This window comes from Diadema antillarum, unplaced genomic scaffold (assembly GCF_040938485.1).
Source record: "Diadema antillarum isolate AM-2024a unplaced genomic scaffold, OU_Dant_1.0 seq00001242_RagTag, whole genome shotgun sequence".
NCBI lineage: Eukaryota > Metazoa > Echinodermata > Echinoidea > Diadematoida > Diadematidae > Diadema > Diadema antillarum.
The window spans coordinates 80,577-152,665 of record NW_027272029.1 but is presented as its reverse complement, the minus strand read 5'-3'; the positions used below and the strand labels follow the sequence as shown (position 1 = coordinate 152,665).

Below are 72,089 nucleotides of genomic sequence, written 5' to 3'. Positions count from 1 at the left end.
TAAGAATAATTTCAAATATTATCATTCCCAGTCAATGAAATGCATATTAAGAAACAAGAATTAAATCACTGCATCAGCAATAAAGGTAGGGTAATATTCAGATTTTGCAATATTCAGATGGGTGGATAGACAAGCATGTTTGTCGTGTGGGATAATTTTTTTTTTCTCTCCTTGAGGTAGACTGAAAGCAATATTTGGATAGTGGGTCAGGGCTCATCTGCCTTGTGGTGGTGAAGTCCAAATGGTTCCTGACCTCATTTTGTTGCACCCCCATTGTGTTGAGAGTTTGACAAAGACTACAAACCATGCACACATCATTTGGTGGTGGGTGTGTGTGCATCCAATTTAATCCTCACCTTATCATGTGGTATGGAGTATCTTGTATGGCTTGACATGGAGTCTTTGATATAGTCACACAACCCCCCCCCCCCCTCCCCCCACCATGTCAAGTGTTTGTTTTGTGAGAAAGATGCTAGTCATGGTTTAAGGTCTGGGGTTCTTATTTGTTTGTTGTTTGTTTGTTGTTTTTGTACAGTCAAACCTGTCTATAGTGGCCACTCAGGGGAAACAAAAAAAAAAGTGGCCATTATAGATAGGTGGCCACTATAGTGGGGTCTGGACTATAGCTTGGCTTTTCTTGCAAGGGGAAGGGGGAAGGAATTTTTTTTTTCTTTTGGTGGACATATAGGACAAATGACCACTATAATAAAAAGGGTAACTATGACTGTATTTGTAATGCAAAGATGTAGAGAGCAGAGTGGCATAAACGACATAGGCCTATGAAGTACCGTAAAATCAAAAATTTTCGTGGGCATGAAACTTTTGTGAATTTTTTCAAGGAGCCAAGATCTGTGAAAGTAAACTGCATGGGGAAGATTGTGTCTACACAATGCCTGCTTGTGTAGTAGGCCTACACTCTGGATCTTTTCATGGTCGGCAATTTTGAAAATTTAATGCCGCCAGAAAGGTCACGACCGTCTCCAATTTGCTGAAGTTTTATGCTGTGTATTGAAATACATGGCAGCAGTTTCCTTTATGTGCTAGTGAATGGAGTTCCTGGTGCATCAGAATTATCTGCCTATATGTGTGTACATGGCAGTTGGCACCATCCATGTTGGCTGTAGTGTTAAATGGCCTTGATCTAATTAACCACTGTAGTCGATGAACTCATTCTAGCAAAAGTTAAAATTGATTTTGTCATTTTACTAGTTGTGTGTGTGTGTGTGTGTGTGTGTGTGTGTGTGTGTGTGTGTGTGTGTTATCTAGAATGATAGCACCGAGGATTGTAGCTTCTCAAGAGTGCTGTTCTTTGTTTTGCACTGTTCATGTTGGTTGTATGCAGATAGTTTCATGGTGTCACTTGTCACCTGTCGTGCCTTGGAAGACGCTAAACCAAGTACAGCAAAGAGAAATGAAGGGTTGTCTATAGAGTGATGCAATCTGTGCTAAATGGGGAAATACTTTTCTAGATATATACTATGTCTGTAAACTGGTTGTAGTGTCAAAATACTAGCTGCCAGGGTAGTCAAGATATTGTATTCTGCTCTTGTTATTCCCACCTGGTGATGGATGTAGGCTAGCTATTATCAGATAGGTTGAGAACAAACCTTGTATGTCTCAACACAACCCATGTATTTTTCGCCATCTGCGAGAATGTAAACAATATACATCAATGCTGTAAGTGTATATCTGTGCAGCAGGGCCTGTGTGGTGATGTATCCTATTCCTGCATGTTGTGTTGGCAGATCATTTACAGCTGAGTGGAACCTGTGCTAAAATGCTGACTCACTGGTATATATGCTCTTCCTCCTTCTACTTCTGTTATTATCTCTCTCTCCCTCTCTCTCTCTCTCTCTCTCCCACTGTCTGTGCCCTATTGTATGCTGGCTGGGTTCACCTTATCATAAGCTTACCACTTCCCCAGCAAGTTACGGTATAATGCACGCACACACACACACATACACACACACACTTGAATACACTTGTGTGGGGATACTGTACACCAAGATATAATGCATAGTCATGCTGCCTGGTCCCAGGAATAGAGACATGCAAAAAAAAAGAAAAAAAGCGAGGGCTTGAATGCACCACATATCGAGTGTACGCTCACTCATATGTACACACACATACACACACATACACATCGCACTGTCCTCCACGCACTGTTGGTCGGCCCAGTCATACTCGGCTTCGGTTTGGACGTAGGTAGGTGCACAGAATGTCGTCAGCAGTTTTGTGTACCGCCAAATGTGTTATCGCTTACTCCGTGTCTATACCCCCTAGTCTCTCTCCCTCTCTCTCTCTCCCCGTCCTCTGTACTTATACTGTTGGCGATTGAGGCGGTTGGCATTGCTTGTAAAAGTCATTGCAGAAGTGAGGACCCGCAGCCACGAATCCACACCGACTTTACCCCATGAACCAGAGCCGACTTGCAGGGGCCACTTACCAGCACCAACACACTGGATTATTATAAAGCGACCCGCCTGCCCCCTGCAATTGTCATATTTGGAATCGTTGGCCAATGTGGCAAGTCATCGCCGTGGATTTTGTTTACTTGTCCCTCACAGAGTTCCTGCATTGTACCAACAAGGGCTATTCATTCATGTGGTTCTTTTTTCATTGTGGATAAGTGCTCCGTGTGGTATAAGAGTGTCTCCCATATTGCGCACATCGACCACAGCCGAATTTTGGAAATAATCCGTGGATGGTTCCTTCTTCATTGCTGCTATCTTTGGATTAACCTGGCTGTTTGGAATCTGATTTTTGCCCCGGTACGTCTGTAATTCTTATGATTGCGAGAATGGAGCATCTTCATGTCTGTTTATGCTATGCCCCTGTGTCATAGTGTGTAGTTCATTGCATGGTACATGTATGCAATAGGCTGTACATATGGAACAGCTACTATCTCTCACATTAGCATAACATGTGTTTGATATATCATATGTTTACCATGTGTGTGCTGATATCAGGATATATTCTTTCCTTCGAGTTTCAGGTATGCAATATATCAACTGAATTTTGAAACTATAAATGTTGACCAACTTGGAATTCATACTAGTGCCTTTTAACAAATGATGAATTTTTTTTTAATGAATAATGATCATATAATGATATATTTGTGTATATAGTGTATGATACTTTCTTGTACAGCTAATTGATAAAGTGGTGTCCTCTTTGGATGAAACTTTGACTTTTCATTTGATAATCCTCCACTGATTTGTAACTCAATATTAACATAGAGAGACATTTCACAGTAAATATTTCCCTTCTACCATCAAAGTGTGATATCTACTGTAAAAGTGGAAATTTTTGGCACATTTCGTGTAACCAGAATCTAGCGCAAAAATAAAAGCATGCGAATATTGTGGCTTGTAATACTAGTATGTACCACTATATCTCGATTCTGTGGAGTTAAAACCACATGAAATTCATCTTACGCGGTCAAGCGCAAAAAAAAAAAAATACTTGTGAGAAAATATCAACTTTTTACTGTATTTGGATTGAGATGGAAGACAACAATATTCGTCATTAATGAAATCTTGAGCAGCTTCTTCTCCATGTTAGCTTCTCTGTCACAAATCACATGTAAACAACATCGCTGTTTAACACATCTTGCGTCATCACAGTTATCACTGATTGAATCTTTCGTTGGCTCTGCTTGGTGTCCCCCGCCACAAGTTTAATATGGATGTTTGAAAAAACAACAACATTAACAAAGCACTCCGTCGCCCTCTATGCTGGCCATGGTGAATTTAATGTAAATACATGTTTGTTTGTGTCAGGAATCAGTTTGTCTGTAAATCTGTAGGTGGCATTGGTTTACCATCAGCCTGCGGGTGGAGGAACAATTTTAGAAGCTGCCTGCAGCTTTTAAACCAGATTTTGAATAGCTCATGACATACAATCAGTGTGTGACAACTTCTGCTGGCAGACTTTTTCATCATTATCCTGTTTGTTTCATCTGCCTGCTGGTTGAAAGGTGTGTGGAACATGAGTAGCCATCTGCTGTCCTATTTAATCAGAGTTTTTTTTTTTTTTTGATGTTATAGAAGAAGATGATAGTGTAGGTTTAATGGCAGCTGGTGATATCAAGTCTGTTTCGAACAATGATCTAGTGTGCTGTAATGTAGTTATGTGCATATATTTGATGATACTTTCCGACACAAAAGTAAGTAGCTTTCACAATTTTCCACTAATCATGATTAATATAAATTAATGAACTTTCAAATACTTGAAAAGCCCATATTTTTCCAAACATCTTATAGTGAATCTCCACCAAGTAGGCCAACAGTCCAGTGTAAGGTGTGGTTTCAGAGAAGTCAGTACAGTAATTATGTCAAGTTTGCTAGACTTCAGGTGGGTAAATTCAAGTATTCTCCAAATTAATTCTTCACTCACCCTGACAGAGTCCAGTTTCCACCAAAATGTTTGGTCAGTACCGATTGTCTGAATTTTGGACATTGCTCTATGTTATTGAATATTTTGAGATAGGCCCTGCTGCAAACTGACCTGTGTAAGCACCCCTCCAGTGCCCCTTTAATACCTCTCCTGTTCCACCACCACCACGTCTGGTATACCATCGGGTTTAATATGCTGTGATGGAATGCTCATGAGCTTGGTGGCCTTAAAGGGAAACTTCATCCCATATTTGACTTCAAAAAATAGTTTCTAAAATAAAACCAATCAAACAAAACCTATATAGTGAAATTTTCATTAGACTTGAGACAGACAATGACAAAATTTTACAGTGTATTTAATGCAGGTTTTCATGAGACAGTAGGCGTTTTCACATCAGCCCGATAAAAATCCTAGCTCGAGATATTTTTCGCGATCGCAAATTAGCGCGCTATTTCATTTCCTATTCACATCAGCCCGAACATTATCAAATAGCACGCTAGTTAGCATTAATTATCCTGCTATTTCGGAAATTTCCCGAGTTGGACTCAAGAAATTTTCTCGATCAATTAGCGCGCTAATTTGTATTCACATTATCAAATAGCACGCTATTTCGTAATTGGGTTAATTTCCCAAGTCAGAAAATAGCGCGCTATTTCGAAACATCGGGCCGATGTGAAAACGCCTACTGAGAAGAGTTGAACAAATTATGCTTAGTAGATATGACAATGATTTCAACCTAACATTCCTGACATTCCAAAAATGCCATAAAAATCACTTAAAGGCCTACAAGTGCACTAAATTTTTGAAACATTACCTGCTGAAAATGTTTTTCCAGTGCTGTGGTATCAGTAACCTTTGCTGTGTAGGTGAAACACAGGATGTTAGAACAGCAACTTCAGTTAATCTTACAAAGAAAATTTGTGTTCCACAAACAAGCTCAGTCACAAATCAGGTTAAACTCTAAAAAAATGTCCCCACTTGCTTTGAGTTCCGAACAAACCAAGCATTTATTATGATGTGTAGATGTGCCAGTGTGATTTCATGAATGGTATGATGTTGGCCCCCTACATACATTGTATATAGGGCCTGCACTGTACTGTATGGGATATTGTGCCGCTATTGCAAACACAGTAGATATTTATTAATGTGACGAGCATGTCATCTTTCATCAATTTCCACTGGATTGAGATCAGTCAGTGGGGAATTCACACATGACAGTGCTGCACTGTTTCTCTGTAAGTCTGCTATGTTTCGAGGCTCCCTTAAAAACTTAATTTTATTTCTTTATTTTAACAGAATGTAGAAGCCTCCTTGTAACTGGAATGAAAGTTTGCCTGTAGAGATAGCATGAGTATCTCCCTTACTCCCTGGTATGATACTCCCTCCTATCTCTCCCCCCCCCCCCCCTTGTACCTTAATAACCATCCAATGAAAATGATGTCTTGGGAGTTTGCGAAACCCAGATTAATCTTTTCCATTTCACAGCAAGAACAACATCAACAACAATGAAAACAGTGATGACACTACATTGTCAAGCCATAATTTCTTCCGTCGCAGACAGAAATACTGTAGCCCATGGGAACGTTAAAAAAAAAAATTGTTTCATGCTAGATGAAACACTAGATTAAAAAGCGGATGATTTCATCATCACTTCTGGAGAATGTACACGAAATTCCCTTAATACAAAGTCAGCAGCAGCAGCAGTAGCCCTTTTTATTTGAAGATTTTGACTGAGATTATGGATGCCTCGTCAAAGTTATTGGTGCTCGTATACCGTAAACGATAATAATACCACTGGAAGTAATACTAATACCGTAGCAAATTGATTGTCGTAGGAGTCTCCAGAGAAGAAGGAAATTGCGATACTCTGGGACAGATGATCGAGACTAGAGGGTGGGGGGGGGGGGGGTGAGGGTGAGAGTGACAGACCTTGATAAATCTTGGCCCAAAACTGCACTGTCAGCAGGTCTTGGCGGGGAGTGAGTCAGGGGTACTGAGTCGTGGTGGCAGTGTGCCGGTCGGTCCGTCCGTCAAGTCCCCTGTCCCCGTGTGATTGGGGTACTGGGTGTCATGTGCGTCATGTTTGGGGGGGGGGGGGATAGGGATGGACGACAGGTATGCCAACAGAAGGTGCAAAATTTCAAGGACCAGTGTGACCACAACTCCAATTCTATTAAAGAGGCGAGATTACCTTATTCTTCCCTCGTCTCCCACCCCCCCCCAAAAAAAAAATTAATATTGTAGCAGAGACTCCAACTCTCCCGTTTTCGACGGGAGATCTCCCGCCGAAAACCCATTTTTGCAAAATCTCCCGTTCTCCCGTTTGAGATTTAATTTCTCCCGCCCTGGCTCTTTGTCTCCCGTTGGAAAGGATTTCTTACATATTTCTATCGTATGTTGAAAAAATAAGCCTTAGTAGATAGTACAGAGAGCATCTAGAACCCTGGGAATTTCGCGCTTCGCACACATCAACTTTGAGTCTCCCGTTTGCTCGGGGTTTCAGGCGGGAGAATCTCCAGATCAGAAGGTACTTTGGGTTGGAGTCTCTGTTGTAGATGAAATACAGTTATGAACAATTATTTTCATTGTATGGTTCTAGTATTTGCTTTGCTCTGTCCCTACAAAGAAGAGAAGTGTGCTCGAGGAATCATATTCAAAGTAAAAGTGTATGCTCCCAAAGAAGCGTTTGATTGTGTAGTGACACAGGTTGTATCCGTCCATCATGCGCATGATCCTAGCGTGGCAACTCCAATTGTGTAACTGTGTTTCCATTGCAACCACCTCAGCAACAGCCATTGTGATCAGTTGACCAAGTTTCTAGTTTTGACCACAATAGCCAAGCATTTGCTCAAAGTAGATGTGTACATGTATTAGTGATTATGTAACTGTACCTCATTGTGCCGTTTTTTCATGTTCATGCAAGTACAGACATGGATTGTGAATTTTGGGTACTACTGCGTTGTCTAATATTGTGTGATTTTGATTGATTTTTGCACATCATATGGCGGCAAATATTCGCACGTAATTTCACATCACAAGGATTCAGAAAAACTAGAGTGAGGCCTTGAATTAGCGAAAAAAGAGAATGGAATAATTTGAGGGTCAACTTTTAAAGCAATACATATTCAAAGCTGGTTTGTTCGGGCAAACCTATCAGGGGGGCTACGAGTTTAACAGAAGAAAGGGCAAGGTCAAATTTGTCGTGAAATGGCGTTCTGGTGAGAGTGCAACCCTGAATTCAGTCCCATCGTTTGTCACGTTCTTTGAAGCACAAAGCGTGAAAAGTTCATTGAAATTGGAGCAAGGACAAGTTTGGAGCTTCAGTCGTGTTTTGGTTTGAACCCATCCGAGAGAGAGAGGGCTGTGCGTATGTGACTAAAGGGCAACATTCTTTGCAAAAACGAACAAAAAAAAAAAAAAGAGAGAAGAGGGGGGTAGGGATGAAAGCGCTCAAACCAGCTGTCAAGTTTGGCATCAGAAACTTTGGGGTCAATCCTAGTTCACCCCTCTACTAGATTGCCCTCCAAAGAGCTGTAGGTGATTACTCAGGTCTTATGGTTTGCGCGAAGAGTTGTATCAGGCCGTCGTTGGGCACAGCTGTCGGATGACAGCACTGCCATTGTGCGCCTCTGTCATCTCGTTTGCTGGAAATTGTCAGTGTCAAGAGTTCAATAGGTTTCCCGGTATGAGTGGATTCCGATCAAACATCAACCAATTCCCCTCGAACAAGTTACATGAAGTTCAACTTTATGAATTCTTGCGTTGTTTTAATATTGCAACTGATTACCAAATTGCCCTTCCTCGATGTACAATTTGTGAATTATTCAGTATTTTAATTGTAGCCATGAATAAAAAAAAGTATGGGCATGCATGTTTACATTAACAAAGGGCACTTGTGACTCAGTGGCAAGTCAAGGTTTGTTTTTTGTTTGTTTGTTTGTTTTTGGGGTGGCATTCAAACTGTGAGTGAGTACAACCAATGAGTATGAGTAGAGACTAAAATTTATGGATGTTGATCTTATATGCTTGTCTTAGTGTAATCTTTCAGGTCTGTTTGGTTCAGCAGCAGTTGATATTTAGGCCTAGTGCCTGAAAATTGATTTTGATATTACTTTTGGAATTGTATTAAAAAAAAAACTATGGACATTTCAGTGAATGAATGCAATTTGAATGGTTTTATCATTCTTCGAAGTGTTGATTCCTGATGAATACATGTTAGTGAATCATTGCTCAATTTGAGAAAAAAAAAATTACACAAAATATTGGTATTCATAAGAATACTTTTGTTGCTCTTCTTAGTACAAATTTAATGAACAGAGATTTAGAAAATCCTCTTTTCAAATTTTGTCTGACATATAAGTATGGTTCATACAGTTCTTTTTCTGTGCTGTACCCCTCTTTGACCCTATATGACAGCTCAGTATAATGTGCACTGCATCCCGGGGAGACATTTTTTTTAGGTGTTTTGTCAGTGATTTTCACAGACAAATTTGCTCTCAGCCAATCAGATGTAAAGATTTCAGTAGCTTAAAACGGTTGTCAGTGACTGACAATATTCATGAAAGGCTGCCCAATTTTTGTTGTTGTTGGTTTTTTTTTTAAAGTAAGAATTACAAGGACGCAAATACAGTTGGTATCAACATTGGTTGCTGAATCAACACATTTTATCCTTCTCTGGTTTCCACAATTTGAATGCCATTGTCCTTATTTAGCAGAAAGTTGTGAACCGAATGTCATTCTGCTGGAACATCTTTCATTTTCGTTTACGTCGTAGGCTCGGTGGGGATTTCCCCTCGCCTGTTTGTGGAGGGAAGGAAAATAATGACATCCCATTCATGATTGGAATGTCATACAGTACACTTTGTGGTCATGGTACTACAAAGCATCAATGTTGTGTTAAAATAAAAATGGAAACTTGATTCACAGGGATGTTTTCCAGGGAGTGTGTATGTGTTTTACTTTTTCGTTACCTTGCATTTTGCAATATGAGTAATTTTTCATGCTCCGCCGGGTAGAAGAATGTCATGAGCTTTTAATTCTACAGAATCAGGACATTAATCATTGGAACATAAGGCATGCAAAGGCAGCTTCTGGTTCCTCGAAATGCGCAAAAATTTCCACACCACAAGAATTTCCACGTTTACAGTAATTAAATCATTGAAAAAAAAGAATGTACATTTTCCAATAACTGGATTTTTTGCAAATCATTTGTAAGTTTTAAAAAATAAATTGATTGTAACCAACATACAAGTATAATTACTTACCTTAAAAGCTGTTAAAGGAGTTGGTGGATGCTATTCATCATCGTTTTCCAAGTTCTTGGTCTTTATGATCAATTCAAAATTCAAATACTTGTGTGTGGTGGATTTTTTTTTTTTTGTGATGTCTTTAAGTCATTGTGGTTTTTCATTGGATTTCCCCTTCAAAGTTTATATGACCTTTTGATTGATGTTGGGAATTTTGAAACAAGTTCTTTGCAGCAACAATAATGTTCGATGGGTTGAGCACGTTACATTTTTATGCAAAAAAAAAAAAGAAGTTGTTTGCATGTATACATAACCATATAAATGTAGTCATTTTAATATTTCAAATAACAAGAATTGTTGTGTCAATTCTTACAGACAGAAATGTCCCACTAACTGCTGTTGTGATTATTTGTTGACCAAGCTGTACATATGCCCAAGCCCTTGTGTGTTGGTGCACTGTTAAAATGCATGTAGTATTGTTTTGAATGACCGTCAGACGGGATAGAAAAGTCTTGAGATTTTGTTGTTGTTGTTGTTCTGGGACAGCGTTCACACACTCGCTGTGGTGCAAATTGCCATGATTTTCCTCGAATTATTGTGCTAATTCCAAAATAATTGCAAAATTATTTCTTGGGATTTGGATCATGATACTGATCGCGCTATGTCGTGAGATTTTTGTGTCCGCACAGGCAAAAATCTCAAGATTGGAACGCGATGAAAGAGGTGAATTCAGAGTCTGTCCATTTTTGATTAATTTTGTCCCATTGTGCTCAGTGGGCAGATTAACTGTTCTGTCAAGTTTTGACAATTGAAAAAGATTATTAACAATGCATGTCTCTCTTACACTGTAGGTGGAAACTGACAGATTATATCACCACATTAGTTTAGGGCAACTTCTCAAAGTGTTATTGATTTGGATGTTTGTTTGTTTTCTGTTTGTTTGTTTGTTTGTTTGTTTGTTTGTTTTGTTTTGTTTTGTTTTTTGGGGGGGGTCTTTTTGTTTTGTTTCTTGACCAATGACTCTTTTCTTCATCGAGCCATTCATTCATATATTTGAAGTAATTGTCATCGCAGTAATCACAGTTTTGCAGTCGATACACTTCCGGGATCACAAAATCTGATTGAGATTATAATGCAATTATGGTTTGAAACTGTCAAGGACAATAACTTTTGTGCCATTTTGAGTTTTTGTTCGGCTGGCTCATCCTTTGATTCGAGAGGGCCATTGTAATCTAAGCATTCGGCATGAAAATCAGAGAATCGTGAATCCACGATTGTTTGCATTGAATGCAAAGAGGGATGTGAGGTTTGAAATGGCAGGCGGCGTCTTCCGTCCTTCTTCTGGGAGAGGCGGGCTTAATGTGGAGTAAAGGCCAAATAGCTGTGCATGACACATGTGGGGAAGTAGTGCTGTAACTTAAGGATGGGTTTATCGGAGTTGAACTACTTTTTTTTGGGGGGGGGGGAGGGGAATGAGTTGGAAGAGGATGGCTGGGTAAACACAGACTTTGGTCGAGCGTTGTATTGTCCGATGCCGTGCACCTTGCCTTCTTGGGTATTGTTCAAACTCTGGTAAAGTGCGAAGTCACTCTCACGCCATGCAGATTCTGTCAAAAAAGTGTCAGCTGCGGCGGCCTTGCAGAAAGGGGAGATGGTGCCCAGTTATTTGCTCTGCGTGGACAGAACAACGCTGTCATGTTTGGCTTGCGCGGGGGTTTGGTTAAAAGAGGGAAAAGAATGAACTAAGTCTGGCAACCTAAGCTGATCTAAAGTTTATCCTTGGTGTAGATGAAGTGTGTCAAAATATGTTTGTGTTAATATGAATAAGGCTGGAATTCCACTTTTATGCCTTCAAAAGTAAGTTTATGATCAACTTTGACCTTTTTGTTGACACGTTGAAGAGTTCAGGTTCTTGCCACAGTATTATTTGCCTCAAGCTCTGAAAACAGTAAAACCATTTATTGTCAAGTATTATCTTTTATGTATCTCATTTTATGGGATGACATGAAAATCTCCCAGCAAGTATTGTGTGTCTTCTTGGCTTGTTATTACATCCATGCTAGCTGTAGCCCCGAGACAGATCAAAGTGAAATTACACCTATAGTTGTTTTGGATCATGGAAGACTCATGAATGCAACTTCACGACTCAGCTGTAACTTGGAACTATTACTCGGCATTCTCTGTTCTTCTTTGTATTCGATGTAATGTGCGTGTCATATTGTGAAGAAACTTGTGAATAGCCTTCTAAGTTCTATCTCCTTGTGTATTCTTAGAAGATAGAATGATTAACAAAGTGGTGGAACATTGATTATGATGTTGAACAGGTAAGGGGGGATCCAGATTAATTTCTTTGGAGTAGAAAAAAAGATGGCTGTGCTAATCTCTTTAGACCTTGCACCATGCACTTTGTACACATCACCCTACAATTGTATCTTTGAATTCACAGCTGTCATCTTAATAATATGCTGCGTGGGCTGAATTTTAACCCATGTACTCACTGTACACTATATTCATGGAGGTTATACAATGCTTGTATAAAGCGTAGCAGTACACTGCACGACTTTACTCAGATATTGTGTGTGCAGTGTAGTCACTCGGGAGACGTGCTTTACGTGGGTATATACCGCCAGACGTCTTACGGTCTTGGGAGCACATCGTGAAAGTGAAAGGGAGCACACGGCACGCAGCACGCAGGCCACATTTGTGGTATTGGCTGATTCGTCGCCGTGGAATGTTGATCCGTGCAAATAGACACGGTGTGTGTGTTGCTCAATGTTTGTAGTGCATTCGTGGCAGTTTGTACATCAGCTTTTGGGGGGTCAACATTAACATGCATGAGCAGCCAAAAATAACCCTAATTACCCACATGTGTGTACTCTGTGCAGATATATTGTAGGTTGTTTCATTCTTTTGTTTCATGTTCCACCACATGTGTTATGAGAATCTTTCAAAAAATGAATACAGCGTACATGGATACAAAATATGTGGAAAGCAAGGTTGTAGAGATTATGTGTGCATTAATGACAGTAATATCAGAGGGAAGTGAATTTTCTTTAATAAGGATAAAATACTTCAATTTTAAGTTTCCAGAAATGATTAGATGTGCTCTGTTACAGTACCATGGTACAATCATGCATGATACAAATTCGGTGTTGCTCGATCTTGAAGCCACACAAAAAGCATTATTTGCTGGCCAGACCAGAAGAATTCAGTCCGATGCATACTCCAGCACATAAGATGCACTCAAGACTGTTTGAAGCGTGTGACTAGAGCGGAATAGGGAGATACTGTGTATTGTATGCATGCTCAGTGAGAATCAAATATTCAGCCTGCGGAAGCAAGTGACATTCTGTGAACCCGGCTGAATTTCACCCTGCCGCATGCCCAGTTCAGAGTGTGCAGTGTGGATATCGACTTGCCCAGCAGTATAGTATAGTCTTGCAATTTCCAGACACCTCCGATGTCGCCTTTAAATCATCTTTTGGTTGATTTCTGGGTGACAAGTCTACAGCATTTGATTTTTTGTCTGGCATACAATACCACAGGCAGGAATCAAATAAGTGATAAGTGGCATGTACATGAATGTAATAGCTTTTGTAGAGGATGCAAAGAGCAGTGAAAAAGTCTACATCTTTGTCATAAAAGTTGACTCCACTTAAAAATGGTAGGGAAGGGGTCAGAAATTTAGGCTATAGTTCAGAGACACTAACCAAGCATAGGGCTGACCACCAGAAGGAGGAGGAGGAGGAGGAGGAGGAGGAGGCAGAGGAGGAGGAGGAGGAGGAGGAGGAGGAAGAGGATAGCATGGTTACTATGGAGATGTTTTTTTTTCTTATATTGCTGATGGGGAGCGTGAGATGGTTTCGAGATAGTTAATCAGAGGTGTATCTTTTTTGTGACATGGAAACTTAAGTGGGTACATTACGGCCACCAACTGAAGTGTAGAACTGAGCAGCGATAACATGTTGTTATTTCAACGGGGCATGAGTGTATGCAAATTTTCATCAGCTCTTGTACATCGTTCAGCCAGTATTTGGTCTGCCTTTTCAACTAATTTGTGCTTGTATAACACTATATAGTTTAAAATGTACTTCAGAGTAGCTGATGATTAAATGCTATATGATGTCAGAACAAGTCTTCTGTCTATGGAAAGCCGCTCTTGAAAATTATATTATTTTGTTTGCTTTCTTGCAGTGACATTCAAGTGGAGCCGCGCTGAGCTTGAACCACCCAGAGAGGGTGTCAGAAGCTCTGTCATCGTGTCGTTCTGCAGATCATGATCCAAGCTGGACGTCAACATTGCTCAACAACTGAATTCTCCGCATAATGGCAAAGAGGGAGCCCTTCCCAATAGCGACAACATGGACTCACCGAAAGTACCCCCGAAACCATCGGTCGAACCACCCTCTAATATGCCCGCCGAATGGACACAGAAGGGAATCCGTCACAAGATCAGCTGCGATGGCAGCATCACGTTCACCAGTACCAAGCACCCATCGAACGCTTTCAAGGTTCTCGACGAGCTACGCGAGAACCGCGACCTGTGCGATGTGACGCTCATTGTCGAAACGGTAAAGTTCCACGCGCACAAAGTCGTGTTGGCATCATGCAGTCAGTACTTCAAAGCGATGTTCACCCGTGGCTTCCACGAGTGCTCCAAGCAAGCCATCGAGATCAAGGACGTACACCCGTGCGTCTTCTCGCGTATCATGGACTTCATGTACACATCGGAGATTACTATCACGGAGTGTAGTGTGTTGGAGCTCTTGCCCAAGGCGATTATGTTCCAGATCACAGACATCGTGGATGCCTGTTGTAAGTTCCTTGAACACCAGTTGGACCCGTCAAACTGTATAGGTATCTCTATGTACGCGCAGGAACACAGCTTGCGCAGCCTCAAGGAGCAGGCCAGTAAATTTGTGTTTCGGCACTTCTGTGAAGTGTCGCATTCGGAGGAGTTCATGAACCTCAGTCTCATCCAGCTCCTGGCCGTTATAAAGCATGACAAGCTCAATGTTTGGTGTGAATCAGAGGTCTATGATGCCTGCATGCGCTGGGTGCGGCACAACGAAGACGAGCGCCGGCCGTGCCTGGAGAAACTCTTCAACTGCGGCGCCATCAGGGTGGAGCACCTCTCGCCCGCATTCCTCAAGCAGCAGTTGGATCGTTGCGACATCCTCAGGGACGAACCCAAATGCAAAGACTACCTGTCCAAAATCTTCCAAGAATTGCAGCTGCACAAATCCTTCAAGATGCCCAGGCGCAACCCCATCTCGGCCTGCGTGATCTACACGGCGGGCGGCTACCTCCGGCAGTCTCTGACCACCGTAGAGTGCTACAACCCTGAGGAGGACCGGTGGTTGAGGCTGGCGGAGCTCCCGGAACCCAGGAGTGGTCTCAGCGCCGCGACGATCCACGGCATCTTTTACGTTGTTGGGGGCAGGAACAATACAGCTGAGGCAAATACGGACTCCAATCGCTTGGACGCGTACAACCCCCTGAACAACCAGTGGAAAACACTGTCCCCCATGAACTATCCACGCAACAGAGTTGCGGTAGCTGTACTAGATGGACACTTGTATGCTGTCGGAGGCTCGCATCAATGTAATCAGCATAACAGTGCAGAAAGGTAATTATCCAATGGAGGGAAGTAGTCGACATTGTAAAACCCACATATCTAGGCCTTCCGGAATGTTTCGACATTACGAGGAAGGAATGCTGTCATAATCACTGAAATTTCCTCCTTCACTCTCAAGAATGTTCTCAGTGTTTTAATGATTACATGTAAAATGTTGACAAATAATCTCTTTGTGCATCAGACATGATACATTGTGATTCGGCCGGCTATCGGGACGGGGTAATTGAATGCAGAAGGTGAATGTAGACGTCTGTCAACATTCTAGCATGATGAATGGCACATATCTCTGAGATATGAGGTGTGGTTGACTTCCCTTACTCTCTCAAGTATCTCCGCTTCCTGTAAAAAAATGTCCTCCCTCTCCAGAGCGAGACTCAATCCTCACTTCCCCCCCCCCCCCCCCGATCTTCGTCTTCGTTTCTTTTGTTCCTCCTTTCTCTCTTTCCACCTCACTCTCGCTCTCGTTCTGTCTCTCAGAGTCTTGCTCTTGGAATTCATCGACTCCGCACACCTCTGCGAGACCTGTCTGTCAGTGGCCGACACGGCTCAAAGAATTCGCCAAAGTCATAGGAGATTAGGCCGCGCCGCGGACGTGCCGCCCCATATCGCGCCGCAGCCGGCTGGAGAGGGGGAAGAAAATGCGAAATCACGAGCGTTGAGGTAGTGGTCACTTCATTGCCAACAGAGCGGCTAGAGAGTCTCTTTACTCTCCCCCCCCCCCCCCCCCAGGTTCTCATTTTCTCACTTAGATTTTTTTTTTTCCAGTTCTCAGCATGATCAGCAATTTTTGTCCCCTCTTTTCGTAGCGTCGGGGCAAGCACTGAATGACAGGCACCGGCCAGTCATTCAAAAATTGTCTCTCTAGGTTTGGATTTCTGACTCGTCATTCCTCCGTCCCCTCCCCGTTGGCCCACTCGGAAAGAAAGAAAGAGAACAACAACAACAAAAAAGGATTGATAAAGTCACTAGTTTGGTCCATTTACAAAGCAAAATCAGAAACATGTGTGGGTAGAGGCTGTAGTTTGTAGTGCGTTGAGTGCTCGAGTTGAAGAAATCGTGTCACTGGCTGACAAACCCACATACAAGTATTAGACTGTGAGCAGGGTGGGTGTGTTAACATGTTGACGTTTCAACAGAAAGAAGTGGCTTGTGAATGTTAACAGAATACAATGTTGCCATATATTTCATGAGTGTGATTGGAATCTTCTCAAATCCTGGAAATCTAGTTAACTCAAAATAGAACAGTTAAGGATCTCCCCTCTGTTTTTTTTTCTCTCTCTTCCATGGAACCCGTAAAGAAATGGAAGATCGATAGACAATCAAACGTAGCTGAGCTAAACAAGTTTCCATGAAATAAGAGGGTATTTCAAATGAGACTAGTGCTAGTAAACTACACAGCCTATACTGTGATATTTGTGAGTTACAACACAGGTATAAAGAAAGGGGGGATTCTTCAATATTTTATCTTTAGCTAGTAGTGTTAACTACATCTAAAAGATTTAACGAGGTTAAAAACATTTTATGAAACATATGGCTATATCACATGTTGGAATTCACAACCCAGTTTTTGATGTTATGTAGGCATGTTACCACACCCTCGTTCACCCTGCCCATAGTCCCGTGTGTGAGTCTGTTTGCTGGTGGCAAGGTTTCTTCATGCGAAACCTGAGATGCAGTATGTCCGACTTGATAGTCTGCAACCTTGCAATGCTATACCTGCGGCTGTCTCTTGTCAGAGCAAACAGGTAGGAATTGTAAGGACTCGTGAGAGACGAGATCAAGGGTATTTTCATAGTTGCGGCTGGTGCAACCCCCATCCTGTATTTAATCCCAGAACACGACTAGAGTCATTGAAAACATCTCCATGAACAGTGGGTGTGCTGATATCTTTCTATCCCACATTGTATCCAGTGCATTTTTGTGTTCTGCTATTGTCATTTTTTAGAGATGTAGGCTCCCAGATGGCATGTTTAGTTGTTCTAGGTAACCAAACCTTCATGCTGTCAGCATGTGAGCCGTAGAGAGATGAGTCTGCGTCGATTTCCAGTGAATTAGATGACATTATTTCCTGCTCGGAATCATCTCATGTTTCATAAAGTCCTGGTTTCTTTTTTTGCTGATGCATCGTGCTTGGCTGAAGCAGTAATTGAGATTGGCATGTGTTATGGTCAGTAAGATTTTAAAAAAATACAAGGGTTAAGTGGCAAGTGTCCTGATTATACACATGGGTTTCTCATTCCGCCCTATGTTGTACATTTACAGAATGTCACCGATCTCTGCCAAAAATAACTGTTTGTGTTAGTGATGGCGGACCCAATGCGTTGTTGTTGCCCCCCGTGCATGAATAAGGACATCATTTGTTTTGGAAGTGCTCCGAACGAGGCTTTGGCGCGCGCGGCAAGCTGCCAACCTTTCGGGTGTGAGTCGGCACGAAAGAGCGGCTCACCTGTCTGGGTGACTGGCATTTCAAATCCACCGGTGGTTGGGTGATAGTCTCGCCGGCTCAGACCCTGGGTGTGATACAACTTTTCCACGCCATCAGAAAGGAATGCGGGGCATCCGCGGAGAGCACGTACAAGTTGCATTTGCAGATTTATGAATTGTACTTGCTCTGTGGGGAGTGAGTAACGTGGGAGAGGGAGGATGACATTGTTCCTACTTGAATTAAGTACTCCCCTGCTACCCTCCAAGTCATCTTGCCTTCACACTAGGAACGGTAATTGGGAACTTATGGAAATAAAGCTGAATAATCATCATAAATGCTGCCACAAAAATAAATGAACTAGCAGTCCTTGGGATCGGGTGTCATCCTTTTCAGATTGATAGTCAGTGTTCGGTTTGAAGTTTGCATCTATTTTTTTCTTTCCTTTTTTGTGAGAAATAACAAATATCATATATCTACATGAACTATATTCCGCCTAGATTGAATCTGAGCTGCGCTGCAGTGTCTGTGTTGTGCAATATATCTCGCAAGATTGCCACTTGAGATGTGGAAATCACAAACAAGATACTTGTGAAAGTGTTGTGATTGAATATACAGTGAACAAACATTAAGAGGACTTAAAAACTCTTTCCCTTCAAGTATGAAGGGAGTTTCATGTAATGCTGAAAGATAAATTGTGGAGTAAGCTGCTTGATAGGAGTGGCGAAGTGCTACATCAGCTATGCTTCATTAGACTAATGAGATGGTTGGTCATACGCGCACGCCCACCCACATACTGATGCACTGCACCACCCCACCCCCTACCAGCACATGCATCAAAATCAAAATGTGTGCATACGTTTGGTTTTTGTGTACCATACATTCAACAAAGGGGATTAGAGCATTTCTCAGTTCGTGGGATGCGAGTGAAAGGAATCGCTCTTGCGTAAAGCATCACTCATCGCGAGCGCACGCAGTATAATAGCTGGCTTGGAGGCCGAGGTGAACCATTTGGTTATCATAATATGTTTGTCGTAGGCAGCATGATCACTTGTATCAACACGATAAAGAACCCAAGGTCATGCGATGCGCTGGGCCATGCGTCCTTGACGCACAATGATGCCTGATTTAACAAGCTAGTATGCGAATTGAGCCCAATCCACTTCTCTCAGAGTGATACATTGTACGATCCTCCTCGTCTTCTGATGCCAGCACCGTGCTTTTGTCCACCGCCCACAGTGATACAAACCTCACATTGATTAAACTTATGCAATGCAGTGTAGTGATGCTCTCTACGTTTGATTTATACCTTTAAAGTGGAATGAGTTTGTGTCATTTTTTGGATTATGTCTTCGTTGTAGTGAGGCTTAAAAAGAAGCGAAATCAAAAGGAACCCAAGGCCAACTGTTGTATGGAGTGTATTGGGATAATTTGGGTAAATTGTGGAACATTCAGGCAATCCATAGGTAGTTGATACACTTTCCCCCGTATGTGGGCGAACTCTCTTATATAGATATGTGTTGAAAAATCTGAGACAATTATAAGTCAGTGCTTTGTGTGCAGTTACGTTTTCCACGTGGAGACAGTGCAAAAAAAAAGAGACACGAAGCAAAACAAAACAATATATACCATCCCGTTTTAGACCAGAATTGTTTTTGGTTTCTTTTCCAAATCAAGAAATCAACCAAATGATGCTTGGTGGATTCATATACTAACATCTGAACTGGCAGTTTGTAAGCATACCCCCCATGTTGAAAGCTCTTGCTGTTTGATGCAATTTCCACCAATTCTCATAATCCAGAGGGCATGAGTTGAGGGGAATTTGTGCAATTGACTGCTGAGAACAACAGTTTTCCTGGAAAGAAAAGAGTGCCCCCCCCCCACACACACACACACAATAAAGAAAAAAACCTGATTCCATGTCAATGCATTATAATGGACTGTAAAGCAGTCAAATAGCATATAGTGCAATAATGAAAAAAAAAGGTTATTGTAAAGCTCTGAAATTCAACAAGTAATGACTTTTAGCATGGCTTAACCAACTGACTGCAGCCACTACTAACAAACAAACAGTATTTAGAAAGGACCACTGTTCTGTCACAGTAGGGTAATTAACTCAGTTTATGAATATGTCAAGATATTACAGTTTGGCTGTCAGAGTGGTGCTCAGGGTTTTCTTTACCAGCCAAATTCTCCCCTAGTGACACCCCCGGAGTTCATTCAAGAATCGTTCCACTTGCCAACAGTACCAGCATGTCTTCATTTCCGCAAAATGCGGTAATGCAATCAGGGTGGGCATGAGATCAGATATCGTGTAAGAATGATGTGGCAGATATTACAAATTGGGCAAGCTATTGTGAATACATTAATTCTCTCTCCTTATTTTTGTAGTGGGTTGTCAGATAGTCGGTGATTCACAAAATAATTGTTTACACACCGCGTGAAGTTAGTCCTGTCTCTTCCTATCTTTCCAATAGCAATTCCAACTTTTACCCCGTCAAAGTTTTGAAAAGCACCAGAAGTGTAGTCATTTTCTTGTTGACAAATGTACAGCTACTGGTTGTATGGTAGTATGTTGCCCAATATTTCCCCTTTATAGTGACACAAGTGTGATAGCCAATAAATAATGTGTCTCTATTCTGGTAGGTTGAAGTTCATGGTACTATTACTGAGCAACAACAACAACAACAACAAAAGTTGAATACATTTTGATCAAACCAAAACATGCAGATAACTTTTATTTTCAATGATCCGGCCTGTGTTTTGGCGTTTCAAATCATTATTTTGCAACTGGGTTATAGGTCCTAACTGCTGACTTCCGTTTCAAATCGCACTTGCTGTTGTAAACTTGTCGCAGGCAGAGTAGTCTGGTGACGGAAGAGGGGTCTGCTAGGGTAGACTAATGCGACAGTCGCTCATTACTCGACACAATTGCATTGTCATTGTGTACAGGTAATTGAATCATTGGGGCTGCCTACAATCAGCAAATTGCGCTTTACGCGTTGACAAATTGCATGTCCTGCTCCGTGGCGGGTGAGCTTATTCTGGGCTTTTCCACACAGTCTCTCTCACTCCCTGGGGCTCTCTTACTCTAAGACGTGATCGAGGGAAGAAGGTGAAGATCGGATAAAGGGGGAAAGAAGAGGAGAAGGGGGAGGAGGAGGAGGAAAAAAGGAGGTGGTCTCGATGTTAAGAAAGTTTGATGTTTTCTGCGAGTAAGAGTTTGAAACAAAAAGAAGTAATTTTTCGCAGATGTTGGTGCGAAGTGGGACGAGTTCACGAGATAGTTGGTCATATTGTCGTTTCAAGAAGCGGTAATATCACCCTCGGTTCCTTGTCGGAGGAAGTCGATATGAGAATTGAGCCAGTGCAGTCGTGTGGTATTATTGCATCGTGAGTGTTAGTTAGCTCTTTCCCTTGGAATGGTGTGCAGGAGGAAGAACTAGGGTTGGGGGTGAAGGGATTGGGGTGAAGGGATGGGGGTGAAGGAATGGGGGTGAAGGGATGGGGGTGAAGGGATGGGGGTGAAGGGATGGGGGTGAAGGGATGGGGAAAAAACGAGACAACATCAATTGTACAGCATATCACGAATGAATGCCGTTTTCATATACCAGGCTGCAGATTTACGGAGTGTAAGTAAAGAGTTCTTTAATAGTATGCCCCAATGTGACTTGTACATACAAGTATACATCTTTATGGAAGCGTGATTATGTGCAATACATAGAGTTCTGGTTGATTTTTTTTTTTTTTTTTTGTAGAGGTTGGGGGGAGGGGAGGGAGCTTTCCTGTTATGCTTGCTGTACTGTGCTGTTTAAAGGACAAGTTCACCTTCATAAACATAAGGATTGAGAGAATGTAGCAATATTAGTAGAACACATCATTGAAAGTTTGAGGAAAATTGGACAATCCGTTCAAAAGTTATGAATTTTTGAAGTTTTTGTGCAGTAACCGCTGGATGAGAAGACTACTGCAGTGTGTGAATAACTTAGATGTCACATGCGTACAACAATATAAGGAAAATATAAAGAGAATTTCACAAAATTTCATCTTTTGCAAAAAGTACACATTCCCCCGACTCGTTACCGACAAATGTTATGGGTAATATTATTCCCCCTGCCTTTAGAAAGAGTTAAGTCAAGTGCTCTTTTATTATGCGAAAAAAGTGAAAATATGTTGAATTTTCTTTACATTTTCTTTATACTGTTGTACGCATATGACTCACAAGCTGTAGTAGTCTCCTCATCCAGCGGTTCCAACACAAAAATTTTAAAAATTCATAACTTTTGCATCGATTGTCCAATTTTCCTCAAACTTTCATTGATGTGTTCTACTAATATTGTTGCATTCTCTCAATCCTTATGTTTATGAAGGTGAACTTGTCCTTTAACTACAAAAATGCGACATGTATGTATAATCATGCAGTCATGCTTGTAGACCAGACGTGTGGGAGTGAATTTGGCGCCTTGTAATATCATTGTACAGCAGACAATATAATTAAAAGAGTATGTCTTTATGGGGGAGGCACAATAGATAGGCCTTGGTCTATCAAACAATTTTCTGTTTGAAATTGGTATACATATATTTGGTTGATACCACTGTACTGATTTTCCTTTTTGTTCTGTTTCAAGTGTTTTTCCATATTTGGTCCCAATGAAAGTGCAACTCAACTCCACTCCACTCAACAGGTGTCCTGTTGTTAATCCATATCAAGCAGAAAACAATGACTTCTCTGAAATACCAGGAATATTCTGCCTTTTATGGGGCAGCCAGAGGCCAGACTTTGGCGCAGATGTGCCACTGTTCTGATCTGTTCACGCTAGGACGAAAAAAACATAACAAAACAAAACAAAGCAAGTTTTCACCAGTAGTAGTCAGGTGTAGGCTGCCTCCACTGTGAACACTTGGTAGGCAACAAGTGTGAGTATGTTATAGAGTGTGCGTGTGTGTGTATGTGGGGGGGGGGGTAGAGTTTGGCGCTGTGGTTGTTTCTCTTTGTTCTCTTTCGCTTTGTTGTGATATGCGTTAGGCAGACATGTCACAGATACTGTCTTTAAGCAGCGCTTACAAGTTTGCACACAGTGCAAACGCCGGCTGCAAGAAACGAGACACGATTGACGAGAATTTTAGCAGCAGCAACTGGCCCTAATTGATTGCCACTGATCACGTCCGTACGAACATGGCTGATTTCCCGGTGTCGGAAGAAAATGAGCGACTTCTCAACCCGGTCATGTGATCCGGGCATCCCATTCTCTCGGCAGGCTCATTGTCATCTGTCTGTGATTCGTCATAGGCTCATTTCTGTAAACCGTCACTGTTTTGCCTTGGACTTGTTCCAAAGTGTCATCCTGACAAATCTCAACCCCCCCCCCCCCCCCCTTCCTTTCCAACTCTGGGAGAATGAGATATAGATTCCAACAGAGAGACAAATGCTACAGGGGTGGAGGTTAGTGCACAGTTGACTGACACGAGCAATAATGTGTACATGCTCAACTTTCGGTGCTCTTGGCAAATTTTGAGCACTAGGGCCCGATCAGCGACTTCTCCGGTGGAATTGTCTGCTTCGCTAATTTGTGATTTGGCCAACATATTTATGTGAAGAGCGCATGAATTGATTATTTATCACATTCCATTGAATGAAGGAAGAGACTTCTAGGCATCTTTGTGCATTCATTTGAAGTGAACAATTCCATTGCATTTGACAAAGGAACAGAGCATTCGGCATAAGACAAGCATTTGAGGAATGTAATCGTATCATGTGGAACATTGATTCACACAAATTGTCTCTGCAGGTATTTTTTATTGTTTGATCATGAAAGAATTCATGAAAAAAAAGCATTCCCTGCATGGGTGAGAAGGCACAGCTTAGGAAGCTTTGTCATACCATTCATAGTTGTATTAAAGAAATTGTTGCCAATTTGCTTGTAAACGAGATTGCTTTATGTGGCAAAGGAACAGTGTAGCAATGCTCCTTAATGTATTTCAGGCAATGAAATGTCCACCCTGTCACATATATTCTCCCCTATTGAATTTCCTGCTATGCCAGGTTGCCAATTTAGTGATCACTCAGCCCGAAGACATTAAAATAGTGCCATACCCTTTCTTCTTTTTTCTTCCTTTTCCCTATTCCCTCCCCCCCCCCCAAAAAAAACAGATACAGTCCCGATGACGACAAGTGGACGGTCATTGCCCCAATGAGCACAAAACGTATCGGAGTCGGGTGCGCGGTGGTCAACCGGCTACTCTACGCTGTGGGTGGCTTCGATGGGGTCAACCGACTCAACACAGTAGAGTGCTACCACCCGGAGAACGATGAGTGGACAATGGTGACCCCCATGCAGACCAGACGCAGCGGGGCAGGTGAGCCTCCTTCTTCTAATTTTTGTTCGTTTAGAAGAATTTTCTATTTTTTTGTACCTATATTAGGTTTCAGGGAAATTGAAATTGAAACTGTCAATCTTTATGATAATCAAAATTAGACATCAAAGGCATTTCTAATGATAAGATTCATAGCATGATGTGTCAATCAGTCATAGTCATATATTGCATGCCTGTATTCTTCCATAGCAATCTGTGGCCAGAACTGTGCTACAGAAATCTCTTAATATGTGAAAGAGGGATAATGCTAACCATTTGTGGCCAAGGTTGCTTTAAAGCTCTAGATTGTTGGGTGGAGAGTTGTATCAGAGTTCTTTCAAACAGTGAAAGGATTTTTTTTTCAGGGATGTCTTATAAAAGCACAGAGTGATCCCTGGCCTATGAAATCAAGTATCTTGATTTTTCCCCCGTGTGTGTTCACAGGAGTAACCAGTCTGGATGGCTACATCTACGCCGTGGGCGGCTACGACGGTATGAGTCAGCTGAGCAGCATGGAACGCTACGACGTCGAGAACGATCGCTGGGAGTTCATGTCGTCCATGAACTCGCGGCGGAGTGCCCTCAGTGTTGATGTGGTCGGCGGCAAAGTTTATGCCCTTGGTAAGTGGTTTCTTTCTTGCAAGAGGGCGATGGAGGGAAGGGGGGATGGTCAGTTGTTGAAGGACAAACCCAGCTCTTCTTTTAAAAATCTCTTCCCTGATTGGGCTTGTCTACGACACTGAGCAAATTGTAGCATAAGTGAGATTTAGCAATGTATTGAGAGTAGATGCAATCTGTAGCTCTGCCTTGAAGAAAAGTGGAACACCTTTTCCAGAGATGCATGTTTTTCTTCTATCCAGGTGTATCATATTCATGCTGTACCTTGACGAGAGTTCTTCAGCTAAAGAAAAAAGTGATAATAGAGTAATATTGTAGATATATTTGTCACTGACTGTATGCACAATTCTTTGTTGATCCTGTCTTCCTCAGGTGGCTATGACGGACAAGACTTTCTGTCGTCGGTGGAGTGCTACGACCCGGGAACCAACACGTGGACGGTGGTGACCAACATGTGCACGGGCCGGAGCGGGGCGGGAGTGGCCGTCGGCATGGAGCCCTGCAAGACGGGGATGTGTGGCGGGGCGGGGAACTCGAACCGGTGACACTAGCCGTGTGTGGCGGTGCAGCAGGACGCTCACATATAATGTATCTCCTTTTCTCCTGCTTTCTATTTCTGTCATTTACTGTCTCAACCTCTTTCCTTGTCTCTTTACTTTACATTGTTACAGAGCTCTGAGGCTTTATGTCATGTTGATGGGTCACCCTCTCCACTTCCCCTTAAATATGGATATATATCTCATTTATGTTCGCAATAGGGATCACGTCTGGCATGTAACATGTAACAGTTCCCTCCCGTGCTGTGTATAGAATACATTCTCTGGGATTATTATGGTGTTGGGGAATATTTTGAAGAGTGTGTTTGTGTGTGCATGCTATTGTCAGTTATACTTTAATAGTTCAGTTTTATGGGCATTTAAGGCTTCTCCATAAATGATAGCGTTGTGTTAGCCATGTGCCCCCATTCAATATCTCGTGTTGTGTCCCCCCGCTGAAGGGGAATTCATGTTACTCAGACTTCGATGTGTGATTTTCCAGATTCTTTGAACTATCGTGCTACTTCTTGTGTATTCATTTGTCAGTGAGTGATGCTGTAAAACTGTGTGAATTTTTTCTGACATGGTTTCAGAACTGGCGTCCATATATCCTTTTTGCCCCGCCCCGTTTCACCTTTCCCAGGTATATCTCCCTGCTTGTGATAAATCACACAAGTTCTTGTCAACTCCCCCCCCCCCCCCCCCCCCCCCATTATGGTTACCTGGAGCTCATAGTAGAAAGAGAAAAGCTTCTAAACATAAAGGTGATATATATCCTACATACTCTTGCTAGCAGCATTCAGCCATATTTGATTTGTCATAGTTGTTTTTTTCTCTCGACCAAAACTTTTATCCCACTAGAGAGTTTACTGATTTATCAGACGATGTCTACTTGTCTTTGTCACACCAAAGTTATCAGTTTACATGTTCAGTTTCACTTAATACATTATTAATATCCATGATGAACACTTCTTCAAAAAGCCTTACATCTAACGAAACAGGGAAAGGAAAAAAGGACATTGCGAAAAAAATGTACTTTGGTGTGAAATGTGAACTTTGCAACTGAAAATATCAGTTTGGAACCTTCCAGAAGAGATGAATTATATTGTATTTAAGTTGTTTACCCGTATCTTTCTTTCTCTAGGATGGGGGGGAGGGGGTGATATGTTATAGTCAGTAAATGTTTGGTTTAAACTGGAACGCACCAGTTTAGATTTGAGTCTGGTGTGTAGACTTTATCTGGCCTTTCTTTCCTGGTGTCACACCACTGGAATCAAAGCAAATATTTGAGAACTTCCCCAAGATAGAACGGATGATCCTCTACTTAACCCATTGAGCACCGGTCTGGAGTATGCTCTGGCTTTGGACTACAGGAGGAATGAAACCCAAGGAAATAGGATAAAGAGTGACCTCTGGCAGACTTAAAGAGCCATAAAACAGTGGTGATATGAGAGAAAGAGGTTGGGGAGGGGGGGGGGGGAGAGAAACAGGTCAATGTTTTGGTATTGCAAATCCTTACCCTTTGAACAAAGTCTTGTGTTTGGTTTTGCTCTCTTTTTTTTTATATATATCTATTGCATACCAAAAGACATTGCAACGTGTAGGCGAACAACTGAAGTGTGAATTGTATCCCACATTGCTGTAGGGGGAGATTTTAGGTCCTATCGAAGTGATAACATTGTGTCTTAAAAATGCACTAAGCCCCCCGATGACAGACAAGGTCTCTCCATTTTGGTTTTTTGTTTCTTCAGCCTACTCTCAAGGGGGATTTTATTTGTTGTATTTGTATTCACTGAAGCTGATGAAACAGACCAGGGCCCCGTTGCTAGAAACTTTGCGTTTAAACGCAACTTGCAACTGATTGTCACTGGCCAATCAAAATCATTGTTGCATGCATGTCTTCTTAATAGGGCAGACCCTGAGCCAATCAGAATGGTTGTTTCAAAATTAGCAATTATTTGCAATTGATTGCAACTTTCTTGCAATGGGGCTCTGGTGCCGTGATGGAAGGAAACTAAAAAAAAGGCAGTATTTATCCCCATGTCACCTCACTGCTGCGCTGTCAGGGCTCAAAAAGAAAAATGTGTTAAAAAGAAATGTCAATATCTTTTGTAAGGCAAGTTGAGTGTAATTCTACCACCATAGCTTCAAGTGAGAACATGTATGAGAGGAACATTGTAATCATTATTCTCTTCAATCCCCTGTACGTATTTGTTTCATTTGTTGGCTCGATCCCTGTATTTGTGATGAGTTCATGTGATGCTCGCTAATGTTTGTTATCGTATCAATGCACCAAAGAACTTGCCAATACAATGTACATGTTTGCATCGTGGGTATGTGAAGAAAATGTAGTCAGTATTTTAATGGAGCGTGATTATACCTGTTGTAGCTAGGATGAAGAAGTCAAAGAGTGAGATTTGTGTATCTCTACTCCCCAAACTTAGGAGTAGGTACTGCTTTTATCATTTCTGCTTTCAGTAATAGATTTATGATAAAAGATTTTGGTCAGAGATGATTTGGAATACATGCAACAACAAAAAAAGAAAAAAAGAAGTCAGATTATGCTGAAAACTAAAGACTTGTTGACTTCATATTTGAAAGAAATAGATTTAAGCTATATTATCTGTCAAACAGTTTGGATTAAGACTAGGCTGAGTACTGAATTGATTTGATTGTTGACAGAGTGCACTTGTTTTTGTTCTTTGGGTTTTGTTTTGGTTTCTTTCCCTCAAGGCAACCTGCTTTGTATGTGTTCCAAATGTTGCATTAGTCCATGACAACCCAAGTTTTGTCAAAACTTAACAGTTTGATAGAAGAATGTTACGTTTTACCTTAAAACTGTGAGACCAATAACACTTTGTTTATCACTAGATTCACACAGGGAAGTCAGTGAAAATGTCATGTTCTGGTCAGTGATATACCAGCCCTTAAAATGTCCCACCGCCGACTGACATTCTTACTCAAATTGACTTTTCATCTTTAACTCCGAGAAATTTAGAATTTGGGTTACATTTCATAGATGAATAAATGTCAGCGGTTACAGATTGAGCCATCTTTCAAACTTGTTTAACAAACATTGCGTGTGTAAATAGGAGAGCAGAGAATTTATTGTATGAAATTTAAAATTGTACGGACCCGTTCCCCACGTGGGGGTCATTTGTGTGTGTCCGTATGTGTCATTTTCACAATATCCTAGCAGAGATGTCCCCAGTTTGTCTGTATGTCCTCTTAGATTTTATTTGTATGTTCTGCGTGTCACAGAGACAGGTTTCTAAGGTTTTGAAAGGTGCGGCCGAACATTGTCCCATCTCAATACGTTTATGTGGGTGGCAGTGTTTGCATTTTCTTCACTCACAAAGGGAACTTGCACATTGCCAGAGTAGATGTATTGCTGAGACTAACTTGGGAGTCAGAATAAATATAGGTAGAAAGCTATGTATTTTTTGTTGTTGTTGTTGCTGTTGTTTGTATATGAATTTCTTTTAAAAAGGAATTTCCCGCTTCACTATGATTCTTGTGGGTACAGCTCTATCTAGAGTGACAACAGTATTGTTGTCAAAAGATTTCAGGAACAATTTAAGCCAAGGTTTGGTCGCGAACTTTGCGTGAACAAAATGTGTGTAAAGTTGTGAATACTATCAGACATCTGGGCGATAAATTATTATTATTATGCTTCTGTTTTTGAGTGGTGATTCAGATTTGTCAAGAAGGTGATCTCTCTTGAGTGAGAGGAAAATGTTTGTGTTTATATTTTGTCTTCGCTGTCAAAATTTGCAGATTATGCAACCACAAGATCTTTGGGAGAAGGTGGTATTTATGTGTAGCTTATTTCACAGCTATAGACTCCATTCGTATTTCTTTTTGCAGCTGCAAACACGATTTTTGTTGAAAGATTTTATAATATGTTCTAGTGTATGCTTGCCCTGATTTGGGTGGGGGGGGGGGTTAGGTTAGAAATTAAAATAGAACATTTTGTTAATCATAAGCTCAAACAAAAGTGAGCAATATATTTGTCATGACTGAATACCTCATTACCATGTTGGGTTTGAATTTATAGGTGCAGTCTGAATTTTAAAAGTGTTTTCCCTCTCCCGGTAACATTTCTGCAAGCAAAATCTTGCGACTGTGTACTGCACAAGGTAAAGCATTCAGTCAGGACTGCTAGTGACAAGAAGTCACATGGGATATTTAAAGTCATTAAACCCTTTGTGCGCTGTGACTGCTGATTGGCATAGAAAACTCCATAGCATTGTACACACTGTCCAAAGCCTCCGGCAGAGAACTGCTTAACCTTGACATTACTGTGAAAGTGGAAATTTTTATGGTGTGGAGTAAATTTTCATACTTTTCCCGTGACATTGAAACGAGCACTAAATTAGAAACACACACATTTTTTTGCTCGTGTGTAATACTAGATGTAATGTTCGAGTCTGTGGAATTAAAACATGCAAATTTCATCTCACCCAACCGAGCGTGAAAAATTACTCACACAAAAATTTTCACTTTAACAGAAAGTTGACGCGATCAAGCTATCACCTGTATGTGTAGTCCTGAGGTATGCCATATATGTCTCATTTCTCAAGTAGATTTTGACTTTAAAGGATGATTAAGAAGTGTCACAGACACTTCCAGGAATATTTTGAGGCAGTGGGTAAATAGCTTGGAATCGTGTATGGGAATTACTAGAGAAATCCCTTTACATAACTAGCACTACTGCAATGGCACTGTAACTTGAGTTGAGGGAAATGCTTACGTCTGATTGAATGTGTGGGACCAATTACAACCGCCAGTAATATTCATGCAATGACATTTTTAATCATATCCTTGCTATACTCTATTTGTATATCGTTTTATTTTCTTTTGCATAGAGAGAGGGAGAGAGAAAGAGGGAAAGAGAGAGAGAGAGAGAGAGAGAGGAAGAGGAGAATAGAACAGAACATTGTATGCCAAACAAATGAATGGTGCAATGAAAAATAAGTAGAGTGTTTGGCGCAGCACTAAGACAAGACTACAAACAAAATGTGCAAATGTCTCAGTTTTAATAGAAAAATTCAAGCACATACAAAAAAAAAAAAGAGAAGAAAACAGCTTCTTGAGCTGAACAACTCGTGCAGACCTTTTTACATCGAAAAAAAGCAGGGTTTAACAATTTGCTCGTATGATATTGATTGATGTGTTACTGAGTGTCACCTATTTATTGCAAACATGAAACTTTTGTGTATTCCTAGTGTGACATAGAATAGGGTTGTAAAAAAAAAAGTAAAATATTACAAATCTGTGGAGCGTTATTTGTCTTTTTTCGCATATGAGAGAAGACGGTAAAAAAAAAAAAGGCATTTCTTGCTGATTGTATTGTTCAAAAGGCTTAATGTCAAGAAGTATTACAGTGTCTTCCATTTTATTTTATTGGTCCGATTTAGATTTTTTTCTTTTCTTGAAATAAATCACCAGTGTGGGCGTTGATCGAGAAGAATATGTTTCAAAGATTTATTCTAAATGTGAGAATAAATGATAAATGTGGCAATGCATATGTTCCTTTGGCTTTCATCTTTCTGTCTTTTTTTTTTTTCCATATCAAAGATGAGAGTGATGAGAGAGTGAGCGATTGTGTGTGTTTCACTGTTTGATGAGTGTTTTGGTGTGTATGTGTGTCATCGCACAGGCTTCGAGGGGAAATTATACAGATATTGCCTGTTAGGAGGTGTAATATAACACTCGACGTCCCCTGCGGGAGTTATATTTTCCCCCAAGAGATGATATTTTCTTTGAGAACACATTGCTGAAAGAAAGTAATGTCTCGAGGGGAAAATACAAGTCTGAAAGGACCGTCTAGCATGATGTTAAATCAATAGACAAGGTGATGCATTGTATTTGTTATTCTTATTATGGTCTCCATAAATACACATTTAATTTTAGTCACATTGACAACCAGTCAAATTCTGATATATAGCTGATGTGACATCACCGCAGGAAATATAACAGTTTTAATCGTTTATGCACTACTTGTGTGTTTGCATGATGACCAATCACCGAGGAGAATTTATGTTGACCCATTTAATGTAGGACAATACAGTCCAGTGGATGACTTTATTCCATCAAGCCTATGTGGTACAGAAACCGACTTGTGGGGTACAAAGTGTGTCTGTGTGTATGTAAGCATGTGCGCATGTGTGTGTCTGTGTGTCTGTGTGCTCCTGTAATATCATGTGGGTATGTTTTCAATAATGGAATGGGGGGGGGGCAAAGAGCACTACTGAAAATGATATAAAACGTCAGGAGAGAGTTATCAACAAAAAATTGAAACATGTAGACATTTCAGAAAGGAAAAAAAATATTCCTAAGATCAAAGTTCTTTAGAATAAAAGCAGTGACAGCACACGATGTAGTATCAGAGCAGTGGAAATATGAGGAATACCAGACATACACGAGTACAATGAGGACTTGAGATAAAGGCCCAATTTCATTAAGTACACATACAATGTACTTCATAGAATAAATCTTTTTCACCTATCCCAATTGAATAACATACATATATTTTTTTTTAATCATTGTCTAAAACAACAAAATACCTGAAATACACTTTTCCTCCCATCAGAAAGGTACTGATATTTCATAATGATAAACTGAACACAGAACAACATCACATACTAAGTACATACAATGAAACACTCTGCACATCATTTGGGTTTCCATTCATGGTATTAAAAATTTTAATATGTCTTGTCACGTGCTTGATAAATATATATCATCATATCTTACAATGTCTCATCAACACAGCACATGTTCTGTACAGGAATCTGGTCCATTGTTTTGTCTCCTTCTTGATCTGCCAAACTAAAAAGCTATAGCAAACTAATCACGCATCAAATCCTGCAGTAGAAGAAGACGCACCTTTGTACAATGTACAGGTCTTATTCAGAGACCCTTGTGCTATAAGCGCCGACAATCATCAACAAGGAATACTTGTCCGTGATTATTGTTCACAAGCCAGTAGAAAGCCCAACGTGATTATCACTCCTACTAAAATAACCCAGTGCTGAACAATTCTGTTGGACACTTCGACCAATGGAATCGCTGGATTCGCTAATTAGCCCTCAGTGCAAAATGCATTATGCATGAGCTTCTTTGAATAGAGATCTGCTGATTGGTTGTGATTTTTTTTGCTGCCAAATGCTGGTGGTGACATTTGGTGCTTAGTTCAAGGGCAAAAGTTCAGAAATTCTACCGGTCTTCGGCTGGAACTTCAAAAGTAATATTGACTTCAAACAAATGAAATAATATTGTCGCATTTACTTCTCATTGTCTAACATTCCCGACAAAGACAAGAAAAACTTACAAAGAAAATCAAATTATGATACAACTCTCACATTAACTAACTGATGGCCATTGGATTTGCTGTAAGACATTCCCCACTAGACACTGGCAGTGTACATTCAGCATCAGTAAACTTATCAGTGAAGTAAAATTTAGGGTTGGTGGAAAAACCGTTTAACCCTTTGAAGACTAATCCCCAGTATATGCGGGCAGGTGTCTATGAGATATGTGTGTAATAACCCAATCAGCTTGTCCTTTACGGGTTAAGTGTGACGGGTGTGTGAGGGGAAAATGTGGTCATGAATCCTACAACCTCTTACCCTCTGATTTGAAGAAAAAAAAATGGGGAGTTACAAATAGAAATTATATTGTTATACACATTAATATCAATAAATGTGCCACTGCAAATAGAGACCATTCCCACAGGAAAAAACAAAAACAAAATTGGTGTCTAGAATTAGGGTAATCTGTCTCATCGTGAGAGAAACTAATGAAATATGACCATAGATTATCTTGTTATTTGTGTTGCAGAAAGAATATAATTTTCAACATGTCACTCTGAAAAATTCAAGCATTAATGCCATATTACCCAAGTCAATCTAAATAAAAAGATTAATACATCTGAAAAGAGTGTTTGAATTATCAAAAATTCTTTATGTCATATCTTATTCTACAAATAACAATCTCTTAATAAAAATGCACTTCCCATACACATGACTTTGCTTGAATTATGAAGATATTTGCATAATAAATTCCATATATACAACTGACTCATAATTCCAATCAAATGTACATTTTGATTTAATAACCTGCTATATTACACTCTTAAAAGGAACGTCACACAAAGAATGGAAGATTCAAATTTTCAAACATCCCATATCATTCCAGAATTACAGAACGGTTACGTATGTGACTGATATGTCAAATATATAAGACAAATATCAGTTGCAAAATGAGTCCCTTGAAGTCATGACTGACATCATTCAATCAAACCATCAATTGCATTAATATGACATCATTTTACTTTACCAAAAATTCTACATTCAAACTTAAATAACATGGTATCAATGTCATTTGACCAAATTAAACATGATTGGCTTTGCGTCTCTCGGCATCACTTCAAATAAACACTAAGGATGTTTTCACACAAAAATTAACTTAATGAGACTAAATTACGAGAGCAAATTTAGCAAACATATCACTACACTCACGTCATGGCGTCAATAAAGCATTTACCTGTCAAAACAGGGATTCATAAGGGCCAATATGAATAAAGGGTGTGAAGAAAGCAGAGAAAGCTTTCCACCAAAATATGAATATGATTTCCAGCAAATCTGCTCTGGTCAAAACAACATTATTGTGATGCATTATGCAAAATGAACTTCTGATCTGCCAGTTGACTTTCAGTGTCGAATACATTGCCATTAAAATTGAGGACCGATTCAAATCAAGGGGTGTGAGGAAAATGGGAAGGGTGTACGATTTCTTACATTGTTAGAGAATACAATTTACAATCAAATACAATGAGTCCTGCATTAGGAAATAATTCATAAGCTTTATTAACAAAATGACTACAATATATTAAGGTCTTGCAATTTAAGATAGACTCAACTTCTTTTGAATAGCACTCACTAACTTTGATTTTCTCAACATTGTTGACAGTTGGGAATACTATTCCAACACTCAAGTGTGTACAGTCCTAATTCTTTCACACATAGTTGGAAACATCATGGCAGCTGCATTGAAAAAATAAAAATAATAAAATAAAAAAGGAGAACTAAAAGGACAAGTTCACCTTCATATACATGTGGGTCGAGTGAATGCAGCAATATTAGTAGAACACATCAGTGAGAGTTTGAGGAAAATCGGACAATCCGTTCAAAAGTTGTGAACTTTTGAAGTTTCTGCTCAGTCACGGCTGGATGAGAAGACTACTATAGCTTGTGATGTCACATGTGTAAAACGATAAAAAGAAAGTATAAAGAAAATTCAACATATTTTCACTTTTCTCGCATAACAAAAGACCACTTGACTTCTCTTTTTCAGAAGGCAAGGGGAATAATATTACCCTTGACATACGTCAATAACAAGTCGAAGAAATGTGCACTTTATTCAAAAAGTGAAGTTTTGTGAAATTCTCTTTTTATTTTCCTTATATCGTAGTACGCATGTGACATCATACACTGTAGTAGTCTTCTCATCCAGCAGTGATTGTGCAAAAAAAAACCTTTAAAAATTCATAGCTTTGGAACGGATTGTCGGATTTTCCTAAAACTTTCACTGATGTGTTCTACTAAAATTGTTGAATTCACTCAATCCACATGTATATGAAGGTGGACTTGTCCTTTAACTATACCAACAAAGACAAATATCACAGATGAAATCAAGAGATTTATGTTCTTGGTATCTAGCATCCTTTTAAATTTGAACTTTCATAGTCTTTGTCAATGCCTTGTGATGCATTCCGGTGCAAACAAGCTCTTTGCCCACACATGAATTGATGAATGTCATCCATATTATCTATGGCTGTTTGTCCTATTATAAAGTGCATGCTGCTGTTTCCAATGTGTAAATATAGTAGCTATACCAGTATTCTTCCTGTAAAATTTCATTGTTATTTATCAGTGTATTAAAGCTTTCTCAGCATGATGGGTTGGGCAGACGAAATGTTTTTATGTATGGATGTACATTGTGCATGTATGTGTTTGTGTTTGTGTGTATGTACAATGTATGTTGCATGTATTTGTATGTATGTATGTGAGAATGAATGTATGTATGTATGTATGTATGTATGTATGTATGTGTGCATGTATGTAATGTACATTTGTATGCATGTATGTATGCATGTAAGCAGGTATGTAATGGTTATTGTTCTGAACATGGAATTCATTCAACGCTGTTTTGGCAAGGGAATCAAGAACACATCAACTTCATCAAAAAGGCATCAATTACTAAATAAAAAACAAAACAAACCTGGAGTGTAGACAAATCTTTCCTTAAGTTTAAAAGTCTGATACTCTCTGTTCAACATTCACAGAATGCATCCAATGTGATTCAGTACACACAGCCTTATCCCTTGTACATTTGGCACACAAGTTAATGAAAAGGAAGAGCAAACACGCAAAGAACACACTGAGAAATATCATTCATAAAATATATCAACAGCCAAGTGAATCCTGTGGTTTCTCAGAAAACAAGATATCATCGTTGAGATATATTTGACATTTCCCTAAACCCACACAAAACAAGGTTCTCCTCCATGACAACTTCATGTAGTACTCGTAATGACAATCACACTAAATTGCACTTCTTAAAGTAACGAGAGTGACGACCAACCATGTGTCCATCCAACTCTGGAGGCCAGCAGACCGGTGGCAGAAGAGAAGCAGGCACAAAGCTTTGACAGAAAGAACGCCCCATAGTGCTTCTGTACACTGTACTCTAAAAGATCTACCAGGGTACTCTATTGTACATGCCAATAGAAAACATCAAATTTTTAAACTCAATAGCAGTATTCAGGGTCTGAGACTAACCCAAATGTAGCTTTGTTGTCCATGAAGATCCACAACAAGTATGAAGTGTGCTAAAAACAGATAGGCACCTATAGAGACATAGGTATTCATAATGCTTGGGCGATCAAATTATGATTTTGACATTGTTGTAAGAGCACCGCATGCATCAATACTGAATCAAAGTTCCTGCAAAAGAGAGAGAAAAAATCTTTAATGATTTCCCTTTACAGTTTATTGGAAATACTAATTTCCAGTCTATTGGAAAAGATTAGTTGTCGTTATCATTATCATTACAAATCACTCAACAGAATTTGGTGTGATTTAAGACACACAACCATAACATGGATCTGACTGAAAGATTTATTTTAAATCACAAATAATTTCATAGCCCATACCATAACTTACTCCTCTTCTACTTGTACAAAGCGAAACATTATTTAACTTTATGACAAGACCATGAAATTTCAGTCAATTTGATAGTTTCATTTTTTTTTTGGTCTTAATTCTACACTCGTACATCAATACCAAAACATTTGTGAGGCTAATTCATCTTACTCTCCACAGTGTTAACACATGCATAGATGATACTTTCAATCATGACCCGAACTCGATGGTGTCTTGGTCGATCTTCTTGAACTCATATGAGCCCCGTCCGTCAAACATCAGATAGTACTGGAAAGTAGAGAAGAAAAAAGTGGAGAAAACGGGTTACTACATATGATTCCCAACGTAAGGAGAGATGATTAACACAGCAGTTCACAATTGCTGATGGTGTAGAACTGATGGTGTCAAGGCTTTTTCCCACATATGGAGTTTTCAACTTTCGATTTTGCAGAAAGCAGTCAACACATCGAGTGAGAGGGAAGTCGATGTTCAGCTGAAACACACCACTGACTGTGCTGAAAGCCATTTCGATTTCACTCAGATGTCTTTTGTGTAATCTGTTTGTCAAAACAAAGCTCGGCGAGCCGACAGTGAGCAGCATTTGAGCCGCCGATTAAACGCAGTCGTTTGAAAATCTGACGCTCACCAGTCAACACATGCGCAGTGCTTGTACAAGACAGTTACCACAGCCGACGTCTAGGTGGCTGCAGAAATTAAAAAATCCCTGATGTTCCTTCTGACCCAGGTGTATAAATGGGTACCTGACAATGCTGGGGTAATAATAATAGCAGGGCCCTCCTGGGGGCAGTTTATACACTAAAAAGGTTACCCTGGGTAAAAAAATCATATTATTGTTCTCATTTGGTATTCTGTAAATGCAGAAGAATACTTTTGGCTAGTGCGAATTCTAAAACATGCGAAAATATCTTCACAATTTTATCGGCACGTTTTGAATGGGTTGACAATTTTACATTGGGAATTCAAGAACATGTAAATAAGTTTTTGAGCTGTGCAGTGTGAAAAATAAATTGTGCAAAAGTATTGATGTTTACAGTAAAACCTTTTCAAGGTTGTATGCAGTGGGAAGGAATAAAATCGAAGAATTCTTTACTATAGATGAATCCGACTTCAAAGTACTGTAATTTATAGCAGCCATAACTGGGGGGCTTCCAAAAAAGAACAAAAGCACTTTCATTTTGGTTATGCAATGAGCCAGGTGCATTGCTATGTCAGTGCATAAATCATCTTTTGTTAGGCATACTTAAAGCCCCCAGCTAGAAATAACCATAAAAACAGTACCCAAACTGAATTGGTCTATAAAATCTGCAGAGCACTCTCCATGGTACAACAGTGCTCCCACTGTGGTTGGGTGGGCAAGATGGCAACTGAAGGATGGATGGATAGAATGAACAATAGATGAAAGACAGGATGGAGGAAAGGATTGACTGATAGGGCAGAGAGTTTCTCCTACCTCGTGGTACTTCCAGAGTGACTTCCTGTGTGAGACGGTGAAGAGGGTGATGCCCACCTCCCTGGCGTGGGTGTAGATGTACCCCTCCACATCAACAGACACCGCACTGGTGCACTCATCCAGGATGGCAAACTGGGGCTTGTGGTAGAACAGCCTGGCCATCTACATGAGGAAAGAAACAAAGGGAAATTTCCAGAAAAAATTTTCATCTTCTTAATCCTGTAGTTTATCTTACTTCTACGTGCTGGCACACCCTGAACCTTTGTTGGGCTTAGCTTCTTTCCATACATTCTTGTAAGCTCATCATCACAATCATAATTAACATTTCTGCTGATATGAAACTAGAAATATCACTTAAGGTGATTAATACCCCCGCCCCGTGACGACAGTCTTACCCAAGGAATGATCTTTCCTTGATCTTCTGCCATTTAAATGCCGTTACCATGGCAACGCAGCTTCCGACACGTCCGAAAAATATGTCTTGCATATCTTCCCACCAAGACTACTAGTATAGTGCGTGCCACATTTCATAAGCTTTTGTCAAAAACTGAGGAAGTAGTTCAATCCACAAGATCTTTCCTTGATCTTCCGCCATTAATATGCCGTTACCATGGCAACGCAGCTTCCAACACGTCCAAAAAATATGTCTTGCACATCTTCCCACCAAGACCAATGTGTGTGCCACATTTCATGAGCTTCAGTCGAATACAGAGGAAGTAGTTCAATCTGCAAGATCTTTCCTTGATCTTCTGCCATTTATATGCCGTTACCATGGCAATGCAGCTTCCCACACGTCCGAAAAATATGTCTTCCACATCTTCCCACCAAGATCAAGGTGTGTGCCACATTTCATAAGCTTTGGTCAAAAAACTGAGGAAGTAGTTAAATCCGCAAGATCTTTCCTTGATCTTCTGCCATTAATATGCCGTTACCATGGCAACGTACTTTCGGGTACTGTCGAAAAATGCGTCTTGCACATCTACAACCAAAGGCACACATCTGTACCAAGTTTCATGGAAATTGGGCAAAAACTGAGGAAGTAGTTTGCAACACAAAATTTTCCATCATTTTGGCTCATAATATGTGAGCTGTTACCATGGCAACATACTTTTTGTCACTGTCAAGAAATGTGTCATGCTGACCTTTATCCTAAGACAAACATTCAATGTGAATTCCATGAGAATTGGAAGAACACTGATGAAGCAGTTTTGCCATGAAGCATTTTGCCCTATATTTTACCAATAACATGCCGTTACCATGGCAACGCACTTTTTGCCACTGCGGAAATATGTGTCTTGCACATTAACATATTCAGTTGAACATCTGTACCTAATTTCATAAAAATTGATCAAAAACTGTGGGAGGAGTTCGCGACGCAAGATTTGTACCCATTTTTGCCCATAATATGCCGTTACCATGGCAACGTACTTTTGGGTACTGTCAAAAAATATGTCTTGCACATCTACAACCCAAGGCACACATCTGTGCCAAGTTTTATGGGAATCGGTTGAAAACTGAGGAAGTAGTTCGCGACGCAAGATTTGCAACGGACCGACCGCCCGACCGACCGCCCGACCGACCGCCCGACCGACCGCCCGACCGCCCGACCGCCCGACCGTCCGCTGATTCCTATATACCCCCTTCAAACTTCGTTTGGCGGGGGTATAACAATTTAAAACTGTTAGCCAAACCTCCAGTCCCTGTCCCCACTAACTACAGCAACAACAACAAGAGACCCGCGGGTCTAGCGCTCACCTGAGTATCGCAAGTTTACCTTTCACGCAGTCACTATATCTAAATTATTCACAGCTCTACTAAAATTTGACCAGGCATTCTCAAGTAGAAGATGAAAATGTACAATAAGGGCCCAAATTTTAAAGATTCCTTAATTTGGGGGGATTGGGGCCCCCTGGGGCCCCCTGGGTGGGGCATGGTGCCCTTTTTGATAAATTGAGATCCTGACCCCCTAGGGATGCTACCTGCCAAGTTTGACGAAAATCCATCAAGAGGTTTACAGGAAGAAGATGAAAATGAACAATTCAGGCCCCTATTTGGACCTTTCCAATCCCCCCCCCCCCCCCCCAAGAGGGGCACCCCTGGATCTGCTATGAAAAAACTTGAAACTACAGTCATTAATGTACTCACTCATAGTATTATCTTAGCTCTATAACTTCTGATTCTAGAGAAGATTTTAAAAGATTCCTTCATTTTGGGGGGTTTGGGTCCCCTGGGGGCCCCCTGGGTGGGGCATGGTGCCCATTTTAACAAATTGAGTTCCTAACCCCCTAAGGATGCTACCTGCCAAGTTTGGTGAAAATGGGTCATGGGGTTCTCAAGAAGAAGATGAAAATGTACAATTTAGGCCCCATTAGGACCCCTCACCAACCCCCTCCCCTGGGTCCCAAGGGGGGCACCCCTGATTCTGCCATGAACAAACTTGAAACTACAGCCATCAATGTACCAACTCATTAACTTAGCTCTATCACTTCTGGTTCTAGAGAAGAAGATATTTACAGATTCCTTAATTTTGGGGGGTTTGGGCCCCCCTGGGGGCCCCCTGGGTGGGGCATGGTGCCCATTTTAACAAATTGAGTTCCTAACCCCCTAGGGATGCTACCTGCCAAGTTTGATGAAAATCAGTCTTGGGGTTTTCAAGAAGAAGATGAAAATGTAAAAAGTTTACGCACGACGGACGACGCACGACGGACGACGGACGACGCACGCCGGACGCCGGATGAAGGGCGATCGCAATAGCTCACTTGAGCCTTTGGCTCAGGTGAGCTAAAAAGTCATGTAAGACCACAGTCCTACTGTTTTTGCATGAAAACAGGGGTTTATTTTTGTGTCAGTTTCAAAATGGTGTATCCACTGTGAAAAAGAACATTTGAACTCTCTATTAACTTTCTTAAACTTGCTTTAGAGAGTGCTTGTCTTTTGATATGCACATTTCATATTCAGTATGAAATGTTTGGTGTGTGGAATAAGGTTGACATTACTGACCCACTGTGATTTGTAAACCCTCATCATCACCATCATCATCATCAATATTACCATCACCATCACCATCACCATCACCATCACCATCACCATCACCATCACCATCACCATCACCATCACCATCACCATCACCATCACCATCACCATCACCATCACCATCACCATCACCATCACCATCACCATCACCATCATCATCACCATCATCATCATCACCACCATCATCTTCACCACCATCGAAGTCATCGCCATCAGTATCGTCTCCAACTCCTCCTGGCATACTCACAGCCACTCTCTGCTTCTCCCCTCCACTGAGGACGTCCATCCAGTCCTGGACAGCATCCCATGATCCTTCCCTCTCCAGGATGTTGGCCAGCTGGACCTGTGTGTGACAGGTGGGACAGCATCTCAAGGTCTGACCACTACAACCACAACATCTCATCTATAACTTTGACCACTTTGAATCTTAAAGGTAGGAATCAAGTTACTTCTGAAATTGTTTACCAAATATAATATTTCACTCTTGCCAACTTAGTTTTCAACTACAGTCGAAACGTCTTAATTTCATCAGAATTGAAAATGAAGGTTCTTATCAGTTTTGTAAATCTGCTTAACTTTTAAGTAATCGATATACAGATAAATATGCCAATCATCAGTGAATTATAATACAAACAAATTCACGAAAAACTTCCACGCCCTTTCACAAAATCAGAAGTACTTTCCAAAGGTCATCAAACCTGAAAGAGTTACCTCTAACTTGCAGGCAATAGTGTGTGACTATATCAGCATCAATAGACTGGATTCTCACAGATATCAGAACGTCAGTGACACCAGCCTTTGCTTTCAGAATAAAACAAACAGCGACAAAATGTCTTCCTCGGAAATCCCTCCCTCAGAAGGGGAGAAGGAGAGGAGATGAGGAGGAAAGTTGGAAGAGGAGGAAGAGGAATCACGTGGGGATACCTACCTTGGCGATCATATCCTCCAGGTCGGCGTCACTGATGCCTTTCTGTAGCATGTCGCCCTTGGTGTCAGGGTAGATGATCTGGTCCCGCAGCGTGCCTATGGTCATGTATGGCCTCTACCACATGGCAACAGAGCAAAACACTGAATTATTTCCCGTTATTCTTGATAGAGATTCACATACATACAAAAGGGACATGGCTACACAGGAAAATCACACGGAGTAGGAAGGAATTTGTTGTTGAGGTGCTTCAATTAAAGCATGAGGGCAATTATAGTTCAGTCAAAATTTGTGAAATAGTGACTCCTTTGTGACTCATGGATTTCATTTGTCATGACAAGTGTCACCTTTTCTACTGTTAATAATAGAGTGAAGTAACTACATGCAAGTAACTATGCAGAAAGTTAGCAGTCTGAGGTGCACATAGGTTTTGGAAACATTGGGTTGGGGTGAATGTGAATATTCATATCACATCTCCACGATTGCTATGGAAACCCATCACCTATCTGTCTGATCACATCTCACAGGCGAGATGCCCAACTCACCTGAGGTACATAGAAGAGCTTCCTGCCATCGGGTTTGGTCATCTTACCTCCAAATAGAGGCCACAGCTGTCATACAAATAAAAAATGGATAATTTGGGGAAAAAATATGAGCACATATATTTTATTTCTTATGAGGTTGTACAAACATTAACCTTCTAAGTATTTATCTATTTGGAATAAAAAACAAAAATAATTTTTAAAAAATCCACAAGAAACAACAGTCTACATTTTGGTCAAGATCAGAAGAGTGATATTGAGCACACTAAACATAAATTTCTCTTTCTTTACCAAACCCTACAAAAAGTGCTATCACAAGAGATATCAAACAATGTACTGTATATGCCATATATTTTGCGAGTCTAAATTTTCGCGAATTGGGAATTCCCGACGATTTCGCGAGTGGTTAAATTCGCGATCGTGGAGTCCTGCACTAAACGGAGAAGTGTACACGCATATGTCACATTCACATCGGGATCAGAGTCAATATTTTCACGTGTCTTTAATTTCGCGAATAGCACGTGACTCGCGAAATTCGCGAAAATAAAAACCTCGCGAAATATTCAGCGTATACAGTACTTTCTTGCAATGAAGACAATCAGTCACTCTAAATTTTATGTTTCCTTTTTCTCACAAGTATCCCTCTCACCACAAGGGACAAAGTGGAATGCTTGCCCAAGTTTCCTTGTCTGGATGATAATGTACATAACATATAACATCATATATCATTCTTCATTCTCAAGTATACCTGCATATGAATATTTAGACACATAAAAGCAGATGTGAGATATATATGTAAATGTATGTATATCACATGGACATAAACATATCTATATGTACATGTACAGTGTAAATCTATCTTGTCACGATATATACCTCTCCCAGTATCCTAAAGAGGGAGCTCTTGCCACATCCGTTGGGTCCGCACACCAGGACGTTGACTCCTGAGGGCACCTCAAAGGTCATCTCTTTCACCAGGACGTCAGCGTTTGGGGTGACCAGTGGTACCTGCTCAAACCTTGGTCACCATAAGACAAGACAAAGTTTCCTTTAAAATCATGGCATTATGATATCACCTCATCTATTTACGTGCCAATTTATCTCTTTTGGCACACACACAAACACATACACACTTGAACATATATACCACTAGAAACACAGATGCACGACCATAAATACATACACATTAAAGGGCCTGACAGTAACTTCTTTAATAAAATCTTTCATTCTGCAATTTTGGTGACCCAAAACATAAGAAAAATGACAAGTCACCCAGAATCTTAGTTGCCTGATCGGGCCACCAAAAGATGGAAATTTGGCAGTCTAACATCAATTCTTACTGGCCCCGGGCCGTTGCTCATGTCGAGGCCTCCATAATATATACACAAGTGTACACATTCACACACAATAGCATATACACACATTTCTACAACTAATAATTTACTGTTGAGATTATTGAAATACGCAAAAAAAAAAAAGACAGAAAAAGAAAAACAGAAAGGGCTTTGGGACCAACAAATCCATCAAGTTTTTCTGCTCCCAAAATGGCTGTGTTTTTTTTCCCCTTTTTTCCCCTCCCTCAAACAAAACTGATCAATCAATGCTACCATCTGATAACACTCAAAAGTAACAGCCATTTTGTCCCAGCTGCAGAGTAGAAAAACATTCCTGCTACATTCCATCTGCACAGTTGATGTCCATCTGTTTCTTTGAAGAGCTTTTCTCATTTCTTTCTGTGTCAACTCTAGCCACTCATCAAACACAATTTTTGTTTTCTAAATGATCATAAATTCCTCATTTACATGTAGAATGTATAACAGATCTCATTTAAATAACCTATTACTTATTTGACTGTAAAAGGCTTGGTATGGCATTATCTGCAACTACTAAGCAATCGTAAAAAATCTACAATCTTTGCCAATGTCAGTCACCTTTAAATGTTTCAATCTTTTACTATTATCACTTTTGTGATATTTGCCTAAAAAATAAAATAAAAAAATATATATAGAATTTGGTTGTAACATGGAATACAGTAGTCAATGATTGAAAAAGCAAGGCATAAGTGAGATGGAAGACACGAAATTAACCTGTTGAGGACAGTTTGATTTTGCTACAACACACATTTCCCATGGACGCTTGCCCGAGTATACTCTGGACTCGTCTTCAATGGGTTAAGCATCAAAGATTTCTGCCATCCACCCTTACTTGATGATGTTGTCAGCATGTACCAGCTGGCCTCCTCCAGGGATGAGGGGTTCACGCCCATTCTCACCATTGGCATCTAGGAATAATAATAATAACGATAATAATAATAATAATAATGATAATGATAATAATAATGAATAATAATAAATAATAATAACAACAAAAATAGCAGTAATGATAACAATAATGATAACTAGAAATGTCGCTACAGCGACTGGTTATACCCCCGTCAAACAACATTTCATAAGCTTTGGTCAAAACAACATTTGATAAGCTTTGGTCAAAAAACTGAGGAAGTAGTTAAATCCGCAAGATCTTTCCTTGATCTTCTGCCATTAATATGCCGTTACCATGGCAACGTACTTTCGGGTACTGTCGAAAAATGCGTCTTGCACATCTACAACCAAAGGCACACGTCTGTACCAAGTTTCATGGAAATTGGGCAAAAACTGAGGAAGTAGTTTGCAACACAAAATTTTCCATCATTTTGGCTCATAATATGTGAGCTGTTACCATGGCAACATACTTTTTGTCACTGTCAAGAAATGTGTCATGCTGACCTATATCCTAAGACAAACATTCAATATGAATTCCATGAGAATTGGAAGAACACTGATGAAGCAGTTTTGCCATGAAGCATTTTGCCCTATATTTTACCAATAACATGCCGTTACCATGGCAACGCACTTTTTGCCACTGCAGAAATATGTGTCTTGCACATTAACATATTCAGATGAACATCTGTACCTAATTTCATAAAAAATTGATCAAAAACTGTGGGAGGAGTTCGCGACGCAAGATTTGTACCCATTTTTGCCCATAATATGCCGTTACCATGGCAACGTACTTTTGGGTACTGTCAAAAAATACGTCTTGCACATCTACAACCCAAGGCACACATCTGTGCCAAGTTTTATGGGAATCGGTTGAAAACTGAGGAAGTAGTTCGCGACGCAAGATTTGTACCCATTTTTGCCCATAATATGCCGTTACCATGGCAACGTACTTTTGGGTACTGTCAAAAAATACGTCTTGCACATCTACAACCCAAGGCACACATCTGTGCCAAGTTTTATGGGAATCGGTTGAAAACTGAGAAAGTAGTTCGCGACGCAAGATTTGCAACGGACCGACCGCCCGACCGACCGACCGACCGACCGCCCGACCGCCCGACCGCCCGACCGCCCGACCGACCGCCCGACCGTCCGCTGATTCCTATATACCCCCTTCAAACTTCGTTTGGCGGGGGTATAATAATAACAATAAATAATAATACTGAGAACTAGAAGAAGAATAATCATAATCATAATAATCAGTTTTTATATAGTACATATCAGACTTGAATGAATTTTAATACACTGATACACATGATATACCACTGAAAATTACAATACAAATTATGTATAAGCCTACAATAATTATACAATAATACAATTATACAATGTAACCCAAAAAAAAGGTTATAGAAATTTTATTCCATGAATACAACTTAGAGATAAATATGCTCTTGTCCATAATATTTGAGAAGGAATTCAAAATTTTCTCAAATTCATGGATATATTTCTGACCGATGATGTGGTTTGCTAAAACATGAGGAGTGTGTGCAGCGCATGTTTGTCACAGACTACTGCTGTTCTGCCTTCAAAGTGTTTGAGCGTACAGTTTGATTTGATACATACTACTGTAAAAGTGGAAATTTTCGCGGTGCTGAAATTGTCGCGCATTTCGCGCAACCCAAAACTAGCGCAAAAATAAAAGCACGCGAATATTTTTGTTTGCTATAGTATGTTCCAGCAGTTGATGACTTGATTCCGCGGAATTAAAAACACGCGAAACTCTTCTTACCCCGCCGAGCGCGAAAGATTATTCGCGCGAAAATATCCACTTTTACAGTAATATCAAATAGCTATCTGCAGAAAACAAATCAAAATCATGTGATCCCCTGCTAACAAACACACACTTGCACACAAACATGCAAACACAGTAAACTTTTATAGTGACCTTAGAATGACCAAACGGCCTTCTACTCTGGACCCACACTGACCTTTGTCTTCACGCAGCATGGTCCTCTCGTAGTGACCGTTGTTGAGGTCCTTCAGGACGGTCATCAGCTCTGTCACTCTCAGGGTGAAGCTGTTTGGTGATTTGGGGATAAATTTCAAGGTCAGATGATAGAGACTAGTGTGAATGTTAGCATACATTTGTCATATACCCTGTCTCAAAATGTGCTTGAATGAAATTGAATAATAATACTTTTCAAAATTTTTTAAGTATATCATTTTAGCTTTTGATTATTAATACAGTTGAATGATCGATAATAAACTATTTTTTTTTTCAAACATATCAAACTACATACAGCTATCCATTATACAATAGAGCTTCTCATAAAGCTAATTAGAAGGAATTGCATTGACTAAAACAATGGTTACATCTTTGAATAATATCCATGCATTTAGCACAGGGGAAAATTAGCCATGCATTCAGCACATGGGAGAATTCGCCTTGTGCAGCTGGAATGCTAACAAACTCCAAAATTTCAAAATAGAGATTAAAATCGCCCTTCTCAATCAAGCAAAGCCAGCGTACTATGAGTAAATATTCCCAGAGTAGGATGCTCCTACATGTCTCCTACATGTATTGTCATATCTTGATGGACATGCTACTCCTAACTGAAATTTAAAGTTCAATCATGCACACTCTAATATCATGCAGGGCCTAAAGCTTCAAAGATTAAAGTGTATCTTTTGCCAAAAAAATATTTTTTGATATGTGTAAGAACTACATTTCAGTAACCTATTACACCAAGAATCAGAAAAAAAAAATGTTCAATATTAGCAAAGAAAAATACATTTAAAGTTATAAACATACCACTAAAGCCAATGGGTCTGAAAAGAAGACTATAACTTTGCTATTGTTCCCAGGCTGCCTAATCTCTTGCTGGTTCCTGAGAACAAAAGAAAGTTGATAGTCTTTCCTTTCAGACTCACTGATTTAGTTCTTATTTTCTATATCAAAATATACTTTTTCTCCATTTATATGTAACATTTTTTTTCTGATTGTTGGTGCAACAGATTACTAAAATACATCTCTTTCACATATCAAAAAATATTTTTTGACCAAAGATACACTTTAAAATCTCCTGCATTGATGGACTCACTCATTATTATAGTAACAGATGAATGATACTATGGAACAGTGAGAGAATTAAATAATGAGTGATTAGATTTTGTCACAGAGATTCGATGGAGAAATAAACTTTGATGATAAGTTTTGGTCAAGTGTTGAATTTGGGTTATCAAATTGGACAAGCACTATCGTTTAGATTTGGGGTATGGGTGAAGTGTTAGGGTTGGGGATATGAATATTTCAGGCATAGAACACAAACTGTAGTGGGAGTCGATCAAATGGGACCATTAGAATCACCTAGCACTGAAACTATCTCTCAACAACAGGAGACTACGTGGAAAAAAACTTAACTTTTCCCACTTCTTTAAATTCTTAACGGAAGTCTGCCATTATATTGTTTCAAAGTGGCGTCCTAAGTTGATTTTGACTACGATACAGCTGAATGAATGGATGGATGGATGGATGGATAGACAGATGGTTGATTGGATGGATAGACAGGAAGACAATGATGGGTGGCTAATTTCCCAGATGAAGGGAAGGGGGGGGGGGGTGGGGGGATCAATGTCCATAACACAATAACTCAAACTATTGTATGAATGTTATCAGACACAAAGCAAGGGAAGGGGAGAGGTCTGGATACAGTTAGTATGGTACTTATTAAGTGCGGACAAGATGATTTCACAGCAAAAGCACACTAGGATTAGTAATATAACACAGGTTACTTTCTTTTTTCTTTTTTTTAAATCAGAGCAAAATTTTGGCAAAGCAGCTCATATTACCATTACCAAACTTCCCTCATCTTTCAGGGTCTTTAAGCTAACAGCACATATACACAACAGCTCTACGAGAAAATACATGTTGGACAAATATTGTGCAACCATTTGCTTAGAAATCAATATCCTGATATAGTAAGTTATGTCTTTGTGAAAATACATATTTTGCTAGCTTTTGGGTATTAAGGTCATTGACATTTTTTTTTCTTCAAGGATACATTTCCTCGTAACTGGTCAATCTAATTACACTGTATATCTGACTCTATATGTAAATCTACCCACTGCACACTCGGATACTCCAAACACTTTTAGTTTGTATCTCCTTAATTTCTGTAGGGAATACCATAGGTAGATATTGTAAGTTTTGTGAAGTTTTAGTCAAGTTTGAATGATTGAGAATTCTGGATAAGAGATGGCCCAACAATTAAGGTCAGACTGTATAGATAAGAGGAGGAAACAGCAGATACACTTCAAACTCAAGACATGCTTGCACAGTTCTGTGTGATTTGTCAGTGAATAAAATCTCCCCTGATAAAATGTCCCAGTGAAAACACAGGATAGCAGGCACAGGGAAGAAGAGCTCCCCCAGGGTCCTGGGGCCAGACTTACCCAGACAGCCTGGTCATTTCTCTACCAGAGAGGACCAGTCGTCCCACGGCCTGGGCCATGCGTAGCAGCATGCGTCCCGCCTGATAGTACTCCTAGGCAGGGGACATAAGGAATAGTTTTCGGGGGGACATAATGAAGGAAACGTGAAACTATTTGGGTAGGATCCTTGATTTTCATCAGCCAGACCCATTCTCAGATTCGAGGTCTTGTACATTTTACTACTCCTTTTTTCAAGAAAATGGACTAGAGGAAAATACAAACTTGTGCTTGGTCTCCTGGACATACTGATGTGGGCAGAAAAAGGAGTTAGAAAGAGAGTTGATGTATGATATTGTACTCTGCACTGAACACAGACAATAATTAAGCCTGCATAGAGTAAGTTTTTGGAATAATCTGTATTCCAATGAGACAAAACACATGAAAGCACAGACACACGGACATGAAGGCACACGGACAGACACCACTGGTGTACATACAAAGAAAGAGAGCAGTTCTTTGTCATGCAGAAAAGGACAGTGAATGATGTCTTATATCATCAGTTTAAAAGCAGAAGGGCCTGGCTCCACAGTCTTGGAGAAAAAAAAACAAGCATTAAAGGCCTTCCGATTCTCAGGTGATAACACCAGTGTGGTGCAGAATTCAGATGGATGCAGTTATATGGGACTCGGTATGACCAACACTTTAATCAATGACTCGCCATTCCATTTCTACAGCTCTTTCCTCATCCACTTTTGTTTGGTGGTTTTTCTGCATACTCACTGATGTCAGCAAAATGGTTAATGGAAAGGTATTACTGTTAGTACATGAAAGGGAAGTAGGGTGGGGCTAATAGTGTGGTGAAATGAGCAAAACACCATGCAATTTGTTAGCATTTTGAACATGACATATGCAAAAGAAGAGTTAAGAGAAAGTGCCATAATAAAAACCCTTAACAAATAAAGAAAGAAGAAAGAACAGAGACTATAGCTCAGCAATGTGAGCATGATGTGAGGTTTCATTGACAGTTTTTATTCTCTGATAATCATGTCTTCACATGCAGTGTGTGATCACATGAAAGGTGAAGAACGAATGTTTGTATTGGTCCAGACTGCAAATGTCAGTTGGGTTCTCTAAGAGACATTTGGTTGCACTTTTGGGGAAAATATTACATTAAAAAATAAATAAACCACGTGCCACGGAGAGTGTCTATAACTATTAAAATCTACCTTTGTTTTCTCAAGATTATAAATTTATTTTCAAAACAGTTGGAGAATCTTGAAGACTGGATTCTGAACAGGTATTTCACTGAAGGTAGGACAAATTTGAAACTGGCATCTAAGCTAACAGGGGTCTTTTAACTCAAAGAATACAGGAAAGATTTGGAGAAGCAGTCTCTGGATTGATTGTTAAAGACTAGTAAAAAGCAGCACTCCATTAATCACATACAAAGTGAAGAGCCAAATAGATCTCAGAACTGAGACAGTACAGTAAGAGTAATTCCCTTCCAATGGCTTCTACAACGAAAGCTGCTGAAAGGCCTTATTGCCTTATTCCCTCGTGCACAGTAAACTATGGAAAGGTATTAGTGCCAAGTGATGACTGTTGAAAATATGGATTATGTGCTTTTGGTGTGTAGCTTAATGAAGCTTAATGATGGATGCATTGCCTATTGCCTGCCTTATGACATGTGAATATAAGCAGGTACAATCACGTTCTTATGTTGTTTTAATGTAGCGATGAAGGCATACTTTCCGATGATTCGAGCTCTCGCGCCACTTTGGCGCTGCTCGATCGCTGACTCACCCCGCCAAACGGGTCATCTCGCGGCCAGACAGGACCACACGGCCGATGGCCTCGGCCAAGCGCACCAGCATGCGCCCAGCTCTATAGTAATTCTTGACACACAACCATGCAAGAGAGAGAGATAGCATGTCTAGTTCGTCATGTACTTGTGGTGGTGGATATCAAAGGGATAGTACAGTTTTGGTTGAGATCTAATTTCAGGTTTCTAGCATTTTTTGGTGAGATAATGAGAAACCTTCTATGAAATATGAAAGAGCATGTAATTCTATGAGGAATTCAACGTTTATTTGATGAAAATTGGTTTTGAAATGGCTGAGATATCCAAAAAAGAGCAATTCTAATAAAATGTGGGACCCACACTTTATTACGATCGCTTTGTTTTACTTTGATTTTGGATGTTTCAGTCATTCCAAACCCAATTTTCATCAAATAAACTTTGAATTCCTTTTAAAATGGTATGCTCTGTACTATATAATAAGTGTTTTCTTAGTATCTCGCAAAAAGTTAAAAGCCCAATTCTCATCTCCACCAATACTGTACAATCCCTTTAATGTGATGTGATTTTTAGTGTTGCTGCTTACCATATACACCCATATCTTCATAATTCCTTTATCCTGTCAATGCACATAATCATAGATTAGCAAACTCTACATGATATTGAAAACATCAACAAAAACCCAACTGCCCTGTGGTGAAAATGGTTTACAGCCAACCATATCAAATGAAAGAATAAGAAAAAGAAAAGCAGTCAATGATAAAGTGCACTCCCATTATAACAAGTACATTTACAACAAAACTTCTTTAAAATGAAGAACAAATTTAGGTCCTGAATTTACTATCTACATCTCATTACATTCTTTATTTGTTCTGCTATAACAAAGATTCCATATAATAAAAGAAAACTACCAGTCCTGAGGGCTGCAGTATGATGGGAGTTACCCGTATTTATGTATCTATTTTTGTAGTCTCCCATTTACAGATATAGCACTGTCTCAAGCACACTTTTAGAGCAAGCATGTTTCCTGTTTCAGCTATGACATGGATACACATTTGTCGACAATGTCAATGTGATTTATGTAATGCTCAGCATTATACATGTATATATGTGAATATAAACTGCTGCAAATTTGAACCTTGCTGTTACAAAAAGCATGATGTCCAAACTGTCCCTCTTTAAAAATAAGAATGATAATTACGGAGGATGTAAAGCTATTGACATTACAGGATCTCAAGATTTTTGACAAATAAAAAGCATGGACATCCTTTTCTTGGGAGATAAAAAAAAAATAAAAGAAATACCAACAGATATAGCATGTTCTTATAGAGCTGCAAAAGTACCAAATTGAAATAAAAACAAGACAAAAGAATCAAATTTGCATAATGTCAGTTTACATTCTGCACAAATGCTCTATCCTCTAATATTGTATAAAGTAAAATGTTCACTCTCAAAACTGAAGATTATCCTTCTGTTAAAGCTAGGCTGTGAAAGAGAGTGATGATATTCAAGTTCCCACCCCTCTCCCCCCCCCCCCCCATTTTACCTCTAGATAGATATCCAGTTTTAATACTGTCTCACTAAGGACAATTAAGTGATGAAGTGCTAAACATGAAATGACATACATTTTCCAGCATCGGAACATGATGAAACCACTTTCTAGTATTACTTTGTCGTTGACAGTTGTAGTGTTTTCATCGAGAATTGTGCACAGACCCATCACCGTGGCTGCACATCATTAGTTATTGGAAAAGTGTGAATCAAGATGAGAATTCTGATCTATGTTGTTCGACTTGAGTTTGAGATTATGTGTACTGCTTGTCACCTCAAGGAAATGAAAACCCGGATTAGATGCACGATACATCGCAAATAAATGAAGGGATTACTGCAGTGCCACCTTTGGTATACAACTGTAGCATAACATCACACCATGCAGTATTACAAACAGAAAAGGAATTAAGTGCAAAACGTAAAGAAAAAAGGTGTTTTTCTCATTTTCAGGTCAGTCTATTAAAATAATAATAATGAAATAAAAGACAGACCCATGTATTCAAGAAAACAATGCAATTCAGTCCACAGTAATGAAAAGAGCAAAATCAAAAGCACATACACTGTATTATGACTGAAGCAGAGCATGACCCAATCATATTGTGCTTGGTGATCAAAGTGAAATTAAAAAAAAAAAAAAAAACACGAAACATGACAGAAAACAGACGTAACAAAGATCGAGCATTGGTGTCATGTAAATGGATGGCGTATCCAGGATGTTTTCGGAAAAATAGTTATGTTGCAACTGGATTGCTTACCCCCAACAAAATAGAATAGAGCATGTAAAACTCATAACTAATATTGATATCTGATTTGAAGCATGAACTTGTGAAGCACCAGGATCAAGGAGATTGAAGACTATTTTGAATCAACATATAGACATCAGATGCTTAGCCCAGAAATCAAATGACCTATGGGCTAACATGAGCATTGGATTATTCTTTATTTATAATTTTTTATATTTCATTTTTGTAGTGCTTGTAAAGGACTGCTTCTGACAAACTTTTCAGGTACACATTTTCGACAGATATACTATTTCAAATATTTGTTAAATGATAAAAATATCTAGAGCAATTTGACTACGGCACACGGTCAGTTGGGATGCCTCCACTTCCCCTGCTATCACTGTATCTGCCATAAGTAAGCTTTGCAGTTACATTTTGATATGTGTATCTCGCTAATCTTGACCACTGACCAATGATTGACATTTACTCCTTGCTGCACATGGGAAATAGTTTCCAACTCATTTCATCCATTACACGAAATGTAAGTATGACCGGACATATGCCTAATTGAATTTTTGGCAAGAAAATAAAATTATTGTAGCCAAATTCAGGCGACCTTTGACCTTGACATTTGACCTCCTACCACTATCATGTGTATGTAAATAATGTTCAATTTATTTGTAACATGTCCCCTAATTCACATCACAACTGGACACTCCTAGCTGAAGGAATGGCTGGAAATGACAGCTTTTTACAAAAGTACAGTGAATTCTTACCTTGACCAATGACCTTTATCCCCTTTCATTTCATTAAACAAAAATTATTGTTTACTTCTTTCTACCCTGAATCATATTACCACTGGACACTTCAAGGTGAAATTATAACTGAAAATGCCAATTTTAGCCTAAGTTCAGTGATCTTTGACCTTTATGGATTTTGTCTAATATCTATCCGGTGTATCTGCACCTCATGTAGCACACCTGGACCAGGTACTAAGAAAATTTCTCGGTAGCTGTTCGTTAATTGCAATATCGCGATGTGAAACAAATTTGACAATCCTAAAATGTAACGGGTGTAGCAACCTTTGGGGCTGAGGTGCCAAAATGAAGTAGACACAGTATCTGTCTCCCTGAAACTTCACCACAGCACTATCACAAAGATTTGATACAACATAATATAATAATTCAAAATTGTCAAAGATTGCTTGAAGCTTTCAAAAAAGAATTGTGAAGAATGGATTCTTTGCTATTCTTTCTGGTATTTCTTCTCTCTCTTTTTTTCTTTTTTATCTTGACAGTGATGATAAACCCCTAAACTTTTGAAGACTTTCTGGCATCATCAAAGACACAAAAGAGACTAAATCAGACTTGACTGAAAATTTTCTGACCTCATTATCAATTTCCAATTATGGCTTCGCTTATAATACAATTGTCTTACCTCCATCATTTCTGAGTGTGAAATGTTCAGGAATGGCTTGTGAGCGAGGTTGAGAAATGGACGGCTGACCACTAGGTATCCAACGACGGTGGCAATATCTGGTAGGAAGAAAAGAGAGAAAGTTTGGAACATCAGTTGATGTCTTCTGTGTATAGCTTTAATCTGGCAATGTCATCTCACGCTTAAATGAAAACATACAGTGTACTCCCATTATAATGAACATGGTTATAACAAAATTCTGGTTATAATGAAGGAAACATTCAGGCCGCAACATTATTTGCCCTACGTTTTTTTTTTTTTTTTTTTTTTTTTTTTGGGGGGGGGGTTTGTTCAGTTATAACAAAATTTCAATATAACAAAAGAAAACTGCCAATTCTGAGGACTTTGTTATAATGGGAGTCTACTGTACTGAACAAATGTCCAATTTGGAAAGGAATGCCATTGCTATATGACCAGTATATTTCTCTTGTTTTTTTTCGCAGTCACCAGCATTAGTACTATTGACACTAACAAGAAAATGGCACCAACATCATCATCTTTTTCATCATAATTACAGTGTATCATCAGCTTCTGTCATCATATTTCTCCTCCTCCTCTTTTCTTCATTTTGTTTTCCCTGACATCTTGATATTTCACACTCACACACACACACACACACACCACACAGTCAATACATGATCTACTTGTACATCATCTTTATCTTACCCTGCACTGATAGCTACTTACATTTTGCGATAATGTTGTCCACAAATCCCATTGAAAACCTAAAGAAGATGAAGTTGTGCAAGTGTGACACCTGAAACAGAGAAAAATGAATAGTGAACAATGGTCAAGTTGGTTATTTTATTTTGTTCATATCTTACACCAGTTTCTATTTCTTCTTAGTATTAGTCACATGGTACATCTTCCCACAACTACCTCAAATTTCTTCTTTGCATGTATATATATCAGAAAGCTATTTCATGTGTATTCATATAAAAAAAAATAAATAAAAATGCAAGCTACTTCAATAAATAGAACGACATTTACGTTTTATTTTACGAGAAGATTGGTCACATCCTTACATCTAATGCACCTGCAGCATGCAAACAGTTATATCTCTCTCATGGAACTACATGGGCTAGACACTGTCCCGTTTCATTCATGTCATACTACTTGCAAGTTGTACAACTTTTTAGTTTGAAATTCGAACAGGTTGTTGTTGTTGTCGTCGTCGTCGTCGTCGTCGTCGTCGTCGCCGCTGTCGTCGTCGTCGTCACTGCTGCTGCTGTTGCTGTTGTTGCTGTTACTTTGGGGTTTCTATTTCAGTGTGAATATTAAGGTCATGGACATTGTAGTTTATGATATTTTGGTGACGGTGGTTTTAACCCTTTCTGAACCAGGGTCTTTGGACAGTGTGTAGAACACTATGGGATTTTCTGTGCCATATCGGCACTGATAGCACACAAGGGGTTAAGAATGATGCACATGACTTAAAAGATGAACCGTCTTTTGACTGCAGCAAAAACATCCTCACCAGTTTGGAGAAGGCACCCTGGATGGTCTTCTCCTCCCGCTTGTTGCCCTGGTAGAAGGCGATCTCCTCGCAGTTTGTGATGAGGCGGGAGTTGACGAAGCGGAACTGGCCCTCGTACTGCTGCTCCTGCACCGTCATCCTTCCTACCGGTCTCCTCAGCCTGGGGGGGGGGGGGGGGGGTGATGGGAGGCGGGTAAGGATCGCATCAGTTTTGGGGAAGATGTTAAAATGGTAGATGTTTAATGTCAAACTGGCATTTTCTGAAAGTGATTTCAACAATCCAGAGGTCTCAGGTACGAATCCCAATGGAATCCCATTTTCTTTGCTCATTTTCCACTAATAAATTAGAAACTAAATGGATTCAATATAAATTACAACAGGTAGGATTCCATTACAATAAGACATCGAACAAAAGTCCTGTTTGGAAATCAAACTGGACTTGACTTGACTTGACTTGACCATACTGCATTGATGGAAGACTACATGAGGATGCATGACAGCACTGGACATGATTGAAAAGGACAGGATGTCTTTGCAGTCTTTGCCACTGTTACTGGAATAGAACGAGATGATATTGATAGGGCTGAAGATGGAGGGGGGGGGGGAGACTTCTGAGTATATTGAAGTAACCTATTTAGGTTTTACTACACTGGATCAGAGAGAACTGCACTTTGTATGAAATTAGTTGGCTAACATTGTATTTCATAGTTGTCCTATCTCATAAAGCAACAAAGGCTGTATCCGAAGTAAAATAGCTGATAAAATTTAGCATTCCTCTCATTGTGGGTACAGAACAGTATCAACTGAAATAATTACTTCACTGAATGTGCCACAAAGATCTAGAACAGACAAAGGAAAAGAGTAAAATGAAAATTCCTACCGTGTGAGAACAAGCCCAGAGACGGCCAGGTAGAGGAGCATGAAGCCAGGACCCTGGGCACCAATGGAGTGGGTCAGCTCTCTCACATAGATCAAGATGTCTAGGACAGGCTAGGGAGAGAAAATAAAGCACCACATGTTTCATCTCTGAATACTACACACGGAATGGTCAACAGTCAAGCATTGGCCAAATCACTGTTAACTGCATTGTAATGTGCATAAAGTATATTTGACATATTGTGAAACGATGCTGTAGTCAAAGTTATTGCTGTTGTTAGTCCTGCATCAAAATCAATATAATCTGAAACATGGAACAACAGGCAGCAGCTTTGTTGCCTTATATAATCTTCTTTTTTTAATCATAGTCTGCTCATGTTTGTAGTAACACTCATTCTTAACCACAATTACAAAGAATAACACAGAAGTTGTGTTTGTGTGTTTGTTTGTTTGTTTGTTTGTTTGTTTGTTTGTTTGTTTGTTTGTTTGTTTTTAAGAGTATGGAGCCCCAGTTTTCAATATCTTGGTACAACTGAGAATTGCTGTAATATCTGATAGTATGTTGGAATCAATATTCTTGAATTTCTGTGGCTTTTGATTTGAAAGTCGGCATAAATTGTATGGGTAGTGCTAAGATCTGATAACCAGCTTGGCAGTGGCTTTGGGAGTTAGCCCACAGCCATTAGGAATTAAAATGACCACATATTGATTTAGACATGGCTGAGCTCTCCCCATTCACAGCTGATTTGAGTAAGCTCTGTCCACAAGTCTAGTCAGAAATATGCCTGATAATACTAATCATGGAATAAGTGTCTCTGACTGAACTCACTTTGCTCAGGTTGGAGTAGAGGTCAGCCACACTGTTGCAGAACTTCTCTACGTCCTGTGTGAGGAGCTGGTCTGCATTGGCTATCCTGTTGTCCAGGTTGCTCATTTTGTAGTATGTGAAACCCCTGAATAGGAAAGGAATGTGTATTTACGAACAACATCATAAAGTGTGAAACCCATGAAGGAGGAACATTTCTGTACTCTGTATCATTATGTCCAACACCTATGAAAGTAAAGAAGCATGTTGGTATACAAACAACATCATTATTAAATGTGAAACCCCTGAATACAGGAATGTTTGTGTACTTTATACTATTAGGTGTGAAACCTCTGTGTAAAGAAGAATGTTTGTATACAGACAATATCTTGAAGTGTGAAACCGCTGTACAGAGAAGTGTTGGCAACCAAGTTACATCATCAAGCATGAAACCCCTGTAGAGGGAAATGTGTACTGTAAAACACAATATCTTTGCGGCATGAAATTTTTGCGAATTGGAGCCCATGGCTTTTTTCGCAGCATGAAATTTTCGCGAGTTGCCTCTAACATTCAATGCTTACAGTGTAGACAAGAACTGTCGCGCGCATTTTAATTTTGCGAATCTTGGCTCTCGCGAAATTAAAATGCACGCGAGCATTCCTCTTTTTACAGTATGTTAAACTTACATGACAAAGTGTGAAATCTGTGCAAAGAGGAATGTCTGCTTCAAGTTTGATGTTGTGATACAATATTATAATCAGGGCTCGACACTAACTTTCTTGTTTGGTGGCCCGATGGGGCCACCAAAATCCTCAATTTCAAATTTGTGGTGGCCCCAGAGAAAAATTTGGTGGCCCAAAAGAAAAATCCAATAAAAAACATTAAAAGTTCTGTTTTTTTATGAGTCAGATATTTAAGTTTTATCATAATAAGACTTGGAAGTTGGACATATCTACTCATAAATAAACCTCAACAAACTCTCAACACTTACTCTCAGGCACTCATTCAGTCCTTTTCACCCATGCTTTAAACAAATTTAACTGCTAAAAAGTTACAAATTTATTGACATACAAGTACTTTTCAAAAATATTTGGTGGCCCGAGGCGGGCCACCAAATTTGCCCTTTTTTGAAATTTGGTGGCCCGACTTTCATTTTTGGTGGCCCCGGGCCACCGGGCCACCGTTAGTGTCGAGCCCTGTTATAATATATATCTACATTAAAAACATCAAGTATTCTGGATACAGAACTGTAATCTTTGTTTCACAAAGTTTTACCTTAGGTACTGTGAATACAAGTGATTGGTCAGTCGGGCTCGGAAGTTCAGCTTCAATTCATTAAGACCAAACTAAATGTGGGTGGGTAGGGGAGGGGGAAGAGAAAAAGAAGAAATAAATCATCAATGTACATTAGTGTGTCAACTGCTTATAACAGCAATGTTTCAAAAGTATCTCAGCAATGTGTTCATACAGAGTAGTACAAATATGTGTATATGCTATGTAATGATATTGAACAGATACACCTGTATGTATTCAAATCTTACTGCAAACTATCCTTCATCATTTACACTCTTAACAATCCAATATTGTCATCACCTCTACCATCTCATGTAAGCTAACTTGGAGCTACCACAATACCTTTATAATTAGTAGTGTGGGGGAAAGGGGCATAAAGTCCAACGCAATTCAATAACACAAATACAGAAATGTACAATGTAACTATCCAGTTTGTTGGATGGTTTTGTTGCACCACTGACTCGCAGTCTCTAAATATGTACAAGTCAATTGGATTAATCTTACAAGTTTCAAAATTGAGAGCTTACCTTGAGGAGGTTGTTCACCAAGGAAATCTAAAAATGTGGGGGGAAAAAAATGAAATACAGAATAAATGTTTATAAGGCAACAGAATACAGGATGAATATATCTAACTGAATAAACTATGCAAGCTGGTAAAACGTTGCATGAACTTTGAGAGGAAATGATGTTCACTGTGGGTATATTGTCATATTTCTGTGTTCCATCAACACTGGATCCTTCCCACTGACGGAAAGGCAAATGTTGACAAACTATAATGAACAAATGTGACCCTGCACCTCAAAACAAACAAAAAGTCGCCAGACATGAATTTTTAGTTAAGACCATATTCTGAAAGAGCAGACTTTAAGCTTTAAAATGATATATAACTCAACTCAAATGGACTCTCCTAACCTATCTAAATATGGGAAAGAAAGCACAAACTCAGGAAAAGTGTGAACTGAGAAAAGAGGCTCTGAAGTACAGTGTCTATTCAAGCGCTTAATCTTTACCAAACAGTGCTGGCTGTGCGATGAATGGGACAAAAAACAGGAAGTAAACCACCAGAGTAACAACAATGAAGGGATTATCAGATTAAACTGAAATTAATCATGCGTCATCAACACATTCTGTCCATAATTAGTGCCAACTTTCAAAGCAGTAGCACTATTCTTTCAAAAGTTATTAGAGTTGAAAGTGAAGAGTGTGGACAAGGTTTTTTCAGAAATGAAAAAGGGATTCTAAAGACACACCTAATCACACTATTCTACCAAAAATGTTCGAGATGAACTGCTAAAAAAACACACTTTCCTATCCGTTTTATGATTCCAAATTTTAGCATAATGTAAAAGAAGACCCGCTCTTTCAGAAAATATGAAAAAGTCAGGTTCGGCTAGGTTGACCCATTTCACTTATTTTCAGTCCTCACGCAAAATCAGTGTGTGCGACTTTATGTTTGTTTTGAGGTGCACGGTCACAAATATAAAACATATTATGGCCAATTATACATATCAAAATTTATCAGATGGCCATCATTTATAAGTTTCCTTTGAACAGTTACACTTATCTATATATCTATACATCTATAGATGCTATTACATTTTCCCACTTATGGAGCCAATTCCACAAAGCGGGGGCAAAGAAAAGATGACAAACATTAGTTCTCATTCTGAAATATTCCTGGCTAACATTTCCAAGTCTCCAGTATGTATGTAAAGAGGTATGTGGAAAAATACTAAAAGAAATGTTTGTAATGGCTTCCATGACACTACCACTAGGCACAACATTACAGGATACTGCCGGGCGAGGACTTTGATCAAATCACAGGAATTCAATTTTGCTATATGGCAGATATACATTCAAAAGCAGATATATACATCACAACTATTTTCATTTCAAAAGTTTCCACTGACTCTACAAAAGGACGACATTGTGCAATCTTTAGTCAGGTTCATACTCTGTAATGATACTCATGCGTCGCACGATGTAATTGATGAAACATTGAGCAGTATATTGCTGGGCCCTTTAATCATCTCAAGAATTCTCTCGAGATTGCTTACCATCGGCATTGCATAGATAAAACGGAAGAGGTGCCTCTTGAACAGACCCACATTTCTGCCGATGATGGAACTGTACATACAATGACCACAGGAAAACAATAAACAGCATTATATGTTGCTATGAAAGGGTACACTGTTCTACGCACAGTAAGACTTTATGGTGTGCATAACAGTAATATGTGATTATTGGAACAATTACTGAAATGCTGATAAGAAAGGCATTACTTTGACACGCTTTACATTTTTGACAGAGCATAAACAGGTTTTCTTGAGACACATATATATTAGGCGTGGTCAGACTGGCAGAAGATCGAGGAGATCAAGTTCGCGATCTTTAAGATCTCAAAGTTTTGCCAGTGTGACTGCAAACTTCCCGCAAAACTTCTTGCGAAACTTCCCACTCCAAGTAAGGATATTTTCCTCACCTCGGCCAAACTTCTCGATCTGTTTGCGGGCGGTGTCTCTAAAGCGCAAGGCCATTGTCATGTACAGATGTGCATTGTTACGTCACAATCACTAGTCATCGAACGGCGGCGCTCTTTCTTCTTTCTTGCGCGCGCATACCAATGACCCAAACTTCTTGATCCAAGTTTGGCTGCCAGTGTGACCGCACGACAAAAGATCGCATAGACTTCGCGATCTTTAACTTCTCAATTTTTTGCCAGTCTGACCATGCCTACTGTTACATTGGTAGTTCAACAGTATATAACACCTTTTTTGTCAACATTTTCAGCTCACTTGCTAGTGTGATTTCAGAAGCAACGTGTCACGTATGATACCTACCAGAATATAGAAGCCAGAGATCATCATCCAAATCTATTGATTTTGATTTAGCACGGATATTTACCATGCATAAAGTCTCCTCTAATCCATCTTTGCTTTAGATAATCACAGTGAATACTTAAAGAGACTCTACTTTCAGAAGAGCATAATAGCGTGATAATTACTGCACCCTTCATAGCTTGCACTGAGGAATTAATGTTTCTGTGGGAAAAAAAATGAATTTAAGATGTTAATCACTGATGAACACTTGCAAAACAGAAATTTAGACATTCCGGTAGACAGACAGGCAGATATACACACAAACACAAACACACACACACACACACAAAACGTACCTCTCTATGGCGGTCCCATTCTGTATCATCCATACGTCACAGTATGTCCTGGCAATGAGCGAGAGGGCTACAAGCCACAGGTAACCAGCCTGTCATGTAAAACACAAGACAACATCAACAACAACAACACACGTGAGTTTTACTATTCTCGTGTTTTGAAAGAAATTCTCTATCACATCAATGCTCAGTAACACGATGGGAATACAACATCTTCTTAGAGATTAAAAGCACTACAAGGGAAACTGGTCATGGGGTGATTACAAGAATTTTCAATGCTAATGGAAACTATTTTCAATGATTTGATTATCAACAATTTAGTCTTATAATTTACTAATTTTCTTTCTTGAACTCCTGCTACAGAGACATGTTACATGATGTTATCTTTTCACCATGACAGCGAGAGAAATGCAAGGAATTTCATTACTTTCGTGTTATTTTTTTATATTACAAGTCTATGGCTTTTATTACCTTCGCCAAGGAAGGAGGTTAAGTGATCATCAGCATTGGTTTGTTTGTTTGCAAAATAACTAAAAAAGTTGAGTACGGATTAAAATGAAACTTGCATACAAGGTCGATACTGACACAAGGTACACCTCATTCAATTTTGGTAGTGACCCAGGAATTCTTATAGATTTTTGAAGGATTTTTTTTCATCGTTCTGCATATAAGGTCAATGAACGTGGGGTACAACCTGTGGGTACTGGAGGTTTACATACACGCACTAAAGCGCACACTAGCTCTGCTCGGAAAAGGCGCCGTGCAATGACATTAGCAAAAGGCTTCTATTTTGGGAAATTGCACACGTGTAAGGGTGGAAATGAGTTGCTGGCTTGGCTGGAGTCTGTGCTCTCCGAGTGCTTTTCCAGTTAAGACAGTTCATTATAATTATACAGTCTAAAAAGCCAGAGCCATAGTCTGGTCTTTACCTCTTTGCTGAACCAGCCTGGGATGAGTATACGTAGAATACGATATATCCTCCTGTGGAGAAAAAGAATTGGACATGTAATCTATCTTTGATTAGAGTCAACCGTCATTCCTTTACATTGTAAAGGGATTCCAAAAGGAAACCTTGTTATAACAAGCCGGCTTACGGGGTACTGCTTTTAAGTAGGTGAATTTGGCAGTCCCTGTTTTCTGCACATACTATTATATGGCAAAGCACCCTGCTTAAAACCAGTTCGATTACATTGTGATCCCAGCTACAGCAAGGTCAATTTGAAAGAATGATAACAAAAGAAAACATGATATATCATGTAACAAGGAGATATTTCCAGATCTGATCCTACCACTCCCATTCAGAATTGCCAATAAACTATAAAAATACAACCCTTTCAACCCAACCTGATATGACTTCCAGAATGTCTCATTCGATGCTAGCAAAGCATCTTAATACAGGCCATAATGGGGTTCCCCTGTAGTGTAAAAATTTTGTCTGTATAAAACAGATTGTGTTCCCTGCTAATGGCATAACACATAAACGTGGAGTAGTTAGTGTCTCTCCAATTATTGCAGGGCTACTTTCTCTAAATACCCCTCCATCAACTGTGCCACTATTCCAGCAAGCTCAGTTTTTGCGAGGCAGTTTTGGGTAGTGCATTCTGCTGCAATCCACTTACATTTAATCCTATGATAGGCTTTTACACGCAGTCTTGGACCAGCGAACCCCTCTGACACTACAATATGCATACTTTGCAGCATACATGCAATCATTTCCAAGCCCAAGCTCAATCAGTTACAAGTGATTGCTTTCTTATGCAAATGCACCATTCGCCTTCCCTGAGAAACGGTTGCCATTACAGCGCTATATTTAAGTCTTGGCATGAACCACACTAATGAATGTTGTATAAAACAAATAATGAGTGGCTTTTACTAATGCAATGGAACACGACTTGACAATCGGTGGAAAATGAGACTCTTTATTCAACTCGCTTTTGCCTCTTTGAATAGAGTAGCTCATCTCTTGACATCTTGTACCATTGCACTCATGACCGTTCACTATATTTACAAACTGTAAAGCAAGAAATTTTTGTGGCATGAAATTTTCGAGAATTAGAGCCGGCGGCCTTTTTTGCAGCATGAAGTTTTGTGCAAATTGCCACTGGCATTCAATGCATACAGTGTAGACAAGAACTTTCTCGTGCACTTCAATTTCGCAAAGCTTGGCTGTTGTGAAATTCGCGAAATTAAAATGCACGCCAAAATGTCTGATTTGACGGTACTATTCTCACCTGAAGAATTCGGAATCCACTGCAGCTCTCTCCTTCTTCCTGTCTCTCCCATTCTCCTAAAGAGAAATAGGATACAAGGTTACATACATGTACCTTCTGCAAATCTCCTGATTAGCTATGTTAAAGAATAGGAGGTCTTCTTCTTTGTAAATTGCTGTAATTGAATTATTCCTATTTGTTCCATTCTTTCCAGTAACATACACGCTACACTCTAATCAATTATTTTATTCAGAACTTTCCTTTTTGGAGTCTCTGTCCCCATTATCAAAATAAAGTTTAATCCAAACTTGAAGAAAAAAGAAAAGAGAACAAAATATCACTTGCAGAATACAATCTATACATTTGTATAATTTCCCTTCAAAACTGCTAAAAGCTGTGATTGCTTGCTAAAATCAAAAAGCTGTAGAACAAACATGGTCTGGCGTGGATTTTCTTTTCATTTCTAGCAGTGTAGATTTTAGCAATAAATAGCTTACAACTGTTAAAAAAACTTCATCTCTAGACTCTATACTCTTTTCTTAATGTTATCAAGAACATGTTTGTTGATATAGATTTATGCCATGATCTTGTTTCTGCTTTCTCATCACTAGCAAATTATATGCTTGTAACGGAAATCTGTGCCTGATCTATATCTGGGACTAGATAGCTTCCACTTCACTGTGCATTGAATGGACACCACTGGACTTTAAACTTAGCACAACGGGGGCAACGAGGGAAAAAAATGCTGCCTTTTAATACTCAAGTCCAATTTGTCTTGACCAATCACGCTATTTGTTCTGTGATACACAACCAAGTTACATATCTGTATGCAGGACAAGCAACAAATTTATGTCAATTTCCACTCCTACAGAATATCAAGGGGCCACATTCTGTAGAGTATCTGTAAAATCTGAATGAATTTGTGATACCTGCATTTTTCAAAAACTTTTTTTCTGCATCTGACATGACAAATCAGGTGCATGGAATATCACACCATTACACGCTGGTATGGGACAGCAAAAGTGAACACTGTGTGAACGTTAAAGTCTACCAGTATATTCTAGGTCTGCAGTAAGATTATCAATGGGAGTACGAAACATGTAGTATAAAGAAGCTTTGTTTGGGTGCATGGGGCAAAGAATTACCATTTATGCAAATGATACCACACAGTAGCAGGTCAGTGTACTGAAGTGGAATAGAATCAGTATGACTGAGCAAATTATTTTACTGGCTTTCTATTCTTTGGGTACGAAGTCCAATCCTGTGTACCCACCAGTGATTGAGTTCAAAGCCAAAAGCCCACATGTTCAAGACACTAACTGATATTATGGTGGCTTACGTCCAATGAATGTCATACTTGGCTTACTGAGCTATCCGCATAATGATGCTCAAACTGATGAAGAAACACTTGGCATGAACGTACACCACAGTAGGGATTACTGGGAATATAAGATATTATCGACGCAAATTGTAACTGAAGACAAGTCCAAGTCATCGTGCAAGTGGCGTCGGGAGGTACACCCTTTCTGAAAGTTACTGTCTACATCACTTCACTTACCTGTAGAACAACTTGCTGAAGATTTGCAGCACTGTGTGGAAGTAAGATAAGACAAAACCCAGTTAGGGCACATGAAAGAATAGATTAATCATGTTGATACAATGCTTAATCGTACATCAAATACATATTTTTAAACTTGCTAGTAGCAGTACTTAGACTAGCCAGACAACAGATCAGACTAAATCAAGATTATAGATTTCAAATATTCCTATGTAGAGAATGTATTTTACCTTTTTCTGGAAGAAAAAAAGTCATAAAATTTGCTTTCTGTTTCACTATTAAACAAAACAGCACACATTGTACAATCGTAATGGATCATGGCGGTTCTTTTTTGTATGCAATTGTCAGTTGGTTTCTGCTGATGTGAATATGACTACAAATTATGAAACTTTAAACATTTTTAATGAAAGTACCCACACAGATTTTGAATCATTTTATCTCTATTTCCTCAACACTCACTACTCTGCCCTTCAAAAAGAGAAGAAAAAGTCTCTTTTATTGTCATGTGATTTCATTAACAGTGCACTCAGCTGATATAAGCAATACAAATTACAATGTCAAATGTCAGGCACCTTGTCTCGACTACCGGGTACTGCACAAACTAACAATAGCGAGACAGGGCCCTGTTGCATTATGCATACATGTAGTTCATATGAAACATAATTCTCTGAATAATTGATTCTGATTGGCCAATACTTGACTTATGTTTGATTTTCTGACCACTGAGGTGTGATTGCATCCTTCATGCGACAGGGCCCAGGTCTCATAGAACTATGGCTCAGATAATATCTAGTCATTGGTACCGTTAATGCACCAGTTTTCGACAGAACCCAGATTTCGACACCCAGCAGATAATTCTTATTAAATTTTATACTCAATACAAACGTCTGACTTCAACAATCAATCAAGTTATCAATCACATTTCTAGTCTTATATAAACACCGTTTGTCACTTGTCATCATAATCCGATGGTAGAATATTTAGGAGAAAAGCAACACAGTGTCAGCAGAAATGTTGATGTCAGCCATTTTTAGGGGTTCAAAACAATATGACGCATTTTGTATACATCGCCGTAAAATGAAATTCACCCATGCCGGTTATCTCACTTTAGTATCAGTTTGTTTGCCAAATCCTGATGTTTGATTTCATAATCGTCTTTAGTAATTTCATGGCTGAATTCGTGATAAATGAGCAAACTTGTAGAAAGAGTTGGCTTTGAGAATGTGGCATCAGATTTCGACATTCCCATATTAAGACACATTATAGAGGAAACGACAAGTTCTTGCGCTGGTATGGTTGCTGGTTTGCGTCCATGGTGCAGTGTGTATGCGTACTGTATATGCCATGTGATTTATGTGTGATGCGCGCTGTGATTGTGTCGAAAAATGATGCTGGGTGTCGAAATCTGATGCCAGCGACGGCGTGACGGAAATCGCTTAAAAATTGAACACGAGTGCATTCAAATGGGAATTCGTTCAAGGCATATTATTATTGGCCTTAGTTGATTAACTTCATATCGAAATTCCGAGGTAAAACGGTGCAGTATTGATGGTAAACAAGGAAATGTGCTAAAGTGTCGAAAACCGGTACAACTGTACATGCATGTGGTATACTAGTAAATGTTCCACAACGGAGAGCTTGTACAGCAAGAAGAGGTGATACACCTGTCTCGCTAGACTGTGAGCTGGTGGACATGGTCAGGCAAGGTGCTTACTTATTATTGGGTATTATGTTAAACATGTATGCTTACAAAGTATTTCAGCTAACTTTACTGTTGATGGCATCACAAACACCTCCATTTCTGGTCAGTTTCCTTCTGTTTGCGTTTGTTACATACTCAAAAAGCTGCATCACTTTGGTGATCCCTCCCATTTATCCCCAAGTTGAACTATCCTTCGGGTTAATGTCAGGTTTAAGTGTGCGCGCGTGTGTCACATGCTTACATGCTGCTACAGCTTCTGACCATTCCAGCATTCAGAATTAAAGGTTTCTGGGACGAACACTATACTAGGGCTTTCTATAGCTCAGTCAGTAGAGCACTGGGCCAGCAATCCGGAGGTCTCGGCTTCGAATCCCGATGGAATCCCATTTTCCACTAATGAATTATATTCATTTCTGGTCAGTTTCCTTGAACTGTTGCATTTGTTTAAAAAAAGGAAAAGAAAAGAATGTTTCGAAGGTGACGTTTATTGGGTGCAGAAAGAATTGAATTATTGAAAAAAATTTGATCAATACTACATTTGCACAGGCCATAATGGGCACATGACCACAAAATGATGTCACAGGAACCTTTAACCAAAACTTTACAGAGTTTATAACATGTCAATGGAGTGTCCAGTACTCCTTGAATTTGATGTGTTCTGCCAATACACCTGTAGATACTACTGTAGACGCCATATATTTCGCGAGTCTAAATTTTCGCGAATCGGGAATTCCCGACAATTTTGCGAGTGGTTAAATTCGTGATTGTGGAGTCCTGTGGCTGTACTCAAAGGAGAAATGTGTGTGCGTCACAGTCATATCGGGATCAGAGTCAATATTTTCGCGTGTCTTTAATTTGGCGAATAGCACCTGACTCGCGAAAATAAAAACCTCGCGAAATATTCAGCGAATACAGTACTTGTGCAAGCACTGAATCCACATAATGGGATAACAGAGGTCTGGTGTGTGCACTCAACACTTGGTGAAAAGCGAAATAAAATCAAACCCTTGAGCTTTACTGGCAACCAGCCAAGTGCATGACCTTGTGCATTGCCAAGGACACTGAACCAGCCAAGTGCATGACCTTGTGCATTGCCAAGGACACTGGGCATTAACAATAGCTGACATAATACAGGACACAGAAAATATTAGATTATCAGCATTTAGGATTGTAATGTTTTATGCCACCTGCAACAATAACTCCAGACGTATAGTCACGTAAAAATATCACACTTGCATATCTATGTGTGATTGGCTCAGTACCTGTAGTCTTTCAAAAATCTTTCTTAGCCTGCTACACTGCTAGCTTCATACTGAGTGAGAGGAGAGGCTGCCATGAGAAATCTGTATGTTGGCGGAAAATCATTTGAATTTCAGAGAAGTGCACACTTCTGTAACTGATGTGAGGAAGTTAGTGGTGAAACACCTGTCCACACTACATCCATTATTTATGGCATTCAAGACTTCCTTATGCCCCCCCCCCATACCCTACCACTTACCAACGCAAATTTGAGTGTGTGTGCATCTGTGTGGAAGCTAGCAAGGACCGAAGGGTAGGGTAGTGTAGAAACAATTAGAATAAATAGAGTGATATACAATGTAGATGGCAAAATGAGTGAAATCGTTGGGGGGGGGGGGGGACACGGAGCTAGGTAATAGTAGCACTATTAAATGAACTTTCCATGTTGATATCACAAAATCCACTTTATCGCGACAAACTGCATTTACATGTAATACATAGCGCCAAACAGGCTGCAACTTCCTGCAAGTTCTACACTAGCAAGCCTACAGTTAGTGTCAGAACAAGACCTGCATCAATTAAAAGGGACTGTACAGTTCTGGTTGAGGTGGGGATTTATGTTTTGAACATTCTTAGGTGAGATAATGAAAAACCTCGTATGAAACATGAAAGAGTATGTAATTTTAAGAAGAATTCAACGTTTACTTGATGAAAATTGGTTTTGAAATGGCTGAGATATCCAAAAAAGAGATAATAATAAAAGGCGACAGGCCACAACTTTATTAGGATCTCTTTGTTTCACCTTGTTTTTGGATATCTCAGCCATTTCAAAACCGATTTTCATCAAATAAACTTTTGATACCCCTTAGAATTGCATGCTCTTTGACATCTCATAGAGTGGTTTCTGAATATCTCGCAAAACGTTAAAAGCTAAATCCTCACCTCGACCAGAACTGTGCACACCCTTTAAATCATACAAAGCAATGTAAATCATAAATGTATGCCATATACTTGCCAGCATGCACTTGATTTGGGCTGTGAACATGGTGAATTCTACACTATTAGTAACTATACACAGCCCAGTCGCTGTACATGGTACGTCGCGATTCGCATAGCGTAACAGCGTCTGGTCGGGCTACACAATTAGTCAATACATTCAGTATTTAGTCATTATTCCAAATGCATGTGTTGAAATCCTAGCCTACGTTAAATGTACCACTGCGCACCCACTGGCTATAGCTGGCTATATTTCAAATTTTGTAGATTGGTAAGTTGAACTCTGTAACAATTGCAAAATGTATGATTGTCCATTGAAATAGTCTAGTTAACAAATCCTTAAATTGCTTATTACCTCCACCATGGGAGGAGGTTATGTTTTCATTAGGCCTATTAAACGTTACCATTTGTTTGTCCATGTGCAAAATAACTCAAAAAGTAGGGATGGTCTAGTGAACGATTTGGATGAAATTTACAGGAAACATGCATTGAGAATGATACAAGTAACAGATGATAATTTTTTTTTTTTTTTTTGGATGTGATCCAGGAAATTTGGTGCATTTTATGAAGGATTTTCGATATTTATTTTGGCAGGTTGGGTAAACACTGGGGAGTTCAAGCTGCGCATTAGGTTTTCACACGCGCACTAAACTGTGCCTCCTCTAGTTTCTGCTAGGGCGAGGCATGCCGCGCAGCAGTGCAGCTGGAGGTTGATTACACAACAAAAGGCTTCTAGATATATCAGTATATTGGGAAATCAGGCGACTTTCAACATATCTGATATAGGCCTATGCAAACGTCTGCGTGGAAATCACTCATAAAGTATCATATGAAGGAACAAGATCAGTGGTGTAAAATGAACTGCTTTAAACATAATTGGCAAAGATCTGCGCTCTCAGCTCAGTCTCACTCTCACTAACTAGGATCTGCAACCAGCAGCAGCCCCATACGCAAGGGGGCTGGTCGCAGTAAACTAAATGAGTGCTTCTGACTCTAGTTTCTAATCAATCACATTCTTCATGTTTTTGCTGCTGTAAGTCTATATGATGACTAAATCTATGTCATGTCTATGATCTATGATCGCATTGCAAATTGCCTACAGGAGAGTTGCATTCGAGCTCGAAAATAAAGACAGCACAGGCCACAGCACCGGAGCACAGCTGACTGTGACTGGTCATAATGACTCAATGACCACGCACCAGCTCAATGATTGAGCACATGAGGATGAGGATGAGGATGAGGATGAGCTCGAGTTGAACCTAACAGTAGCTCCAGCTCCATAAGCCCCCTCCAGTTGGTAGTAGTAACTGGCTAGTTGTCATGTGTGCTATGCTATACCCCTTTGCGGTTTGCTATCTATCGCCGCCGCAGAACCGGCGTGCCGGCTGGCTGAGAGTTCGCTACACGCTAATCCAATGGCAATCAATGCTACTAATAATACAGAGGTACCCGGTAGAGCGTGTGAGTGAATGGCAGTGTCCACCTCTATATGATGAGGCAATCGTTACTGTAGTGCAATGATTGAGAGCTCGTCTCACCTCTTGTTCCGACTAATTCTCTTGCTTCTGGCTTTCAATATGCTGAATATCACGAAGGCACCTGCAATAGATCCAGCTGACGTTCTACTGAAGAATAATTTGCTTAAAGCGGGTGCCATTTTTCCAAAAATCTGACCAGCTCGTAGGTCATCATGTGATGAATGCAACGCGAATTCATGCAGGTAAGACCTTGTGCGGTTTAGTTCGCCTGGGGAAGCCCAAACAAGCATTAGGCCAGCCAAAGTGGAAAAAGTGTTGTGCGATCTTTACCGGGTTTTCTTTTGTGGTTGCTCGGACTGCAGGCAATCCCAATGGCTAAAATTAATTGTTGTTGTTTTTTTTATAAAAGAGAAAAACTAGCAACTGTGCTATCTTTGATACTTTTGACAACTACATCGTATCATATAACATTGTATTATTTTTATTCTCTTCTCTTTTCTCTTTCTTTTCTTTCTTTTCTCTTCTTACTTTTTTTTCTGTCTTTCATTATTTTTTCTTAATCTATACATGTAATATATTCTTGCCAATGAAAACCAGTTTAGTTCTAATGTTTACGCAAGTGTATTTGTCTAGCTTCACTTATGTGTATTA

At 39.6% G+C, this 72,089-nt stretch overlaps 2 protein-coding genes across 2 annotated transcripts; one reads left to right on the top strand and one right to left on the bottom strand.

Annotated features, from left to right (window-relative positions):
* The first annotated feature begins 13,853 nt into the window (after window positions 1-13,853).
* On the top strand, window positions 13,854-25,826 carry LOC139745221 (kelch-like ECH-associated protein 1). The gene is made up of 4 exons (XM_071655628.1): window positions 13,854-15,273; window positions 23,856-24,061; window positions 24,503-24,679; window positions 25,049-25,826. The coding sequence occupies exons 1-4, from the start codon at window positions 14,006-14,008 to the stop codon at window positions 25,219-25,221; spliced, it is 1,824 nt and encodes a 607-aa protein (XP_071511729.1). The 5' UTR covers window positions 13,854-14,005; the 3' UTR covers window positions 25,222-25,826.
* A 10,406-nt stretch (window positions 25,827-36,232) lies between these two features.
* LOC139745220 (ATP-binding cassette sub-family D member 3-like) lies at window positions 36,233-71,666 on the bottom strand. The gene is made up of 22 exons (XM_071655627.1): window positions 71,499-71,666; window positions 66,024-66,054; window positions 64,487-64,539; window positions 63,185-63,236; window positions 62,259-62,347; window positions 61,141-61,210; window positions 59,611-59,637; window positions 59,066-59,136; window positions 57,815-57,938; window positions 56,990-57,099; window positions 56,110-56,269; window positions 55,320-55,389; window positions 54,594-54,691; window positions 50,889-50,980; window positions 46,643-46,731; window positions 44,599-44,674; window positions 43,270-43,411; window positions 42,397-42,462; window positions 41,855-41,968; window positions 41,174-41,269; window positions 37,894-38,055; window positions 36,233-36,710 (listed from the first exon to the last, which is right to left on the bottom strand). Exons 1-22 carry the CDS (start codon window positions 71,615-71,617, stop codon window positions 36,633-36,635), a joined length of 1,989 nt encoding a protein of 662 aa, XP_071511728.1. The 5' UTR covers window positions 71,618-71,666; the 3' UTR covers window positions 36,233-36,632.
* Between the last annotated feature and the right edge of the window lie 423 nt (window positions 71,667-72,089).

Excerpts from the sequence above, each read along its gene's own strand:
- LOC139745221 (XM_071655628.1), top strand. The coding sequence starts at position 14,006 with ATGGACTCACCGAAAGTACCCCCGAAACCATCGGTCGAACCACCCTCT. Across the intron at positions 15,274-23,855 it reads CAGCATAACAGTGCAGAAAG|ATACAGTCCCGATGACGACA; the intron begins GTAATTATCCAA and ends CAAAAAAAACAG. Across the intron at positions 24,680-25,048 it reads CGGCAAAGTTTATGCCCTTG|GTGGCTATGACGGACAAGAC; the intron begins GTAAGTGGTTTC and ends TGTCTTCCTCAG.
- LOC139745220 (XM_071655627.1), bottom strand. The coding sequence starts at position 71,617 with ATGGCACCCGCTTTAAGCAAATTATTCTTCAGTAGAACGTCAGCTGGA. Across the intron at positions 59,137-59,610 it reads TGGTGAACAACCTCCTCAAG|TTTGGTCTTAATGAATTGAA; the intron begins GTAAGCTCTCAA and ends ACCCACATTTAG. Across the intron at positions 42,463-43,269 it reads TCTTTAGGATACTGGGAGAG|CTGTGGCCTCTATTTGGAGG; the intron begins GTATATATCGTG and ends TTTGTATGACAG.